Below are 72089 nucleotides of genomic sequence, written 5' to 3' on the forward strand. Positions count from 1 at the left end.
CAGCATTGATAGAATTTAGATTTGCTCTCTGGGGAACAGCTAACGAGGGCTGGTAGCAAACCCTCCCCCACCTTCTATTATAAAAGATTCTTTTAGTTTGCAAAGGGGGGGGGATTCTTAAAGGTGAACATTTAAACTTTTTTTGGGGCCAAGCTTGCAAAGGCCTTACACTCAGCTTCACAGCATGTCTCTGTGTGTTTTAGGCTTGCCAGGTGTCCAGTTTTTGACCGGAACACCCGGTCAAAAAGGGACCCTAGTGGCTTCGGTCAGGGCTTGGGCCATTAAAAGTCTGGTTGGCAGAGGTACAACGGGGCTAAGACAGGCTCCCTGCCTGCCCTGGCTCTGTGCAGCTCCCAGAAGTGACCAGCATGTCCCTGTAGCTCCTAGGTGCAGGGGCAATCAGGGAAGCTCTGCGTGCTTCCCCCGCCCCAAGTGCCAGCTCTGCAACTCCCATTGGCTGGTAACCACAGCCAATGGGAGCTGTGGGGGTAGAACCTGCAGGTGCAGAGCCACCTGGCCACCCCTGAGCCTAGGAGCCAGACGTGGCGGCCACTTCCAGGAGCGGGCAGAGCCAGGACAGGCAGGGAGCCTGTCTTAGCGCCACTGTGCTGCTGACCGGGAGCCACCTGAGGTAAATGCTGCCTGGCTGGAGGCCACACTCTCAACCCCTCCTGCACCCCAAGCCCTGGCAGGAACCCCTTTCCACATTCTAACTCCCTCCCAGAGCCCATCCCCTGCCCTAGGCCTGAACCCACTCCCACACTCTGAACCCCTTGGCTCCAGCCCAGAGCCCCCTCCTGCACCCCAAACCCCTCATCCCCGGCCCAACCCCAGAGCCTGCACCCCCAGCCGGAGCCCTCGCCCCCTCTCACATCCCAATCCCCTGCCCCAGCCCAGTGAAAGTGAGTGAGGGTGGGGGAGAGCAAGCAACAGAGAGAGGGGGGGATGAAGTGTGGGGGTGGGGCCTCAGAAAAGGGGCAGGGCCTCTGGGCAGGGGGCGGGGCAAGGTGATCGATTTTGTGCCATTAGAAAGTTGGCACCCTCGCCAGACGTAGTGGAGAAGGAGTTGATGGAAATGGTAGCTCCCTGCTTAGCAGGTTCATCACACTTTACTACTGAAAGTTTGCAAAATTTCTGTAAAATGAACTAAATCACAACTGCTATGCACTTAGGGTTGTCACCTCTGAGGTACAAAAACCTGGGATGATCCTGAGCCCATGAAATTGGACAACTGTCAGCGTGTACTGCGCACACTTACAGATTTCCTGGGACAGCTACCTCAAAAAAGAGACAATCTTGGGATAATCTGGTCAGGTAGCAACTCTATATGCACTAGAGCTGAACTAGTGACCTGGAACTTTAAGGTTATGTATCCTATTACCAGTCCTCTGAAAATATCCACTTATTCCAAGAGCCATTCTGGTGTGGTGTAGTCATATATGAAATGTATTATATAAGGCTTGAGAAGGTGTTTCTTCAGCCTGAGTTTTGCTCTACCTTCCTCTACTGACTAAAATGTTGTCAAGAGCAATTATGCAGTTGATCATGGAATAATTATTCCGTGAGCTTTGCTAATTATGTATCAGTTATACTGCTCAATTAGAAATGCCAATTAGTACTCTATAGTTTGATAGGGTTCTGCCTTGTGACCAGACCCAGAAGTACTAGCATTATTACGATGACCCTAGTATGCTGGAAGGGGACAATCTCACTTAGGAAAGGTGTTCTGTCCTTGTAATATTTTTACTAGCACAGTTAGCACGAGCACAAACACCCCAACCCAGCAAAGCAGATAGCAATAACAAAGACTGGTCAAAACGTCTGAGTATCTAAAAGCTCACACCATCCCCGGCAGAGCCCTTAAAAGTAGTGAGACAAGTAATCCATGAGTGGTCTTACCTCTGGCTTGCCAAGAAAATCCTAAGTGCTTGGGCCATATATAGCTCTCTTATAGGGTTCTGTGGACACCATGAATATTTACAAGGATGTTCGGCCTCCTTAGTCCATATCTGAACTTTCTTCCCCCAGTAATGTTGGGGTGCTCTCGCCTTATAGGCTAATCGAGCACTTACCACAAGCTCATTGTCATATGCCAATTGGTTACCCTAGCACTCTTGCTGTTGAACATTCCTATCCTAAAATATTCAAAACTAGCATTAACTGATATTTTGCAGTAACCGGTCAGCAGTGTAGTCAAACGGGAATAAGACAGCATTCGATCTCCTGAGGCTGGGCTATTCCTGCTCAGCTATGCATGCTAAGGCTTATGCTTCAATCTGGCTAAGCTACTCATGCTTCAATCTGGCTAAAATATTGGTTTACAGGCTTTGAGGTCTATAGACATCTTACATTAATGCTTTCACTTATACCTCATTTAGCAAATACTTATACTAATGTATCATCATGTAATGAGTGTGCATCATGTCCCAGTTCTCCCCCCTCTCCGGGACTGTATCCATAGGTAGTCATTTGCTCGAGCTGTTTGACAGGAGCATTTACCACTTAAGGCAGTGACACCGAATGTCAGTGGGGGTAATTATGATGAGATGCTTTTAGCAAACATCTGAAGATAAACAGCACATTTTAATAAACAGCATTGCATGTTTTCCTCCTTTTGGCTCCAATTCAGGGCTAGATGAGGGTACATTTAGTACAGTGGAACTGAAAGGGTTTAGTGGCTGGCAGGTGGTGATCAGCAACTGAATGGATGTAGCCCAATGTCTCTCTCCATTTGTTATTAAAGAACACAGCAGGTACACAGATACACTCACACGCTGCAGGAGGGTTTGGTTTCATCCCCCAAACAAGTCTCAGCACCTAGTAGAAGCAGACTTTCTAACTACTTATAGTCTTAGAATATTGGATGGAAGTCAAGATCCACCATGAAGATCCAACAGCCAAAATGTGGCTACAGTTTCTTTCTATACAAATATGTATTAATACAAATATGTTGCCGTACAAAGGTGAACACAAACAAATTTCTGTCTGAGCTTCATGTGCACTCTCTTCTTTGATCATCTTCAAATTACTCCCACATACATTGTGATAGCCAGTGACTGGAAGAGAACATGACAGAGATAACTGCATCATCAACACCTCTGTGACATCCAGTGCTAAAGCTTTGTATGAATAGACAAGCAGAGGCTGGCATGAAGAGAATGAGAAACAGAATGTCAGAGTACTGTTGTTTTAGGTGAGCTGTTTATTTAAGAGAACCTTCATTTCCCCCCAAGGACAGAAGAACTGTAAAGATTCTTTTGTTAGCAACACCAACAATTTCACCAATTATGGTAAGAATGAGCACCAGGGAAAAAAAAACTCCTTACCTTTAAGCAGGAGACATAACATAAGCCTGTTTGAATGTTCATGCTCCCTCTATAAGTGCTTGCTCAGTAGGACATTGTTTGTGACAACTGAGTAGGAAATTTTTTTTCTGTCATCTCAGTGCAGATTATGCACCTTAAATGTTTAGTTGTATTTTTAGAAAACAACTACCGGTAACTCTTTATTGATCTTTCTGGAGAGCAAAGCTGCACATATAACTGAAAAGAATGGCAAAAGAGGTAGTGGAACGAAGAAATGCATCACACTTAACAGTGATTTGACAATTACAGTGTATGGCACAAATGGAATATAGCAACATCTTTTATGTAGTCATTTCCAAAGATGGCCTTGATATTTACAAGTAGAATTAAAGGCTCATATTCAAAAATTTAGCCTTTAAATGTAGCAAGAAGTAGTAGCATTCTACCTTCCCACTAATCCATTTTTTTAAAGACATAATACTTACCGTGTCCCTGTACAGTGCTTTTCATCTATCCAGAGGGAAAGTATTACCACTCCTATTTTACAGATGGGGTAATAGAGGCACAGAGACGTAAAACTCAGTCTGTTTAACTGCAACAGGAGAAGGGGGCTCTCACCCTGGAGAAAGTTCTGCTTATCCAAGCTAGAGAGAGGAAGAGGAGCTCCTTCTTGGTTTTTAGCAGAGGTGGAGCTGTGTTTTGAAACATTCCCCCTTTTAATCGTTGGGTAAAGGAACTAGCCAAAAGTCACCCAGTATGTTAGAAGGAGTCAGCATTTGAATTCAGGATTCCCACTGCCAACCTCACATTTAGTTCACTATATCACATCTGACCTCATACACCTGCTAAAAGTCTGTGAGTGAACAGAAACAAGATGTTCAATAGGTCCCAGTTAAGCCTTGTTCACTGAGTTTAGGGAAAACAGACACCTCCAAAGCAGTTTTTGTCCTGCTCTGAGCCTCATCTAGGTTGGAAGATCACAGTTGCCTTAGACCCTATAAGGACATAGTTGTCTGGGTGCGGAGAAGAGAAAGGCACACACGTTGTGAGGTTGTTCAAATGACTAGAAGTTTTAAATAAGAGATGGGAAACAAATAGATGAACTCAAGGAAAACGGGGAAGTTTCCTGCCCCAAAAAACCTCATTAGAACTTACTTTGCTCTAAAGCATCTCCAGTGATTTCAGGGAAGACACTCTCTAGATACGGAATATATAAGAGTTGTGAGGATTTTTATTCTTGCTGTTCTAGTCCATTAGTTTTTTCCACATTTACCCTCATGTGCTAGAGGGCTCTGCATGGATGGCTGTGGGCAGAGATCAATAGCAGTAGACAGACCCGTTTATTACATCACAATAGCCAGTTCAGAGGGCTTACTCTCAATTTCCTACTCTTTTCTCTCTGCCTCCCACCCCAACGGTTGTGAACGCAGACAGCCTAGTCCTTAGCATATGCAAATGACAGCAGACTAAGCTTTGGGATTGCGAGCAGCAATAAGATTCAATTCCTTCCTCTATAAAAATAGAAAATGGGGAAAGCAGCAGGAGTCTTTAGGCCAGGGGAGGAGTAGCACAAGTAGCATGAGCTGGAATGGTCAGAAACTGGACAGAGACTGGAGATGGATTTTTTGGACCTAAATTTTGGCAAGGTGAACATCACTCAGATCTACTCCCTTGTAACTGCTTTCATGAGCCACATGGACATCAGCAATTGCACAGCATCTTTGTGGAAATCCATGGAGTTTCTGACTTCAGGGATACCTTTGGCCCAATGGATCTGTGCATTATTCTCCACGAGATAGAGTATTTTAATGCATGTTCTAAGGAAATCATGCCAAATCCCCTGGAATTACAACTAAGTCAGTAGCCCCTGCCCAAGGCAATGTATCTCATGCTGTGCAGCCAATATCGTACCAAGATCCACCACCCTTTCCCCATTTAGCTTATGATAAACCACAGTGTGTGTGCTTGCAGCCTGTAGACTTGAAAGACTGGATACCTTTCGATTAATCTCTCTCTTTTAAGACAACATGCTCTCATAAACCCACCCAAGGCAGGAGGCTGCACTACTTGGCACACAAACCTGTAGTAAGCGCCCACTTGTGGAAGAGTTTGTCCTTTACTCCTGGGTACCGACTGGGTACGCAGTGAACTTGTGACATGTGAATGGGAAGGGGGCAAGGATCTTCTAGAAAAGAATTGCCATTTGGTGCAATCTCATCCTTCCATGGCAAGGAATTGATGGTTGAGACACATTTGTGGACCTCACAAATAGAAGTAATCCCGTGCCTAGTCCCATCACTCTAATTCAGTTAATGGTATTAGAACTCATGATATCTATGATTATACACTCATTCAAGGATGTAACTGTTGAGATGCAAGGTACCTTGAATATGCTAGAAGTAATTAAGTATATTTAGGTGTTACTATATTCACATGATACAGGAACAGAGTCATGGGATACAGGCCTTGTTACCTAGAAATTTCTGGAATAAGGACATTTTTAGCTACATGTTGCTGTTGTTCCCTCCCAATTACTATTATGCCATAATAATGTTGATATTTTCCTCTCCCTTACAGCCCGTCCTCTGGGAGATCAGCTCTCTATTATTGAGTAGCTAGTTTACTGTGTTGGGAAATACTTCAGCATTTATAATACAGATAGCCACTTACAATGATGTAGCTAATTCTTACTCATCATGGGTCTGATTCTGTAGCCACTGAAGTCAAGGGAAGTTTTCTTTGGCTTCAATTGGGGTACAAATGTACCTTCTAGTAGATTGTCACAGCTGTGACACCTGCACATCCTACTGTTGACCTTAACAAGGGCACGCAAGCCAAGATTTTAGACACCTAACACAGTGGCCCAGTTTTCAGGCGTGCTGAGCACCCAGAAACTCTGGTATATTTATGTTTCAATAAGGGTTTAGGAGCCTAATTTCAGGCACCCACGTTTGAACATTTGGGCATTTACTCTTTAATCATGTGTTCAGTGGAGCTGCTTTTGCTTTCTATCTACTTGCTTGTTTATCCACCAATATCACCTGAGCCAACAGCCCTGATAAACCATCCTCTGAGCTGTGATGCTATTAATTAGCATGTGCTCCCTCTGCTGGAGGTCAGGCCCTGCAGCAGGGAAGCAATAATGTGTTTATGCATACAGCAGCCACTAGTGTTCTGCAAGTGGAGTTTAGGAGATGAGCATTAAAGCAATGTTGAGAGGAGCTCTGGCAGCCAGTGAAATATCATGCCTAATTCTGCACAGACATCAGTAACATGAGTCGTATTGCATTGTACGGGTACAAGAGTTACAGCATGTAGTGTTAGCATCTACGCAGGGGAGGTCCTTTCCAATGTAGCCTCTTCTAGATGTAGCACAGATATGCATTAGTATAGCTACAGTGGAATACTGTTCTGCATTGTAGCTCCAGCAACCCTGGTAGCATTTTAAGAAATGGTGCTAGATTTCCCACATATTCTTGGTTATGTCATGCAACTTATTACTCATTTAGCACTGGAAGGCCAGAGTGGTCTATAGAAGCAATTTTAAAAAAAATTCTCCAGTTTTATTTTGTTTTTTGGGGTGGCAGATTGATTTGGTGTAGCTCATGAGCTATGTACCATGAATGGTGGGGTTCGTTCCTGCAGCTGAAGTAGTGCTATTGCCTTCAGGAATGCATTTAACAGCTACAGGTAGTGAGCTAGATTCTCAACTTCAAGTTAATGGCACAACAGAGCAGAATCTGGTCCACAGTCTGTACAAAATAAGCACATAGCTCTGAGTCTCCAGGTAATGCCCCCATACGAAGGCACAATCAACTTTTTTCCTCCACTGAGGAAAGAGTCCTTATACGGACTAATAGCATTGAGAAATCTTTTACAGTAAATCCTTGATAAACATTTATCTGTTTCACAAGCTTTACTGTAGAATCGTTTACGCAAAGCTATGAGTCATGAGCTCGAGTACAGTGTATGGAATTGTTGGCAGAGTGAATGAATTTTCTGCATGACAATAAGATCAGTAACCTGCATGCATTACAGTAGATTTCTAATTGCTTTAAAACCAAATTATGCGTGATTACAATTAGGACAGGAGCAGTTAAGATTGAGAACAAAGAATGAAGCCACTGGGTGGAAAATCTGAAGCTATTTACTGATGTTTCTGCTACATCTTTTTCTTGTACACAAATTATATTCTGACTCATAACAAGGAAGGGCTATTTAAATAGTCAGTGACCTTCAAGTCATTTTAATGTTGGTCTTTTCAGCAGTATGTCCAGCAAGAATGTCTATGAAATGTAATATTTGACCTGTGATGTATGTCACAGGAGTTCTACATAAGGGAAACAAACTGACCTTTCTTGACAAAGATGAGACTTGCAGGGTTTCTAGTATGGCAGAATGGTCTGGTTCACAGATCAAAATGACAGAGCTCTTGTTTATTGCTCTAATACCTTCTGTGCATTTCTTGTGCCTGCAGCCTATATTAACATAGGCTTTTCTCCTCAGTGCTTTGTACGCAGTACCCATGAGAACAGCTTTCTGCTCATAAAGAGAAACCGGCAAGGGAGCAAGGATGCAAAGGAAAGATGTTTGCTTACTGCTCAAAGGGGTGATTACCTATCAGCAGTAGACGGCAATGGAATTCTTGGGGCAGCTAAATAACTGAAAAACTGAAGTAATAACTACTCTAAAATGCCCAAACATTATGAAAATACAAAATGCCCCCACAAAACTGAGGAGAGGTATCAAACGATTAGTAATGGAGTGACTACATAGATTAGATGATGGCGCTGTTGATATGAGAATGGACTGTCAATGCAATGCTAAATTTCTGAGCATGCCCAGTGTGAACTAGAGGTTACCAGAAGCCTGAGCACATTTAGACTGAACCGAGAGCTGGTGCAGTAAGTAATGCCGTTTATTTTCTTCTGACAAGCCCAGTTTCCTCCTGAGTGATTATGAAACAGTATGAAGAGACCTGAGCAGTAGTGGAGGATGGTGACCTCTGAGACAGCACAGGCATACCTGATTCAGGGAGGTGAATTCAGCCAATTCACAGCAGTGGGTAAGGAGAGGAAGGTATCTGAATCCAAACAGGGCAGGTTCTTCCTACCCAGTCAAGCCTGAGGAGCCTCCACCACTGAGCAATCTTTCTCCTGTCAAATCATTGCATGGAATATTTTTTCCTCATGTCAGATGTTTTTGACAAGCCTGTTTTCCACTCCCATAAACCTTCCCCTCCTGTAACATAAGCACTCTCATGAGTGTGTGCCCGAAAGGTGTTCAGCAGATGGTGAGGTCTGTCAAAGGACCAAGATTAAGGGCGATGAAGGGAAGTGAGAGGACAGGGAGCCTCTTGATAACATCCGGTGCAGCATAGCAGGGATGGTCTAGTGGCTAGGTCTCCAGCCTGGCACCCAGGAGAGCTGCGTTCAGTTCCTTGTTTAGGAAGGGCTCCCTGCGTGAGCACAATTCCCCAGATGGAAATAGGGATCCTGCTTTCCTGCCTTTCAAAAGGTGTTGATAAGCTCTCAAAAGAGCGTGAGCTGTATTTAGAGGGGCCTCTATAGCCTCCCAGCCAGTTGATGCATACACTACTGTTAGCAGCAAGCCCCTAAACACAGGGGCCTACTGCTTTGCTTTAGAGGGCCCTAGATATGCTCTGAACATGTCCCTTCCAGCTTGCCTTGATCGTGGTGTAACAAGGCCCCAGAGGGCCCTGGTGCAAGAACAGGTAAGAGCCTGATTCTGAAATCCAGCCCCATTGCTCCCCCATAACCTGAGTCCAGCCCTAGCTTCCCTCCCATGGAACCCTTTGCTCTCCTCAAGTTCTGATACAGCTCCCTGATCCAATCACCCCTCCAGGCCCTTTTAGCTTCCCTCCTTCCTCCACTTCCCTGATCCATCCCCTCAGTCCTGTTTCAGGCCCCCACATGCCCTACCCCAACCCCCTCCAGCTCTGCTCCAATCTCCCCTTTTCCCCCCTGCTCCATTCCAACCCCCTTCCATAAGCCCCAGTCTAACCCCTCCACGCCTTTGCCCCAAGCAAAGTGGCGAATGCTTTCCCCCTGCACTCTGTCTCTAAGGGGAGACTGCGTTTCCCATCTCTTGGGCCTTCCCCCATATCCCACGCGTCCCCTGGTGCTGCATTCCACCCCACCCCTTCCTCCGCGCATCCTTGCTGGCTGCTCATGCCCAGCTCATCCTAGCTGGAGGGGCCCCCAATCCCAGCCACTGTCCCCCTAGTGGCAGCACAGCACAACTTCTGCCAGGCTGGTGGTGCCACGAATGGGGATACATGTGTGCAGGTAGATCTGAGCACCCTCCACAACTAGCAACCCCCTGCAGCACCATCACAGACAGCCCCCCCGTCCTGATCACCTGTTGCCTGCATTCTATCCCCTGGGGGTTATCCATATGTACAATCTGGTTACATCTCCAGGCCGAGGTACAAAAGTTGATCCTATCCACTGTACCAGTTGAGTGGGCAATCCCCTTGTAGCTCCAGACAGGAGGTGGCAGCCTTTGCCCCTCCTACCCTGGTATCTCTGGACTCCTGGGTGCTACATCAAAATCCTGCTCTGGTTAGGCCCTGTAACCTTGTGGGCCCTAGTGTGCCTGAACCACTTGCACCATTATAGTTATACTACTGTGCCTTGACAAATCCTAACTTGGGTGGCAGGATTCCTGAAGCAGAGGACTGTTTCCCTTTGCTGTGCTCAGCACAGGACCTATGGAGGAGGAAGAGAAGGTGATTCTAGTGCTAGATGGGAATAGAGGACAAGGGACTTAATCCCTGGAGAACAGCAATGCTCCTGTAAATGCCCCCCTTCTTCTGGCCATGCACCCTAGGATGAGAGGGCTGCAAGGGGATGGGATCAGGGATTCCCCATGTTGAGAGGAACCCTCAGCCAGTTGGCAGGGCAATTTAACAACCTATCGGTGCCACCAGCAGGACAGAGAGGGCTCACAGCAGGGCCAGTGTCTAGACCAGCAGCTACCCCGATGCAAAATGTAATAAAAATAATCAAACTACTAGTAATACATTGTGGGTCAGATTCTGATTTCCGTTTCACAGGTAGAGATCTGGTGTAACACCACAGAAGTCAGTGGAGTTACACTGCCATAAATCTAGGGTGAGAAGAGAATCTGACCTGTCGTGTTTTGTGGCAACAACAACCCAAATTGTTTCCCTCCTCCTGATCCTGCTGGAAGCTCCCACAATGCTCCTTGAAATGTCATTACTCACTGCTGTTTCCAGGGTGAGAATTGGTTGAATTGGTGCCCAGATGTCAAGGTGGCTCTGTTATGCCATGCCTGAGAGAGGTGGCTGCCACACAGCACAGTCTGTGCAAGCAAATGCAGTTAATTTGATCACCATGGAAACCAGACCACTTATGAAGAGCTATGTTTACTCCTGTTCACTAGTATGAATATTTTATTGTTTATTTCCCTAACTAAATGGAGAAACATTATGAAATTGGCAATTTGCCCTCTGTGGGTGTGTCCAATCCTGCAGGGCCTACATGCATGGAGTTCTAGTTAAGAGAGTCTCACCTGCAGATACCTGGAGGATTAGATCCTCTTAATATTGATTCAAGAGCACAAAATGCTGTGTAGGAACAACACTCTTTGCTATATGAAGTTATGCACTCAGAAGATCCTCATTCTGGTTGGTTTTAAGACCAATTCTCCCTCCCCAGAAAGAATCAGTGTTATTTGGATGCTTTTTCATGTTTGGGATAACATGATTGCCATGCATGACAAGGGACTTGGCTCAAAATGCTCTTGCCACTATTATAGTCATCTTGTACAGCTCACTATGTAAATATGAAGTTAGTGGCTGTATTATGGCTTTGGTTTCTTTGTATTGTACCTTTACATTTCTTTAGGGCTGGCTTGGGTGCAGAAACAGCTGCCATTTTGTAAGACAGCGTTAGTGCATCATGTTCCAGAGAAGACACACACACACAGTGCTCTCTCATGGAGACTAATGTTCTTCTCATGGTTTTCCCCATTTGCATGACTGGTGGTGCATAAGAAGTGATACTATAGAGCGACTTCAAACCCAGAGCACATCACAACAGACAAAACGCCACTGAAGCAGAAGTCAATGACTGACTGGGGAAAACAGGAGAAGTGTTATCTAGTGGTTACTACACAAGGCCAGAAGTCAGGTACTCCAAAATTCTAATTGTAATACTGACACCAATTCCCTCTGTGACCTTTAGCGAGTCCCTTAGCCTTAGTTTCCCCTTGTGAAAAGTGAGATACTTTTTACTATAAGTGAGCAAATGTCTCCTAACAACTAATGTATTCAGCAGATGTTGCCAGTGATTCTATTCAAACTGTATGTTAAGAGAGTCCCCAAACATATTCACTATTCAAAGGTATACATGTAATGTGGCTGTTACGGTCATGAGCCACTCCAGACATTGTGAGTGCCAGTCTCAGGGCAGACTGTCAAAAAGCAGGCCAGACATCCCAGACTGGTTGTATGATCTATAATTAGATTTCACCAGCCCAGTAACAAGTGCGAACTCCTAAAGCACTACAACAGTCTTACCACAGAGACACAGACAGTCCCCTTGGGCATTCCAGTCTATCTTGCCACCCAGGGAAGCTGGACTATGCTGCAGATGGTCATTTTACACCAAAAATCACAACATTATTGAGTATCAGAGGGGTAGCCGTGTTAGTCTGGATCTCTGTAAAAGAAAAAAAAAAAAGAATCCTGTGGATAGACTAACACAACAGAGCTGCAGCATGAGCTTGGGTGAAATACCACTTCTTTTCATGCAAAGGGTATTGCATTAATGTGGCTGTTACATTTATTGGTTGTATGATCTATAATTAGATTTATAGATCTATAGATTTAATTAACATTATTGAGGTTACTCCCAGTTCCAAAGGACCAGTCACTTACCCCAGGTCATTTGTACTCAGATCTCAAGCTAAAGACAATGCCTGTAGCCAATCCTGTAATAAACTAACTAAAGATTTATTAACTAAAGAATGAGTTATTTACAAGGTTAAAATAGGAAACATACATACACAAATGAGTTACAGTCTTAGATATAAAAAGTAATATAAGCTTCTATAATAAGCAGCTCTATATGTCCTTTTCGGGCTGACCCGTGCCAAGCAACATGAACATCTCTTGATTACGTTTAGGAATCTTTGCCTCTCAGAGTTCAAACAGCATAAAGATCCCAGTTGCTCCTTGTCAGGGATTTTTATCCGCTTCACCCCAGAATCCAAGCTGATGGGATGAGTTCATGCACAGGTCTCCCCTTCCTGGAATGCAATCAACAAGGTCTGGGTCCTCTGATGCTACACAATGCCTCATTTGCCTTCAGTGGGCCATCCTGTGTGAAGGATGAGCACTTTACCTTAATTAATGCTTCTTTTCCTGTTTGGTAGGTTACACAATTACAGAGGTTTACAGTGCAAACACTCAATATAACTTTACACCAGGGGCTATAGACATTATAAGTGAGATCAATACATGCAGCATCCTACACTGATCATAACGTCTAGACACCAAATGCATTCTTACAACTCTAATATTTATCTTACAAATACTAACATACAGCTAAGCCAGACTGGTTTCCAGCTGTATATTTGTCAATGTTTAGTGAGATCTTGGGATCAGCTGGCAACTGCTCTGCCAGCCTCACAATGGCATATAAAGACCTAGGTAAGGGACACATGGATATATACTGATTTCAGGGGGAAAAGTAATACCCCAGACACTTGGTAGTTGCCATCAGGTGCATTTCGGAGGGTTTGATGTTTTGTTATTTTAAAACCGGAGTGAGTGCTGGGGGCAAGTCATCTATGGAACGGGTGATTTAGTCAAGCCCTGAAATGGAGCAATTCCATCAGAGACAGGGAACTCATTCCCACACCATCCCCACCTTCCATTTGGGACAAAGTTTTAACAAGAGGCACCCGCCCAATGCCCCACTAGTTGTGGGGAGTAGTAATGGCACAGCCAGGGTAGATTTTATTCACTAGGAACCAAGTCAGAAAAAGCATTTTAATGGAACAAGTAGTGTTTTCTATAACACAATGAAATATCAGTCTGTGCTATCTGGATTCACAGACAACTTTTCTGCCTCACGCAAATCAGTTTTCCAGTCTCAACACACAGACACAGTTTATGTACAGAATGGATTTATTGCAGTTTTTCTGAGTCAGAGGCTCCACTGTCTCAAATATTTTAGCCTTGGGCTTTTTCTTTGATATAAAAAGCTGTTGTAAAGTCACACGTTGCCACATCCTGCAGAACATTTTGGCAGTCACTAGGAACTAGATACAGATCCTGAGCTGTTCTGGCTTTACATAAATGGTTTAGAAGTAATATGTAGCAGATGGCTTTGAGACAAAGCCAGTATCTCACAAAAGGTCTTAACACCAGTTTGTTTTAAGAACTGGGTTAAATCAACTCTATTGTGAAATTAGTAACAATGAGTAGAGTGTAAAATGAATGCAGCTCCTTAGACACTGATTGTTGGAACTCTATTGGATTTCATTTTCTTTGTAATACAATAATAGCTTATTAAAATCCAGACGATTACCTTTTAGTCGTTTCTCCAGCATTTTTCCTGGAGAAAACCTCAAGTGGCAAGGTCTTAATATATATGGTGTATTGTGTGGTGTCAGCACCTATAAAGAAAGGCTGTATATATTTTCCAAATTCCACTGTCTGCATTCTCCTACTAATGTTCACTTACTGACACGTGTGGTACTGAGTGTGGCTTACGTCTCCAACATCTGGAGACCATCATGCCTTGGTTTTTCTGTAGCTGGTTGGATCTTCCCAAGGCTTATAGGATATATTGGGACCTTCACCCAAAACAAGAGTGGACCAGAACAAAACATTATTTTAGTCCCTTTGGGCTCAGTTCTTCTTTGGGCTCTTCAACTCACTAGTCCTTTTCTGCTTCTGGCAGGAGTAATAACTCATCCCTCCTGGTAGTGCAGATGAGGTAGCAGGTACCCTGAGCCCTCCCCCTACTCCAGGCTTTAGCTTAGGGAGCCTAAAGCTGTAACCTTTACACAAAGACTCACCCTGCTTTGTTCTTCTTCAGGCTACTTCTTACACAGTTGCCTCCTCTTAGGCCTCTTCAGGCCTCATTAGCTAAGCCCCTTTCAGGCTCCATCCCTACCTTCTTCTCCACAGGGAAGCACCTGGCAAACACCCCCTGTCCCCAGCTCAGCACTGTCCTAGTACAGGACTGTCTCCACCTCCTTCCCAGCAGGGACTAACCACTACTAGTCCTTCCCCAGACCCTGTTCCTTGGCTAGCCAGCACACTGCAACTCCTGTCAACTCTACTCCATAGTGAGAACAGGTTGCTTCTTAAATATCCTCCAGCAATCCTGTCCTTGGACACATTCTTGATCACATGATACTGATGTTACCCTTCCTACTTCGGTCCCATAAGGAGGATCATGACCCTGGCACAGGTAAGAGTCTAGGCCGGCACTCCTCTTGAAAGCCCAGCCTATCCCATGATAGTACCAAGAAAAACAACCCCATCACTCCCCTCTCCCACCCGTGCCCCCCAGTGATTTCAGGATCAACTTCAAAACGATCTGATTTGTTTTTAAAACTCCACATGTACTCACCATTAACTACCTTTAGGACATTCTCTGTCTCTCTTATCCTTGCTCTTCTAGCACCTGCGTGCTCTCTGTGCAGATCTCGCTATAAATGAATTGCCACTTGAGAATTTTCTAGGTAAAAAATATTGCAAACACAACAGCTGCCAGTATTTTCTCTTGGGCCTTAAATAAACTAATATTGTTCTCCCCCACCACCTTGCCACAGCCTTTTCCTTTTCAGCTCCTAACCTTTGGAACAGCTTCCAGTCTTATCCGTGCAGTATGATGAATGGAATGGGAGAAGGTTAGCTCTTCAGCTCATTTCATGTCTCATTTGGAAACAAGGTCAAAATGTTTATACCTAGGTGTGTAGAGTTAGGCTCTTGAATCCACATTTAAGCACCCAACTAAAAGTTACCTCATTTTCAGGGGTGCTCACCTTTTGCAGCTCTCCTTGAGTTTAGTGGAGGTTGCCAGACTGTAAATGAGAATAAATTGTCATAAAAAAGTTCTAAATGTAAGTATTTTCATAGCTCACTGATTATCTTAGTATAATTGCTCAACCAAAAGGTTGAAGAGTATCTGGTTTGCTGATCACCCACAAACATTTTGGTATTAATCAGAGAGACTCTTTGCCCCTTTACTTAATTAGGGGAAAATTTGCCCATGTGCAAAAACCTCCAGTCTCACTTAAGCCCCCATTACCACTAGACAGTTCTTTTGGGGGTGCTCTGAACAGGGTGGAAAATGACAAAATGAGATTCAGACTGGAAAAAGACAAGCTAATTCTTGAGGGAAAGTAATCCAAACAAACATAATGGAAAGGAGAAACCTAGGAAGCTAGGATGCTGAGAGAGACCTAGAGGTGAGAGTGAATAGCAAATTGGACATGAATTTGCAATGTAATATGTCAGCAAAATAAGCCAATGCAATTTTGGGTTGCATATGCAGACACATCTTGTCATGGATGAGGGAAGTAGTAATTCTTTTCTATGGGCTTGATCCTGTGAAGAACTTCACATTCTGGGCCTGATCCAGCAAAGCACTTGAGTACATGCTTAGCTCTAAGTGTCTGAGAAGTCCCATTGAAGTAAATAGGGCTGATTATGTCCTTGAAGTTAAGCATGTGTGCTGTATTGGGGTTAGACTGCTCAGCACCCTGCAAGATCAAGCCCTACATAGCTCTGGTGCAGCTGCTCCTGGAAGTCTGACAACACCACTAGAAGAATAGTGATATGTAACTTGGAGGAAGTTCAAAAAAAAATAAATCAAAAAAATTATCAGATAGCTGGAGGGATTGACTTATAAGGAAAAATGTAAAGAGCTAAGTAAGTACAGCTTGTCTAAAAGAAAATGAAATATGTGGGCAAATATGAAAAACAGTCTACAAATATCTGAAGAGGGTAAACGCTACAGCTAGAGAAATATTGCTTAGAATACTACATGGGAGGTGTAACTGGGTTGAATGGGATATAATTAATAAAAGGAAAATTTAGGCTGAATATTGGAAAAATCCTTTAATCGGTGAGATATTTTAGATTGGCTTCCAGCGGCAATTGTCTACAAGTTTTAAAACTGGATTGAACAAAACTCTAGAAAGTGTACTGGATGGGACAATCCTGCATATACAGTGAGTGGATTGGATAATCTAACATATTTCTTGAAGCACTATTTTCTGTAATTCTACCAAGCATAAAAATCTTGATCTGAATTGGGGAAATAGCTTTAATTTTGTGGCTCTTATACTTGCTTTTTTAAAATTAAAATCTCCTTGTATGTTTCAATACATTTCTATTGCAAAACAGTGCTGCTTAATTCCCTTGTATGCTACAGGAAGATATTGGGCTGAATTCTGCTCTCAGCAATGCCAGTGTCAATCCTGACTTCATTGGAATAACTCCAGACTGACACCACTGCAACTGAGATCAGAATCTGTCCCAGGGTATTCAGTTCTAGGTGGTGTAATATATTTAGGATTTCTTCATCTTTTCACCTCTGGCTGTCAAAGAGATCGTTACATTTTAATTATCGTTATAATCTAAAAAGACTTCACATTTAATGACAATATTTAAAGAGCTCTTTTTGTTGAAGAAGCAAACCATACAGTAGATTACAACTGATTGCTATGCAGTGAGATCTAAATCTGAACAAGGAAACAGACTGCCTGGACTCTGTATTCTATGGGGGAAGCACAGGCATATAGGCCCAGACCCACAAAGGTATTTAGGCTCCTAACTTCCACTGAAATCAATGGAAGTTGAAATACCTTTATGGATCTGAGTGTTAGATCTAGAGATTCTGGTTAAGAAAACCCAGGGCCCTATCATCTCCTAGATGGGCTGGTCCCACAGACCAGACAGCAAATGATGTGAGTTTCCACTCTCAGTTTTCTTGTGTTTTTTTTCTTTTCTGGAAATGAGGGGGGATGGGGGCTTGTTCCTGTGTGGAAGAAGCAAGTCGCTCTGCACCTTAAAAAAATATGTCTCCCCAACATCAGTGTAGGCCTTGGGTTCCATGAAAGTCAAGGCCATATGCACTTATGGTTGTCTGGAGATTCATACACAAACTCTTGGTTCCCCCAGCCACTTCCTGAAACTTGACAGTACATCTAGTGTAGAAACTGCCCTGCTGGGGAAGGGGTGGTGGTTCAGACTGCAGAGAGGAAACGCAGGTATGACCACTCAATGTTGCCAGAATCAGCACGGACTTACCCACAAAAGTCCTGCAGGTGACAGAAGTGATGGTGTGGGCTGGGCTATAATTTCACAGAAAAAAGCTGCCTGCAAGTACTCACACCTCTGGCCCACTCCTTGCTGTACTGCACAACCCAACACTCCCAGACAGGGCCAGCTCTACAGTTTTCGCCGCCCCAAGCAGCGCACTGAATTGCCACTGCGGGCGGCGGGGGCAGTCCGTGTGCCCTTAGGGCAGCAGGCGCGTTTCTACGGCGGCGGCAATTCGGCGGCAGCTTCTATGTTTAGCTGAAGCCGCCCCGGACAGCTAAACAGAGAAGCTGCTGCTGCCGAATTGCCGTCGCCGCGGAAACGCGCGTGCCACCCTAAGGGCACACGGACTGCCCCCGCTGTCTGCGGCGGCAATTCGGCGTGCTGCTTGGGGGCAAAACAACAGGGACTGCCACCCCTTGCTGAATGCCGCCCCAAGCACCAGCTTGGAATGCTGGTGCCTGGAGCCGGCCCTGCTCCCAGAGCCCCTCTTCAGGGGAAGCAGAAGGGTTGGGATCAATTGTGGGGAGTGGAGATGACAGTCTCCTGTACACCCCCAATCCAAATATGTAGGGTTCTTGCCACCCCCATCTATGGAGGCAGAGGAACAATAGGACCCCAACTCTTTTATATTAGATATTAGGCAGGATAGGTAAGGAAGGGTGTCCCTAGCCTCTGTTTGTCAGAGGATGGAGATGGATGGCAGGAGAGAAATCATTTGATCATTGCCTGTTGGGTTCACTCCCTCTGGGGCACCTGGCATTGGACACTGTCAGTAGACAGGATACTGGGCTAGATGGACCTTTGGTCTGACCCAGTATGGCCGTTCTTATGTTCTTATGTTCTTTTTTTCTTCTAGCCAGGGATGTAAAGGGGCAGAATGCATTTGGGTACTTTGCTGGCATGTCTCTTCCTCCAGCTGGATTTTAAAAGAGTAACTTTTATTATAAAAACCAGAAAGTACATTTTTCAGGGCAATTAATTCTGGGGAATAATTCAATCTGTACCTTCTATCTTTGGATTTGCTGCCATAAAAGCAAGATCAGTGGCTTTGTTTTTCTTCCCTTGTAATTCCTTTCCTGGCAAAACCGTGCCACATCTACATAAGCATCTGGCAGTTTTGCAAATAAATTAAGCTCAGTTCAGCTTCAGAGGAAGGATTCCAGGTGCCCCTTACTGTAACACTTCATAAACATTTGTGTAACTGGAAGAATAGGTCCCAGTTACGACCATATTTCATGATAAACACAGATGGCGTTTATATTTAAGTATGCCAAAAGTGGTAATGATTGCAAATTTTGGAAGGATTTATTTTTATGTTGTTTCCATTCTAGTCTCTGGTAGTTCAGGCTGCTATGACCTGACTCTTAGATAAAGGAAACATATTTGTATGATGCTATTCAGTTTTCTAAAATAACTTCACAAGGTTTTGTTTGCCTGCTGCAGAAGGATATTGAGCTTCTGTTTCCCAGGAGGCTTTTATCCTCTAGCATTGAAAGCTGGAGTCTGAGGCCTGCAGAGATCACTTAATATGACTAATTATTGGTTTACACATGCTCCTTAATTGCTCAATACCCCTTCTCCTTTCAGAAAATCAGATAAATGTAAGTCGCAACAGTTCTATTCTGTTTAAGTTTTTATATCATGCTCATCACGGCTCATCACCGATGAGCTCATTCCAGCAGTGCATTAAGCAACATGACTAGGTATTTGTCATGTGTTTCTTTTCTCAACCTGTCCCCAGGGGAGAGGTGCGTGCAGGAGAATGTTGGGGCTTGTTTACATTATCTACATATCTGTATATACATGCACACACGTTACTATGTGTTTATGGTAGAGGAGACAGGTCAAAGAAATGCTCCTTGCACCCAAGGCAGAAAGTGGTGACATTAGTGATGGGCCTTAGTTCCTGGGGGAGCTCATTCCACAGTCTTGGGTCGGCCCCTGAGAAAACTCTCTCTCTGGCACAGATGAGCTTTACAGTCTGGGATTGTTATGTACAGACACCGTTGTAACATACCTTGGGGGAGCACCCTGTAACCTCCCTATATTCCTCATCTGTATATAATTGTGATCTTACATTTAAAGCAGGCCTTGTAAGGTATCAGGGGAAAGGTTATGATCGGCTGAAAGTCATTTCTCTATCCATATATGTGTATCATTAATGCATGCAATGTTATGAGAATTGTGTTGCACGGTTGTCACTAAAACATGCTGTAAGTTGGGGAATCAGCCAGATATTAGCTCCCCAGAGGCAATAGGAAGGAAAGTAACCAACTCCGGGGCGGAGTGTCAATCAACCCATCAACAACCATTGTCCAGCAAGGGAGCTACAATTCAATGACTCACCTGCATGAGGCCACACCAGGGGAATTGCTCAGCCATGCCTGGGGACTCAGTAATGCCCACCAGCCATGCCTAGACTTGTGCTGCCCAAGCACATGGACTGAGGGTATAAAACAGACACACTGGCCACATGCTGGACCTTTCTCCTTCACCCACCTACTCTGCAAGCAACAAGGACACTCTGAAGATTCCAACCGAGGGAACTGGCCCAAATTTCAAGGGTGAAATCTGTATATTAAGGACTGCAGTATCCAGTGGATTGAGAAAAACTGCTTGTCTAGTTGCTGCCCAATCTAATAGGGTTGAGAGTTTAGACTGTACACTTATACATATATTTTTTTGGTAACTAACTCTGACTTTTTGCCTATCACTTAATATCACTTAAAATCTATCTTTTGTAGTCAGTAAACTTCTTTTACTGTTTATCTTTACCAGTGAGTTCATATGAAGTGTGTGGGAAATCTGCTCAGGTTTTCAAAGGCTGATGTATGTCCACTTTCCATTGATGAAATGGGGAACCAATTAATACTTTTGCGCTGCCAATCTTGAGCAGTGCAAGACGGTATATTCCTGGGGTACAGTGCTGGGAGCTGGGGGGATTTGACTGGTGCCTTTCTCTGTGTGATTCATGGGTGGCTCTGGGAACATGCATGCAACCTCGCTGGCTGTGGGACTCCATATGAGGTTGTACTGAGTGATAACAGCTCCTGGAGGGGTTTGCTGCTGGTCACTAGAAAGGCACTGTGAGAGACAGTCCATTCTGGAGAGAGTTAAGGGGGCACAATGGTCCCACAGTCCCAGGCTGCACCCCGGGGACCCCGTCACAATCATAAACAGCACTCAAGTGCATACATGCTTCCTTGAGACAGGATGCTGCTCGCAGTTACACCAGTAAATTTGGAGTAAGCCCATTTAATTCAATGTTATTACACCAATGTAGCTGAGAGCAGAATTTGGCTCTCTGACATTAAAAATGGCAGAGGCTTCTTTCTAATGAATTAGACGGGCATCCCCCACTACCTGAGCTAGCAGAGGAAGATTCCACTATTGCCCTCTGTTTTAGGCTAAGCAAACCACCGCTGACACAAAAGAGGGTTTTCACAATGGATGCAGCTTTGTGGCATTGGCATTCACACCAGAGTAAAAGGATGCTTACATGTGCAGCATGTAGACTGGGACCTGGCATCAGCAGGAGAGGGAGGCCAGCATGGGAGATCAAGCAAGAAAGAATAGAAAATTCCAGGCATGTCTTTCCTATTGCAATGGCTCATCACAAGATTCTCTCACCAGCCAGGCTGGATGTGGGGATTTTGGGATTTCGGGGTATTGATCCTGAGACAAAACGCGAGCTCAGAGGGACTCATCATGCAGCCCATCACATTTCTGGTAATGGGAAATGGCACCTGGACTCCAACCTCATCATCAAATATAACAGTGGGTGGAAACTCCTATGTTAGCTTCCTAAATGGCTAGTGATACAACTGTCACTTTTCATAAGGTGACTATGGAGATCTGTATGCTCAGAAATGCCATCTAGGTGCAGATATACCACAGGGAGGGGCAGGGTAGATGTAAGCAGGGTCTGAATGAACTCTTCCCTGACAGCTAGCTGAAAGAGGGAGAGACTTCAGGAGCAAACTGTATTTACATGAACATACCTACTCTGCTTAGATATCCAGCAGATAGAGCTGTGTTGCTCAAAGTGATCAACTTTGGCTGGTGTTGAGTTACAAATCACTTTAGTACTGAATGCAGGGGTAGTGAAATGTTATCAATGTTGTTGTCTTTATTGTATGAATAAAGGGGAGTAGAACTGTACTTAACCTGTCCCAACTGAGGGGGTCACCCTCAGCTGAAAGGATCTAATTAAGGCAGGGGCTCGAATGCCCGATCCCTGTGAAAGTAAGAGGGATGGGGACAGGTGTCCCAGCCAGGAGGTGGGGATGCTCTCTAAGGGTTCTCCGGTCTGGTTTAACCTGTTCCTCCCCACTGTTCAAAGATGGAGCAAAATAGGCTCCATTAGGAGCCTTTTTTATTTTAAGTGTTAAGAGAGAGCTGAAATCACTTGCAGTGGGACAGTGTTTCTGCCCAGCCTGCTAAAAGCTGAAAATCACCCAGAGACTGACCTGCAGAGGTCACAGCGGACAGGCAGGTGGCAGCAGATGGTAACTGAGAGTCAGCCAGTGTGAGTGGTGAGCAGTCAGCTGGCAGGAGCAGAATGAGCAGCTGGCAGGGCAGTGAGCAGAGAGGACCTGCAGCTGGCAGGGTGGCGAGCAGAGAAGAATTGTGGCTGGTAGGGTGGCCAGCCCAGGGCCGCCCGGGGGGGGGGCAAGAGGGGCAATTTGCCCCAGGCCCCGAGCCCCACAGGGGCCCCCACCAGAGTTTTTCGGGGCCCCTGGAGCGGGGTCCTTCACTCGCTCCGGGGGGCCCGGAAAACTCTTGCGGGGCTGGGCGCAGGAGCTTCTTCTGCTCCTGGTCTTTGCCGGCGGGGGGTCCTTCCGCTCCGGGGCGGAAGGACCCCCCGCTGGCGAATTACCGCCGAAGACGGAGCGGGACCCGCCGCCGAAGTTCAGCTCGGTCTTCGGAGGTAATTCGGTGGCGGGGGGCCGTTCCCTTCCGGGACCCGCCGCCGAAGTGCTCCGAAGACCCGCAGCGGGGGCCCCCCTCTGCCGAATTACCGCCGAAGACCGGGCTGCACTTCGGCGGCGGGTCCGGCTTTGGCGGTAATTCGGCGGCGGGGGGGGGGCCCGCCGCGGGTCTTCGGGGCACTTCGGCGGCGGTCCCGGAACGGAAGGGCCCCCCGCCGCCGAAGACCCCGGGCCCCCGGAATCCTCTGGGCGGCCCTGGGCCAGCCAGAGCAAGTACTCAGCTGGAGGAGCACACAAGGTGCCTTCTTCCCCAGGTGGGAGGTGAACTCACACAGATGCACCTCTGAACCCTGGGTCCTCACTGACCAAGAACAACCACTGTGAGGGAGCAGATCGGGGCACAGAAAAGGAACTTTTGGTTGTAGGACTCAAGAACATGAGGCGGAAGACACAGCCTCACGCACTCCGGGGTGGGTGTCCTGCTCACAGTTTTATGTTTACGAATCCTGCTTGTGGCATTTTCCCTAATGAATGTTGGGTAACTTCTCTCCTTTCATTAAAAGTTTCTTTTCTACACTTAGACTCTGTGTTTGTGAGAGGGGAAGTATTGCTTCTTAGAGGCACCCAGGGTGGCATGTAATTTTCCCAGTTTACTGGGTGAGGGCTTCAGTCAGTTCTGTGTTGTATTGTTGAAAAGGAACCCCTAGATATTGAACCAGGCCCTGGTTGCTGCCAGCTCCACCTGGTAGACGGGTTACACTTAGTAGACTAATGGAAAGAGCTCTGGAATCCATTTTGCAGTTAATACAGAATAAGAAATGCTTTTCGCCAGGTGAACTTTCAGGGAGCTGTGCCGAGCACAGTGAGCATAACTGTTTTTGAGTCAGTGCGTATTTTGTTTAGGAAAGATTTAAAATATTTGCCCTTTCTTTCTGTGACTTGTTGAGCCTGGACAATATATTCAGGAGGCAGCTATGCTGGGTCCTTTATTATGTAGCAACTACCTTCCCAGTCTCGTCCTGCATGGCCTGAGATATGGTACAGTAGAGACCTGTCAGGGAGAGTTCGTGCTGGAAAGTATGGTGCCTGTTCTCTGATCTACCTTAGCTCACCATGTGCGCTGACTTTCTGAACCTCCATTTCCTCTCACAGCAGCTGCTCTGACCAAAGTGGAGTCATGTGCTCTACACACAGTCAACAGCTCTGTCCTTTCAGTCAGAAATGAGGAGAGGCAGAAGGGCCCCGCACTTGGTGACCAAGTCCCATGGCCAGTCATCTGTTGGGGATGAGAGATTCTAGCCACAAGTTCTTGTACAGGAGTGACACCCTGGAGCTTTCTAGTCCCTCACACCCTTCCTGATAGCTCACGTTGGTCTCTTTCTCTTCAGTGGATCCTCCTGCTGTAGGCCTGTTGTCATACAGAGCCTTTCATTCTAGTGCAAACGCCAATGCCACAAAACTGCATTACACGAGAGAATTCTTGCTGGGTTTTCGTCAACAAGCTCAAGAAGGATAGAAAAGGATGTTTGCTTTGGAGAACGCTATTGCTTCTTAGCCTTTCATTTCTTCAAATTGCTGTACAGACCTTCTCTAACCCTCACCACACATGTGTGAGGTGGGTATGGAAAAGTATTAACCCCATTTAAAAGTTTTGCACTTTCCATATTTAGACACTTAAGTAGGAGGCTTGTCTGTCTGGGTTGCTGAGCTCTGGCAGCTCCCATCTTTGAAAATAAGGTCACTTATTTAGGAGCCTAATGATGGAATTAGGTGCCAAACTTTTGACACCCAGGTTTGACAAGAGAGTCCTCGTTGGTGTGTTCAAGATCCCAGCTTTAGTCAGCAGGAGGGCCGGGCATAGGACAAAGGCGTTCCTGGCTTCAGAGACTATGATCTATCTAGACCACATTGCCTCCCTTTTGGACATTACAAATGTTCTCCTGGATGCCACACATGTATGGATCATCATGCATTTAAGGGCTGATCCAACAGAACAAACACTGATCTTTTAGGGGCAAAGAGTAAAGTTATTGTTGAGATAATGGTTAATTTATTCAAGAGAAATTAGAGTGGGCATGTTGTGTTTGTGCACACTGGGATGATGATGTAACACTAAGGCACTCAGAGATGCCTAGAAATGGGTTCAGATATTTAATGGAAACCTATAAAAGGGGATATAAAACCATATTTTTAGCATATGTTTTGTGTGCAATAGCCATTCTAGGTGGAATTTTCAAAGCCAGCTACCAGATTGGAAGGAATTAGAGGAGAAGGATAATCTAGTGAGCACTGACCCGGTACTCCAGAAACCTGGGTTTGGTTCCTTGTTCTGCCACAGACTTTCTGTGTGCCTTGGGGCTAGACTTTTGAATGTATTTAGGCTCCTAAAGATGCAGGTAGCTGCCTAGTGGGATTTTCAAAAGTGCCTCAGCACCGAACTCCTTAAGGCCCTTTGTCTCTCTGTGCATAAGTTCCCCGTCTGTGAAGTGGAGATAACAGCCCTTCCCTACCTCACAGGGGTGTTGTGAGGATGAACACATCAGAGACTGTGATGTGCTCAGACGCTATGGCAATCTAGTACCTTCAAGACAAGTAACACAGAGAGATTCTTAATTCCCATTTAATTTTAAGAGGAAATGGGTGTCCAAATCCTTTCAGCAGCTTTCAAAGTCTAATAAGTGTAAAAACTTTCCACACCAAACCCAATCGATTTTAATTTTATTTAAAAATCATTTTTCTATACGTTTTAAATCTAGGGGGCTCGCTAATATCGGTATTAACATCGGCGTAATGGTTACTCCATATCGGTGGAGGGTAGTGGTTCAAGGGTATTCACGCCGCGGCTATGGTTAGTGGGAATATGGCGTCAGCACACTCTTCTCGCTAGCCAGCACCACACCACTGAATGCACTGGCGCCACCAGATTCATTTCCTGCTTCCGACCAGCCGACAGCTCATCATCACAGGTGACCACATTCAGCTCATGCTCATCACAGCTTCCGCACACATCAGCAGCTCATCACACACAGCTCAACAGCACTCCTGAGAAGCGAGAGCACAGCAGCATCATCCCTCAGAACATGAGTAATGGATCTGATCTGGATATCAGGAGATGGCTCGCAACAGAACTGCGTTCAAATGAAAAGAAGAAAAAAAAAGTATTTGAAAATGAAAAAGCTATAAAAGAAAAAGCTCCAAAAAGAGCAACACTAAAGTGCAGGTGAGGAGAAGGCAAAAGCAGAAAAAAGCCAGAGCTCAGAGAAAAGCAAAGAGTGAAAAGGAAGAGAAAAAAAAGAGCGAAAAGCAACTGAGCTGCATGCAATTGAAAAGATGGGGGCTGCATGCAATGCCTGAGGGCTGTGGCCACCTCGAGGTGGGGTTGTAATCTCGCATGTGTGGGGGAGGCTGTGATGAGAGAGATGAGGAGAAGGAAGCCTGCCAGAAGAGGCAAGCAGAGAGAAGAAGATGAAGACCCCCAAGAGCACGGAGAGCTTTTCACCCCAGCAGAGATCCGCCCACTCACAGCCCCAGCAGCTTGCAGCTCCCAGCCCTGGACCCTGCTCCCAGCTGCAGAGCTTCTGAATTGCAGAAACAGCTTTTTTGAAGTGTTTTTTTTTTGATGCCTTTTTTGCCTGAGGATTTTGGATTTTTTTTAGAGATGATTATTGAACATAATAAGTTTTTTTAGAATGTCCGGGGATTGAGTCAAGAGTCCCAGTGTAGGCAGCTCATGGTTTCCAGTAGAGTACTCCAGATTAGTTCAACAGAAGCAGGGGAGGCAAGGTTTTAGGGCAACAGCGTGTGGTAGGAGTCACTGCATGCACCATGCATGTATTGCAGGATGCCATGTCATACATGCCATACCATGTATGGCAAGATATAGCCGGGGCTGCCAAGCATGCCAAGCAGCGCACATATGTTGTGCTAGCAAGCATTCTTGTTCATCGCTCTTTCTCAGATTCCCTGTTAAAAATCAGGAATTTTAAAAAGGAGAAATAATTTCTACTGGGTTAAGGAGGGCAGCAGCATAAAACACTTTTTTTGCTAAAATTTGGGGCGGGGGAGCAGCAAAAAAAAAGGAGGGTGCTTTTCTGTTTGCGTGGGTCGGGGAGGTCACCGGAACGAGGATCTTGGTGGGGGGGGGGGTTGAAGGGTAGGGGGGAAGGAAGGTATTGTTTGTTTGGGGGGGGGGGGGGGAAGGGGTAATATTAGAGGGGGGTGTGGTTTACCATGGCAGCATGGGCATGCGTGCCTGCTGGTGCTGCTGTGAGATGCCAGGACCTCTGTGAGAGTGCTGACATGCAAGCTGAGATCTGAGCAGTCATGATTAAGATGAAAATGCGACCTTGCAGAAATCAAATGTGCTATGTAAGATGAAAAGATGTTTCTGTGTGAAATGTGATGTATTGTTGCTGTTGTAGTGATTTTGTATTATCTCTCTCATTCATCTCGTCCTTTATTTTCCTCCGTCCTCCTCAGCCAAAAAGGGAAAGGAGAGGAAAAAGAAGACAAGGGAAAGAGAAGATGAGAGAAGATATTATGGAAGTGACACAAGAATCAGATATTATGAAAGTTGAGGGGAAGTTTTTGGAGATCGAGAACAGAGAGAGTGAGGAGTGAGAGAGAGGAGGAGGAAGGAGGTGAGAGAGAGAGAGGGAGGCGAGAGGAAGAGGCAGCAGTGGGAGCACCGCAGGAAGCGGTGCGCGGCAGGCAGGTGGCGGGATGCTGGGATGCTGGCGGCTGCTGGCTCCGGCGTCTTGTGGGCCTTCAGGAGCGGAGGGCATCACACAGCAGGCTAGCAGCCCTGCCCTGTATGCCCCCCCCCTCCGCCTCCCCCCCCCTCCCCACCCCCCCCCCCTCCCCTCTGGGAGGCTCCGTCCACCGCCTCCCCACCCCGTGGACCCCCCCACTCCCCAGCAGCGCCCATTTTGATTTTTCTTTTTTTTTTTTTAATTCTCTCTCTCTCCTTCCTCTCCCTCTCCCTCTTCCTTTTCTCTCTCCTCCTTTCTAATAAAAAAATAAAAAATAAAAATTTTTAATTAATAAATGCTTTTTATTGCATAAGTGAGTAATGTAAGGGGGGGGGAGGGGGAAGGGGAGGGGAGTCAGTCACATCAATCATCAGGCAGTCACACTGTCACACCAACACTGTGTCCAGTCGTTTCAAAGCTTCTTTGATGTCTCACTTTTCCCAGCTGCTCTTCCTCTTCCTGCTTCTCTCTGTGCTCTTCTCTCCTGCCTGGTGTCAGGCTGCAGGTGATTTGCCCCAGCCTGCCCTTCCTCTCCCCCCTCTTCCCCAGCATAGTCTCCCCAAGCAATACAGCAATACACAAGGGGACAAGCAGCAGCTGCTGAGGAGACAGTGGGGAGTAAGAGATGAGAGCGAGCAGCAGCAGTAATGTGCCTGCGCAGCCACCCACCACACCCCATGCACCTTCCCACACCCACCTGCACTCACTTGCTCACCCTGACTGCATGAGGCACTGGGCCTCCATCCTGTGTGGTGGTGGGGGGCTCCATGGCATCACGAGGAGCATTTCAGCCCCCCCCAAATTGGCATTTCAATCTCCCCAACTGTCCTTATTTTTTCTCTGGTGCTGCAGAGTCCCTTGCTGCTGCACGCGAATGAGAGAGTAGGCCATCCGCTGGATCCATCAGCCAGAACCTCCCCAGATCCGTCCCAGTGCTGTTTGTCACATTGAAAGACCCCCCCCCTGCAGTACTTTTAAAAAAACGTACCTGGTGGTTGCACGTGCTGGTGCTGGTGGTGCTGTGGTGTTGGGATATTGCCCCCATCATCCCCTGCCCCCATCCACTATCCCATGCACTGCCCCACAGCACTCCACGTTTCCCAGCACGCTTCCCAGCGTAGCAGCAGCTTAGTGATTAGCAGCAGCAGCTTGCACAGGCACAGCCCCCCACAGCCATTTTTTCCGACTGAATTGATTCTGCTGGGCTTGCAAGCTTCACAGCCAGCTTCCACTTGGCTTCAAGCTTGTACAGGCTGCTCATCTTGGCTTCTGGTATGGCGGCGGGCGCTTCAGGGGCAGGGCAAAGTTCAAAAAAAAGCAGCGAAAGTGCAAAAGCGAAAGCAAGTTACGCATGCATCAAGGAATCGTCCCACACCCCACCACCCCACCAGTCTTGTTTCCAGTGCCAATTCCGTCCAGTCCCAAAATTCCGAATATGGATAGAATCATCCCCATTACCATCAGGATCATTACCCCGGGGGGATAATTCTTCTAATATTCTGTGTCAGTCTCCTCATCTGTCCACGCGCTCATCACGCCTCCGCCTTCGCCTCGCCGTTCGGTCCTTCGGGTGCGTTGGCATATATATAGTGGCAGAGTCTGCACGAAACATAAAAACATCCACGATTATGGGAGGAGAGTGTCCATGCTGCTTGCTGTGCTGTGGCGTCTGCGCCGGCAAGGTTCAAAAAGAAGCGCTGCGCTGTCAGGGAGGAGGAGGAGGGAGGAGAGGAGAGGCTACCCAGAACCACCGAATGATTTTTTTTTTCCCCCCATCAGAGGATCTCAATGCCAAAAATGCCGGGGGGGGGAGGGCGCGGGGGGGATGGGGGGATAGAGAGTAGCTACCCACAGCAACTCCAGAAATCGATGCTAGCTCTCGGACGGACCGGGGCACACCACCGATTTTAATGTGTTTAGTGGCGCACACTTTTTTTTTTATAAAATCTGTTTTACAAAACCGGTTTATGCAAATTCGGAATAGTCCCGTAGTGTAGACGTACCTTCAGGCTGTGAACTGACAGCAAGGCCTGATGAAAGCAGGCATTAGTAGTTGGTATGAATACAAAGGTTCTGGCTTTTAGGTAATGAAGACCTAGTCTACACTTAAAAATGAGATTGACCTAGATACGTGGCTCTGTGCTGTAAAAAATTTGGCACCCTGTGCACCACAGTGAGGTTGACCTAACCCCCAGTGCATAGGTGTTGGAACTAGGGTGCTGGGGGTGCTGCTGCACCCCCTGGCTTGAAGTTGTTTCCATTATATCTAGGGTTTACCATTTGGTTCCATGGCTTTCAGCACCCCCACTATAAAAATTGTTCCAGCACCCCTGCCCCAGTGTAGACACAGCTAGGTCAATGGAAGAATTATTCCGCCGCCCAAAGAGGTGGTTAACTACATTGATGGAAAACCCCATTCAGTCATTGTAAGAAGTGTCTACACACAGCACTAGGACAGCACAGCTGCAGCATTGTAACTGTGCTGCTGTAGTGTAGACATACCCTAAGACTACTGGGGAGAGGAGAAGAGCAGCAGAGGAATATAAGAAATTGGCTGCAAATTAATTGTATCTAAGGAAAAAGGGTTGTTTAATTAGAGATAAAGTTGCTCAAATGCAAATCCTGCCAACGCAGTCATTAACAATCAAGGAAATCACCAACCGTGGAAACTTTCATTCGTATGTTTACCACCTGCACACCATACTGTCCAAACACACGATGGGGGGGGGGGGGGGAACTCTTCCCTTCCACTATAAACACCTGGCACTTTCACCATATAATCACAATGCACACACAATTTCTGCAAGTCACACTCCGCCTTAACTCCGAACACAGATAGATTTTGATATCTTCTCTGCAGACATGTGCACCTTGGTGAAGTCTTCAGTGTGTTATTAGTACATGAACCAGTAGGAGATTGGAATTTAGATTGTTCACAGAATATAATGATTTGCACTGGAACTCAAGAGTCCTTGCCAAAAGTGCTAATGGCATCTTTAATGATCTTATGCAATCAGGGCTTGATTTTACACCCACTCTAAAAGACACAGAAAAAGGTTGGACAAATCCTATGTTGGGGCCTTGATACGCTCAGAGCAAAGATGGGTCACCAGCACCATTTTCTACAACACCCAGATTCTCCATGACAGGATTACTGGGTGACTGTGCAAAAACTCAGGTGAAGAACATATTTTAGAAGAAACACAAGCTTTGGATTTTGTAGTTTACTGAACAGCCAGCACAGTCACAGGCCCAAGACATTAATCCTGACACAATAAAGCAAGTAGGATTAAGACATCAAAAATATAATGCTCTCATTGTCATTTGGGTTGAAATAGCTTCGAGAAACTAGAGGAAATGCCACAAATGCTTTTGTCTTTTTGTGAAAACAAAATATGGGGGAATGCCAAATGCCCTAAGGCTCTGAATCCTAAAATAGATTAGCAAGTGCAGTGCAGAAAAGTGGAAACTATTTAAGGAACAGCTGGGAGACACTTTCATTAAAATCCTTCACTCCAAGCAGAGAAAAGGGGTCATGAGACGCCAGGGTGGTTCAGCAGTGATGTACTGAGCAATAAGCAGGAGCTTATAAACATTGATGCAATCAGATAAGAAAGAAGATTGAGGCAGGGGAGAAAAAACAAAAAGCAAAAGCAAATTAAAAAGATAATTATAACAAATGGAAAGTTGTGTCAGCAAATCAGATTGCTGCACCATTATTTACAGAATGGGAAAAATGACCCTCAACCAGTAAGAACACAGGCTCTCACAGCGCACTGGTACAATACTGGCCTTTTAAGGGCAAGCTTGTTTCAAATCATAACACTTAGCTTTTATGTGCCATGGTGCTTTTCCTCTTTTACATGCTGTGCAAAGATTAACTAACCCTGTGCCCTGTGTCAAGCCGTCATGCAATGGCTCAAGAGCGCGACTGCCAACTTCTAGGCAGACTGTGAAGAAGCAGGACACCAACCCCAAATTGGTTGTGAGTTTATACTTAGATTTCACCAACCAAGTATCAAGTGTAAACTCCTGATGTACTATATCAGCCTAAACATGGAGACACCGACAGTTCCCTCTGGTACACCGATTTATCTTGCCACCCAGGCAAGCTTACCTTTGTCCCTTACACAAAGGATCACACAGCAATATTCAGGTTACTCCTAGTCCCAAAGGACCAGTCAGTTACCCCAGGTCAGTTGCACTTTAGATCTCATACCAAAGACAATGCTTGGAGCCAATCCTATAGTAAACTATCTAAAGATTTATTATATAGGAAGAGGAAACAAGAGAGTTATTGTCAAGGTTAAAGCAGGTGAACACACAAATGTGGTTCCAATCTTAAGTTTCAAAAGGTAATAGAAGCTCTAGCTGTCCTTTAGGGCTAACCCAGGCTAAGCACTGAGGTTTTATTGCTTATGCCTGGAAAATGTTGCCCCTCAGAGTCCAAGCAGCATAGAGATCCCGTTCCTCCTTGATAGGGGTTTTTATTCCCTTCCCGCTTCTGCAAACTCAACTGATGGGAGGAATTCACTTGTATGATTCATCTTCATGTGTGGGGAGGAGAGTAAACAACAAAGTCTTTGGTCCTCTTTAATGTTCCACCCTAGTCCGCCTGGCATAGACAACTCATGCCTCCCCATACTGGGGGGGGGCACAATCTAAAGGGGAGACACATGACCACCCCACATGTCTCTTCTGCCCAGTGACGTCCCCCACCCTGTGCTGCCATGCTCTCCCCGCCCCATGTTACCTGTCCTTCTCTCCCTGCACCTTCCCCATGGCACGTTTGCCACTCTCCCAGGAAGCTGGGCAGGGAGCGGGATGGAGCCGCTTCTGCCTGAGAGAGCCTGGCTGGGAGGCAATGGCCGACTGCTCCCTGCCTGGGCTCGGCTGCTGGGGACAGGGGCTGAGCATTCGGGGAGCGGGGGGTTAGGGGAGACTCCAGCTTGCTCGGTCCCCTTCCCTGGCATCAGGGCCTGGGTGGGGGGCGACCCACTGCCACCCCAGCTGCCGGGGACAGGGGCTGAGTGCACTGGAGCCCCCTCTCTCCTCTGGCATGTTTCTGCCTTGCTCGGCCCCTGTCCCTGGCAGCCGAGCCCGGGCAGGGAGAGGGCTACTGCTGCCTCTCAGCCAGGCTCTCTCAGGCAGAAGCGACTCCATCCCACTCCCTGCCTGGCTGCCTGGGAGAGTGGTGAACGTGCCAGTGGAAGGCAGGGGGAGAAAAGGATAAATTCCCTTTCCTGGCCTGCCCCCAGCAGGCCAATCTTGGGTGGGGGGGGCACTTGACCTTCCCTCCACCCATGCGTCACCTCTGGCTGACAATGGAACTTTCTTGTTGGTCGGGACATAACACCTTCTGCTGGAGACCAGCGCTTCACACTAGTCAATGTCTCTCTCTTGTCTGGGGATTTACACAGTCACAGAGGCTCACAATACAACTGCACAACTATTACCCTACAATGAGGGATACAGATGGTACGAGTGAGATTAGTGCTTGCAACAACTCACAAGCATTCCATAATGTCTAACCACTAAACACATTTTTATAACCAATGTCTATTTTACCAATAGTAACACACAGGGGAGCCAGACTGGTTCCAGCTACGTATCCGTGAATGTTCAGTTGAGATGTGGGGACACTGGCATGAGCCGGCAGCTGGTCTGCCAGCGTCACTCCCTCATTTTAGAGAGAATAGAATTGAGGCACAGTGAGATAAGCAGCTAAAACGTGCCTCTTACAAAGCAAAGCCACCTTGGGGACGGGGAGAAGCAGCAATGCCAGAGCAGTTGTATTAGGAGGCATAGTGCCCTTGGAAAGCATTATGCCAAATAGGTGATGGGCAAGGGGCAGTGCAGTGAGCAGCAGGACTTTCTGCATGCTCAGGAAGGTAGTAAATCACCACCCCCCAGAGCTCTCCTATCAGTTTGTGTCTGGGTGCAGAGGTTCCAGAGCTAATGCTCCATCCTCACCAGCCCAATCACTTCTCACTTCTAGAGCTAGGAGCACAACAGGCAGCCATGGGTGGCCTCCCTAGGCCTCCTTGTGATCACCAACAGTGACAGCCAAATTAGGGGTACCTCTCATTGATGTGAAGGGGCTTCTTGCACCCTCCACTACCACACTATGGCAGCCATAATTGTTCCCTAGGATAAAATTGGTAACCAGCCTTCTGATTAACAGAGCATCTCACTCTGGCTCCAGCGTCCTCCAATATCTAGATTTCTTTTAATTTTAATCTATACCATTAATTCTAACAGCTAAATTCTGCCCTCAAAAGCAAAATCCTTTTCTGACCTATATCTGCTCCAGCTGTTCAAGATCACTCCCTCCACTCTGCTATCCCCACCAAACAAACCCTCTGTATCAGAGCACTCCTCCTTCCAGCTGAGTAAGAGTGGATGCCATGCTGCTCCTCCAGAATGCTTCAACAAAGCTCCACAAGTCAGTTACTGGAGTTCTTCTTATTAAAGAGTGACCTAAGATGCCCCTTCTCTTTCATGAACTGAGACTGCTGCTTCCATAAACCTTCCAGCCCTGCTAGCCCAGATGTTATGTATTTGGCATATGCAATCTGGTCAAGCCAAGCCACAGCATTCTTATCAATGATGTTCAAGGCATGAAGACCTCCAGGAATTTGAGTCATTCTGCAGTCCTCAATATGTCATGTGTTTGTGGCTACCCACACTGACATAGTGAACTGTCTCTAAAACATTACCAAAAAGCCACTGCAGCACAAAGTCTACATCTGGTATAAAACCGATTCAGAAGGCTCCATTGCCTTTGCAGTAAATCAAACTCAGGTTGAGAGGGGTCCAAGACAAGATAATTATTTGTCACTTTCTCTGTGGACCATGAAGCTCGCTACGCGTCCTCTGCCATAAATCCCTCATCCAGTAAACTTATCCACAATGGGTGCCATGAGGGCAGACGACCATGTGGTGGATTAAACAAGTCTTTAATTAAAGGTAGATGTGGCATATCAAGCAATTTCGTCATGAGCTTTGCTATGCTTTCCTCTCTGCAAACACTGGTTGGAGCAATTTTACAAAGAACCAGTAACCTTAGTAGAGGAGTAAATTTAAGTGTGCCTGAAATAATATGCATGGTGGAATTGATTTGTATGGTGATCATCTTTGTGTGAGACGAGCAAGCCTATACTGAAGTGCAGTACTCTGCCACTGAATAACACAGTGTCAAGGCTGAAGTGCGTAACATCTGGGTTTTGGTGCCCCATGTCATTCAAGCCAGTTTTCTGGGCAGGTTGTTGTGCATTTTGACCTTAATCACTGTCTTTGTAAGATAGTCACAATATTTGAGAGTTCTATCCAATGTGACACCTAGATAGACTGGATGTGAATCATGCTTTATTCACTGACCATTGAGAACTATATTCAGCTGTCTGCCCACTTGTGCATGATGTTAGTGGAAAACACTTGACAAAGTCTTACTTACACTTGGTATCAGGAGCCATCAATGACAGCAATCGGCCACCATATCTACATTCAGAACACTCTCAAGTATGTCAAAGGAGTGTGACTGAGTGCTAAGGCATATGTCGTCTGCATAAACAAACTTGTGAGACCTGGTGTATGGTAGATCATTCAAATATCAGTTGAATAATATTTTAAACAATACTGATCCTTGCAGGAGGCCATTCTTCTGGTGCCTCCAAGCACTTGTTCTATCACCAATATGCACACAGAAATGGTGATTTCTCAAAAACGGAGCCATTGCACATACTAACCAACTTGGCATAGTTCTAGACAATTTCACCGAAAGGTCTGTGTGCCAAACCATATCGTATGCTGTGGTCAGGTCCAGGAAAACGGCACCAGTCTTTGGCTTATGTTGGAATCCATTTTCAATGAAAGTTGTAAGTGCTGGCACTTGATCACATGTACCATGACTGCAGCAAAACCCAGCTTGCTCTGGTGCTAAAAATGAGGGATGGAGTTCATGTCCTGAATCTGGATGCTCTGGGGGGGCAACATGTGGACTGGCCACTGTACTGGCTCAACCGGCTTGTTTCTTTCTGAGGTACATGCCTGCATCATAGGTCTCTGCAATGATACTCACCAGTATTGGACTCAAATGAAGGCGTCTGTTTGGATCAGTAACATTTGCTGCACCATTGCTCCCTGAGACACAAGCGCTTGGAACATCACAGCTTTTAAAACTTTCTGCAGGAGCAACCACATGTTTTGGATATGAAGTCATTACCGGGATTACAGTATGACACTCTGCTTTGAAATAGTCCCTGTTGCTGTCTGGAGCCTCTCTCAGAATCACACCGTGCTGACTGAGGTGGACTTGTCTTGCTCAGCCATTCTAGCTGGGAATCTGGCTCTCTTTTCCAACATTTGATAAAATGGCGGCTGTCCTGCTGAATGCATGTGTGTAAATGATAGAACTCTTCAGGGAGTAGCCAGACATTTTGGCACTCTCCCCAGGAAACCAGTTCAGACTCTTTGACACCCTTAGGTTTGAGTGTCTCTCATCTAGGTCTTCCACCCTCTGCTTATGGGGGCAAAGACATTATTATTGCTTAGTACTGGGCCCATCTCCAGTGTCTGTACCTGTTAATTTGTGGTCACAACAGGCACAAATGGAAGCAGCTGACTGCACTGCTCAGTTGCAAGGCTGTACCCTAGCTATTCAGACAGGTCGGCCCTACTGGGGTGATCCACAGTAAAGGCCCAGTTAGCATCCAGATTTGCCACCAGCCCCCAGGAGAGGGCGGCACCTCGTCCAGCCTTGCTTCATGCCCCAGCCCTTAGAGCCAATCCTTATCCCGAAGTTATGGATCCGGCTTGCCGACTTCCTTTACCTACATTGTTCTAAAATAGCAGAGGCTGTTCACCTTGGAGACCTGCTGAGCATGATGGCACATATAAGAGGCTAGGGAAGGCTAAACTTTCCCCAAAAGGCCAGCCATGCAGGGAGAAATGCCATGGGTGTGGCACGGGTCACCCCTCGGTAGGTGTGCTGGAGCACAAGAAGCAAAGCTCCCTAGAAGTTGGGGGGCCCACCAGTGTCTGGACCATGGCCCTACCCACACTCCATCTCACCCCCACTTATCCGCTTCCCCCAAGGCTCTGCCCTCACTCCGCCTCTTCCCGCTCCTCTCTGTCTTTTCCCTACGGCCTTCCCTCACCCGCTGCCCGCTCCTCTTCGTCTCTTCCCCACGGCCTCACCACACCCGCTGCCCGCTCCTCTCCGTCTCTTCCCCATGGCCTCACCACACCCGCTGCCTGCTCCTCTCCGTGTCTTCCCCATGGCCTCACCACACCCGCTGCCCGCTCCTCTCTGTCTCTTCCCCACGGCCTCACCTCACCTGCTGCCCGCTCCTCTCTGTCTCTTCCCTACGGCCTCACCACACCCGCTGCCCGCTCCTCTCCGTCTCTTCCCCACGGCCTCACCACACCCGCTGCCTGCTCCTCTCCGTCTCTTCCCCACGGCCTCACCACACCCGCTGCCCGCTCCTCTCTGTCCCTTCCCCACGGCCTCACCTCACCCGCTGCCCGCTCCTCTCTGTCTCTTCCCCACGGCCTCCCCTCACCCACTGCCCACTCCTCTCTGTCTCTTCCCTATGGCCTCACCTCACCCGCTGCCCGCTCCTCTCTGTCTCTTCCCTATGACCTCACCTCACCCGCTGCCCGCTCCTCTCTGTCTCTTCCCCACAGCCTCACCTCACCCACTGCCCGCTCCTCTCCGTCTCTTCCCCACGGCCTCACCTCACCCACTGCCCGCTCCTCTCTGTCTCTTCCCCACAGCCTCACCACACCCGCTGCCTGCTCCTCTCTGTCTCTTCCCCACAGCCTCACCACACCCGCTGCCCGCTCCTCTCTGTCTCTTCCCCACGGCCTCACCCCCGCTCCTCTCTGTCTCTTCCCCACGGCCTCACCTCACCTGCTGCCCGCTCCTCTCTGTCTCTTCCCTATGGCCTCACCTCACCCGCTGCCCGCTCCTCTCTGTCTCTTCCCCACGGCCTCACCACACCCGCTGCCTGCTCCTCTCCGTCTCTTCCCCATGGCCTCACCCCCGCTCCTCTCTGTCTCTTCCCCACGGCCTCACCTCACCCGCTGCCCGCTCCTCTCTGTCTCTTCCCCATGGCCTCACCACACCCGCTGCCTGCTCCTCTCTGTCTCTTCCCCACGGCCTCACCCCCGCTCCTCTCTGTCTCTTCCCCACGGCCTCACCTCACCCGCTGCCCGCTCCTCTCTGTCTCTTCCCTATGGCCTCACCTCACCCGCTGCCCGCTCCTCTCTGTCTCTTCCCCACAGCCTCACCTCACCCGCTGCCCGCTCCTCTCCATCTCTTCCCCAAGGTTCCCCCTCCTGCTACTCACTCCTCTCTGCCCCCTCTCCCCATCACTCACCTAAAGCAGAAAAAAGTGATGGGTCCATAGCCCTCTGGTCCCCCCTGTTCCAGGAAGGAAGCAGAGAGGAGTGAGCAGCGGGTGGGGGCAGAGGGGTTGGGGGAAGAGGCAGAGAGGAGCAAGCAGTGGCCGGGGAGAGGGGGCTTGGGCAGAGTAAAGGTGGAGAGTCAGGGGGGCCTCAGGGAAGGAAGCCAAATGGGGGTAGGACCCTGGTCCAGGTGTTGGTGGCTCTTCTGACTTCTAAGGAGCTTTTTGTGCTCCCGCCCAGCCTCCCCAAATGCAAGTGTCACGTGCTGCCTATGCTGCTGAGGATATGGGTACAGCCCAGCATGAGATTTACACCATCTCCCCCAGATTTTCAAGGACCAGTCAGAGCCCACTGGACACTGCTGGGACTGTGACACTTTCCAAGGCTCAGGCCCCTCTCTCAGAGCGAACCCATTCCAGGGCGCCCCACCCTTATTAAAGAAAAGAGAACTTTCCCTGGGGCTCCCGCCGGCTTCTCCGGGATCAGTTGTATTATTGCACTAGATGCCTTGCAGTACCCATCTCTGCCACTCGGATTTGGGGCTATGTGGAGCTGCACTGCCCCATGAGGAGATTGTCCTGATGAGATCCAACTGTCAGGCCTGCATGTTCACATGGGGACGCATGTTGCACCAGGCTGCCACAGATGGGCTCTCCTGCACACCAGCCTCACTTGGTGATCTTCCTTCCACCTTGTTACAGGTGAGCTCTCTACAGGGAGCTGAAGCAAGTAGTTGCTGCACTGTCTAGAAGACATGGTCTCCTATTGTGGGAGCGTCTTGCACAAGGTGGGGAAGCTTCTTCTGCATCCCTACTTGCTTGCAATCTGGCCCAAATAAAGCAGTGCACCCTGCTCAAGCAGCATGGGCCTTCATCCCAGGAGCCAGGCTGCTACATTGCAGGGGCTGCATTTGGCTGAAAAGCTGCAGTTTGCCATCCCTGTTTGACCTACCTTCTTCTAACGAGGAAGCTTTCCATGCTGCTAGGAAGCATATTCTGCCACACCACAGAGTTTTTTAATTAATCTCTTCTTCACCACAACTAATCTCCATCCAAATCCCACTTTAGATTTTAAGCAATCACAAAACACGGGGGTGTAATTCTCTAACAGAAAAGCATTTATGCTGTAAAAGGTCCCTTTATGGGATCTTGGGAGACAGTCTGATGTAAAATAATATTTCTAATTATCAATGATAGTAACTTCTTGCTATTTCCTTTGACTGTTAGCTCCATCTTGTGGCTTCTAAATCACACTAGGTTTTAAAAAAACATCAAGAGCTAAGGTAAACTAGATTGATGTAAAATGTTACTTTTCTATGTGTAAGTCACCTAACACTCAGGAGAAAGACATCTTTTCTTCAGAATGTAATGATATTCATAGCACTAATATTGCCTCCCTTATGGGAAAACAGTATACTTAGAAGGAATGCACAAATACAGAGCAACCTTGATTACCCGAACATCACTACACCCAAACCTAACATTAGGTCACGGCCCCTGTTTATCCAAATCCCCAGTTACCTTTGGTTGTGGTGTCCCCCAAAGGCTTTCAGATAATTGGTGTTCTACTGTAATATAACAGTCATTTATATACTGCATTTAATTCCAAAGAGCTTTAAAAGCAATGTACATACAGTGCTACTAAATTACAGCCACTTCTGAGATGGAGAGGGTCCATTGCACATGACTGAACAACTGGGAGAGGGAAAGTTTTGGTAGAGAAGATCTGGGTTAACTCCTGTTCTTCTAAAAAGCCCTATAGGATCTTTAACGTCCATGCAAGGCATACTGCAACTCGTTGCTTAAGGTCTTACCCACAAGACCCTCACAGTAAACTGGATGGGATTTAAAAAAATCTAAGGCCTGGTCTACACTGGGGCGGGGGGGGGGGGGGTCGATGTAAGATACGCAACTTCAGCTATGGGAATAGCATAGCTGAAGTCAACGTATCTTATTTCGACTTACCTCCTGTCTTTATGGTGCAGCATTGATGGCCTTGGCTCCCCTGTCGACTCCGCTTCCGCCTCTCACCCTGGTGGAGTTCTGGAGTCGACGGGAGCATGTTCGGGGATCGATTTATCACATCTAGACGAGACGAGATATATTGATCCCTGATAGATTGATCGCTACCCGCCGATCCAGCGGGTAGTGTGGATGTACCCAAAGTATTCAAAACCAGAAGGTAAAGTCACTCAACTATCCCCTCTTGGAGGATATACAGTTTGCCCAAATGATGATACTACCACATGCTTTCTCTAGTTATATCCCTGCAAGGAACTTGCTTTATATTTTGCAATCCTAAGCAATCTAACAGCTCAGTAGAATAGAATGAATACTTGATTTTTCAGTTAATGGGCCAAACTGAAAAACCTGAAAAAAGTTGCAGGTGGGTTTGAACCCAAACTGAACTTTTTCAGCTTTTCATTCAATTTTGGGTCATTTTCTGGTATTTTCCACCCTTTTAAAAAAATAGCTACATGTCAAAACGTAATGCTGTTTCAAAATGAAAAGTCCAGCCATTTTGTTTTGGCATGACTGAAATGAACTGTTTCAACTTTTAAAAAAAAAAACAATTTTCATTTTTCCAGTCAAAACTATTAGCCAAATCTGACCCAAATTCACATTGTTTCAGTGCCTAGAAAAACACATTTTTTGGTGTAAAAATTTTGCTTAGCTCTACAGTTCAGATGGAAGAAACCCAACACACTGTGTGTGTATTACATTTGAAATATACCATGCCCGATACATGTTAAGTTTACAGTACTAATAGTTTACTGTTAAGGACAAGCAATTAGGCAGATTTGTATTGGGAGGGCCTATTATTCACCAGGGAATATTCAGCGGTAGAAACATTTATAATGGAAATAGTAAGGGCAAAATAAACTGATGGGGAGGGAAGTGATGGAAACTGCAACACAGATGTTCAGCTCCTCGGCTAATGCAAACTGGTATAGCTCCACTGAAGACTTCAATGCTGCTATTCCGATTGACACCGTATATCACCAACCCTAAGTGTTCCCAAACAAGTCAGAGCCCACCAAAATCATGAGATTGGCTTAAAATTCAGCAGGTTAAATGTTTTCTTTTTATTTGTCTTCTGGTGGTTCACATTTTCAAGCTTTTTTTCTGCAACCGTGAGGGCTAGAAATGTAGGCTGCGCTGGCTGCAAGTTGACCTAACATAGGTTGACTTAAGTCTGTAGAGTAGACATGCCCTTACTTTTTAAAAAAAAAAAAGAAGGCTGAAGTTCTCATGTACCAACATGATTCCAGGAGCTGGGGCTTTAAGTAAAATACCTAATATTGTGGGATTTCCAGCAGGTCTCTGCTCGGGTATCTGCATCCACATGTTCATGCAAAATGTTCCCCACTACAGATTGCATAGGAAATTATGCAATATTTCCTGTGACAGTTCCACTTACTGCAGTGTTCTCTCCCTACATCTTCATGATCTTCAAATTAATATATAAAAACTAGTTCTAGATCTTTCCTTGGAAAGAAGGGCAATAGTCCACTCTGCATCTCTCTAATAGTCCTCATCCCTACCCATCTCTGTGGCAGTGTAAATGTTACCCATTTCAAAGAGCAATTAAAAAAAAATGAAGAGAGTGAGTTTATTGAAGACTTATCCAAGCCGTATTCCGCAAAGCTTGATTATAGGAATACAGTAGTCCATCACAACAGCAAAAGCACAGAAAAACTGCAACTAAGATCCACAGGTGTATGCTGACAAAAGCTTTCAGTTCTCATTTCATTTGTCGGATTGCTTTGGCTTGGATGTGAATGTTCTGGTAAAGCAAACAGAGACAGAGTCTGATATTAGTTTCAGCAACGTAAATCTGGCATTCCAAACTCCATTCAGCTCAAAGAAGCAACTCTACATCAGTGTATCTTGACTCAGCACCTTGGCCACAATCAAAGGCTAGAAAAGAATCTTGACAGAGTTAATAAATTCTCTTAATGAATACAGACATTTACATTTACTAGTTTAATGACAATTACCTAAGAATAATTAAACGAGAAGTAAACTCTGTTAATGTTTTGTTGGCACAGTTTTATTTGGGATCCATAGAAACATAAAAGGAAATAGAAGATAACTGTTGCAGGGGTTGACTCTGCAGACAAACACTGTATTTTTGAAGCCATTAGTTTGGGGTGATTTTACAAGGTGTTTTAAAAATTTTTACTACTATTAAGGAAATGAAATTGCTGTGCTTTTCTCTATAGAATTTCATGAAAGGCATATAAACCCCCAGTTCTTGCAGTGGTTTGAAGTCTCCATTTATTTTTTCCTGTAGAACTTCTGAATAGTTTTGCATACAAATAATAAAATTGACCAGCAGATGTCACTTCTGCGTCAGATACAAAATGTCCAAAACGTTCAAAAAAAGGTTAAAAATTTTGACTACGTTTGAATGAACATTTAAAAATGTGATGAAAATGGAAAAATGGAGAAATTAAATAAGGAAGTGTTATTTACTCCTTCTCATAACACAAGAACTAGGGATCACCAAATGAAATTAATAGGCAGCAGGTTTAAAACAAACAAAAGGAAGTATTTCTTCACACAACGCAAAGTCAACCTGTGGAACTTCTTGCCAGAGGATGTTGTGAAGGCCAAGACTATAACCAATTAAAAAAAAGAATTAGATAAGTTCATGGAGCATAGGTCCATCAATGGCTATTAGCCAGGATGCACAGGGATGGTGTCCCTACCCTTTGCTTGCCAGAAGCTGGGAATGGGCAACAGGGGATGGATCACTTGATTCCCTGTTCTGTTCATTCCCTCTGGGGCACCTGTCATTGGCCACTGTTGGCAGACAGGATACTGGGCTAGATGGATCTTTGGTCTGACCCAGTATGGCCGTTCTTATGTTCTTATGATTAGCAGTAAGGTTTTATTTTTAAAAAAGGGAACAAGTTAACCGGGAAGCACTGAAATGCCCCACTAAGGAACAGATATTTATTGTCAGTGGGAAATGCAGGATGATTCCCCTGAGAGGTTACAAGTTCATTTTAGCTCTTTCTGAAACCCATTCTCTTTGTGGCCTTGGAGAAGTCACTTAACCTCTCGTTACCCCAGGTTGTAAGGGCCTGTTCCTGTTCCCATTTAAGTCAGTGGGATTTCTGACCTCAGTGGGAGCAGAATTAGGCCCTGAAATGGTGATAATGACACAGATGTTATGAAGAAGAGTTAGTGTTTTAAAGCATTATGAGTCTCTAACATAGCTACAGATGACTAAGCAATTTAAATATTTATTTATAGAGCTTCAACAACAGGATCACTTGAGAGCTTTGGGAAAGAGGTTCTCTATTCACTCCTCAATAGGCACAGGCAACACAGCAGCCCTGCAACCTGCCCCCACCATCCTACCCACTGCGCCTGAGCAGTCATTTGGAGGGCCCAGCTCTCTGCCTCTGCGTGGGAGGATAGTTAATTCAGTCTCCATCCCTGTTCTGTCTTTAGCCTCTTTAACACTGTGGTCAACCAGGGTCCCAGTTGTGGAGGGGTTTATTAGTGAGGGGGACCACGCACCTAATAGGAAGAGGACATCAACTCCTCTGACGTAGGCTGCCGAGCAGCCATCAATTGACCATGATTCCTGTTCTCTACCAATGTGTGAAGATTTGAGCTTCATATCCGAATGTCAACCCTCCAAAATTATGTATCTCGCATTAATGAAGCTTTCTGCTATTTTTTCCTTTAAAAATCAATTGAAAGCCGCTCAACGTTGTCCGGCTTAATTATTAATGAGCACAGAGCTGGCTAATAGTATTTGCACAGCCTTTCTGTAAACCGTTTAAAAAAAAAAGAGTCCCTGAGAGTCTCGTATTGATTTGAAATATCAACACACCTCTTGGCCCCTGTGTCTTACTACAACAAGTTTGGAGATAGCCAAGATTACGCCCAGCTCAATTTATCATGAGGTAATTCTGGTTTCATCCATGCTCTTGATGCAGTTGAGGTATGGCAGAGCGCCAGTTCCTTTGGCTAAACCTTTCCCATTGAGGGGTAAAATTATACTCGCCCCTGCGGAGACCCTTGTGGGAGGGATTTAGAGGGATCAGGAAACTCCACAAGGTTCATCTCCTGGAATTTCCTTCCATCTGCCCCCTTATGTAAGAGGGCTTGGAGCTGAGTATGGAAAAGACAGGGAAGGACCTCTCCTCTCACAGAGAGCTATCTGCTCTGCATCCCCCCTCCATCCTGTCAGCACAATTCCTGCAGGAGCTGCTGCTGACATTGGCCAAGCACTCTGGACTTAGGAAATTCCTTCTTATAGCCTGATCCACTGCCCATTGAAGTCAATAGGCATTTTTCCATGGACTTCAATCTGCTTTGGGTCAGGCCCTTTGAGAGGGTCCCCATGTGGAACATCAGTGAACACACTTAAGGAGCATTAACAGGGCTGGACAGCCATATGTCAAGGGAGGGAGATGTGCTGTGGAAACCCTCCCTTGAAAACCTGCAGAGCAACTAGCCCGATGGTGCAACTGTGAAGGGGCTTCTGTTGGGACCCAGCAAGAGAAAAGATGTGGCAGAGATGGGACTCCTGCCTCTTCTATCCACCCCCATGCCAGAGCCACCAGAGCTGAGTCCCCTCCATTTGCAGAGCAGATGGGATGATTTGACCCTAGATTTCCAATGCCTGGGAATTAAACACCTGTATCTGTGTTGGGGGCCAGAAGGTCTGGACTGAGAGCTGAGCTCATTCAGGTTCATTATTTGTGAAAAATTGGCAGCCCAGGTGACAAACTAGCTGGGCTGAAGCTTCAGCCTAAACTTTAGAAACAACTGTTCTTCACAGTTCTGTAAGCCGATTCAGCCTCTACCTGACCACAAGGGGAGATAGAGGCTGAGCACATGAACCGCTTTCAGATGGACATTTTTGACATTCCTTAGACATCTGTCCCTGTTCTGAGGAGGGCTACTCTGCTCCCGCCCTCCCTCACTTCCCTGGGCCATAGGGGTTATAAAAGCTGATGTTATTACTGTTCAGCATGAGTGGCCTCAGCTTCTCATCTGAGAAAGAAAGAGCGAGCTAGTTAAATACATGTGGAAGTTTTGCACTCTGCCCAGGTGGACAGCACCATCCACTGTTCCTCCTTGACAAACAGGAAGCTTCAGGAAAAATGATACTCACTTACTTTTGAAGTAAGACCACACTGCAGCTTTAGTTTAACACTGTAAGACACATCCTCCTTCTACTTTGTAAAAACAGGAGCCTTTTGACCTGGCCCTTTTGGTTTTAGATGTTTACTTTGCCTGGGGAAACAATATGAAACAATTAAAGAAACAAGCAAACAACAAGAGGTGTAATTGTCCCTGGTTTACATCAATCACAAAATGCCATCAATGTTTCTAACAATTCATATGGTAAGACTATCAAGGAATAAGATTTTCGGGGCAATTTCAACTGTACTGATGCCTGGTAAGTAAATTGATGACAACACAAAATCTCTAACCTCCAGGATCTTTAATGCCATGTGCTGGAGTGGGGGTGGGGGGGGGGAGAGAAAGGGAGCAACCATCATTACGTCTTAATAACATTATTGGATGTATTGTTATTTTGATGTTGTATTTAAAAAATAAAGACAAAGTAAAAACAATCAGAGCATTCATTATTCTCAGACCTGTACAGCAGATCCAGTCTTTGTTTCCAAATTATACGCCCCAGGTTGAGCTGAGTTCCCTTTGGTTATTTCTACCAAGTAGAATAGATAATAGACAATACTCAAATGAACCTGATCCTACAGATGACATTAAAATCCCATCATTGTGGAGTAATGACACGTCCCTCCACCTGGCTGCTGAGTTCCTTTACTCTGCCAGAAGCAAGAGAGAGGAGGATTCAGGGTTGGGCCTCATCAACCCTCCTTACTGCTGCGGCCCTGGGAGGACTCAGACCCCCTGCAGAACGGTGACCACTCTCCCAAAAGCTGTGAGGAGGGGGGAAGAGAGGAGCACACCTTCTTCCAGCAATCATGACAATTTTTCTCTGATCATTCTATTTAGTGGGGTGTAGCTTGCTGTGAGGGGCAAGGGCACGAGTCTGGGGTTTGGCCTAGTAAAAGAGGGCAAGCCAAGACATGAATATTATTTGTTTAGCATAGTGTGCTCAGTGCTGTACGAGAGACAAAGATAAAGACTGTCCCAGTCCCCAGAGAAGGTCGAGTGTTCTGAGAAATCCAGAGGAGGGAATAAAGCAAGTTACTATTTCTGTTGTTATATTATTTAATTATCAGCCTGAGAGTTTTCAAACAGCCCAGCCAAGCTCTCTCATGCTTCATCTGCTTTCTGTCTGCTTTGATAATGCAATGCAACTGGCAGGCTCCTCACTAGCCTCCACGTGGTGGCGCTGTCTCACCAGGCTTTGCAATGTTTTCATTCTGCCTTAAAGTAAGGAAAACAAGGGACCTACATAGCTGGCTCCTCACTGTAGGTCAGATCCTGTGAGGTGCTGCAATTGATGTTAAGCACCTGAGCACCTCTCCAATGCCACTTGGGACTCAATTTTCAAGAGTGACTAGTGATTTGAAGCATCTCAATTTTTGAGTGCCCAGTTTGAAACACCCTAGAGGGCCCTGGTTTTCAGAAAGCGCTGAGCACCCATCTCTGAGAATCAGGCCCATTTAAGGGGCCCCAAGTTTGGCTTCCAGAGTCACTTTTGAAAAAGCTAGGCACCAAACTCACTGCAGGATCAGGCCATAAAGCTGGATTCTGCAAAGTGCCAAGCACCTTCAACTCCTGGGTCCTGGGGTTCTTTTCCAGCAAGAATCACCATTTCCATTCTATAGCAACGCCAGAAGTGCTGCCTCAGGGAGCTGGTCTCAGAGGCAGGCATTTCTCTATACTCGATACCAGTCATGTTAACATCCCGGTAAACATGTTTTCTTTTCCAGGTACAGCTTGTAGCAGTATTTGCCCAAATTAGAGTGAGTTTGCTCTGCAAACTGCACTTACCTTTTCCAGATACAGAGCAGCTGTTCCCTTTAGGTTCTCGCAAGGGCTCTTGTTTGCATAGACTTTTGTCAGCAAATATACCACCCTAAACAAGCCACTCACTCGTACTTTCCAGTGCTGATAGGGGAGTCATGAGCCCTGGCAAGACACCTTCCTCCTTGTCTTTTCATTTCATTAACAGGCAGCTGCCCCCGCGCCGGCGCCACCAATGATTTACTCACACCATCAATCATGTCGCGGGAGTTGACCGAGTCTTACAGAAATATAAAAGACAGCAGCAGAGGTTATTAATTCTTCCCTCAGTGAAAGCATTTTGATCATGCAAAGCTGACCCTCTCTTCATTCTCTAAATCTCCTCCTGGGAATAAACACCTCCCTCATCACAATGCTAGACAACACCTGAAGTGACAGAACCCCCACATACACCCAGCACCGGGAGAGCTTATCATGTAGCAGCGGGAGACAAGAACCCTGAAAAATGTCCAGATAGTGATGTTCTCCTTTGCCCAGTCAGCGATGGTAAAGCAAACGGGCCTGCATGTGGGCTTTGCTCCTGCTCCCACTGAGAGGGACTGAGCTCATAATGTCTGGCTTTGGCCTTCTCCCTCAGTCACAGTTCTACCCCTCCCCCCACGACACACATTCTGAGTCCAAGGTGTGGGTCACTCCTGGAACAGGGGAAAGTGAATTTTACCAGCCATTTCCTGAGAAACATCCTTAGAAGAATCAAGGTAACTAGCCCAGGGACGTTTCATACCTGAATCGTGCTCATCAACCCAAGTTTAATCCTGCCATGCAATTACAGGAAATACTTCCTTAGAATGGCATTTGGTTTGTCACAGAATCACAAGATTCTGCTGTCCTTCTGCACCTTGAGTAATAGTTTACTCCCCAAGTATGCTGTTTATTTATTATTTGTATTACAGTAGCACCTAAAAGCCTTAACTGAGACCAGGGCCTCATTGCACAAGGCTCTGTACTTACACATGGCACGAGACAGTCCCTGGCCTGAAGAGCTGCCAGTCTAAATAGACAAGGGACAAGAGAGACAGTGGCGTATTATCCTAATTTTACAGTAAGGAACTGAGACACAGAGACATTAAGTGACTTGCCCATGGCCACCCAAGAAATGCTCTGGCAGAGCCAAGAACTGGCCCCAGATCTCCTGAGTCCCCATTCAGTGCCTGAACCAGAAGGCCATCCTTCCTCTCCATTTGATGGTTCAGTGATGAGTGTGAAATCTATTTGTAAAAGTTGTAGCAGATGAATAATTCATATGATTTAACCTGCTCTTCTGGCTGCTGAAATGACACTGGCTAGCACAGTGTGTAGTGTTTCATTGATGAAGATTCAGTATGTTAGGCCAGAAGCAGATTCAAAGAAATAGGACGATTACATTTATTTCTTTGAATCTGCTTCTGGCTTATGGCCCAATACACACGCACACACCATAGGAGCCAGCTGAGTTGGTAGATCAAACTGTAGACCAGCTACATCAGTCTCTCTAACATACGGAGAAGACAGACAATTCCTTATCAATCACAGTTGAGTTGCCACCTAAAAGAGGAACGAAGGCTGTTGCCATATTCCCTACGGCAGCTGTTTCACATCTGTTGCAATTAACTTTGCTGGGCACAGGCTCAGAGGATACCAAAAGTGCTTATCAGTTGTACCTGGGAGAGAGAGTTCTGGTGAGACTGGTAGTGACAAGCCCATCCATAAAGAAGATGGGTGGGGCCTGCCATAGATAAAGGCATTAAAGCAGTGCAATAAAATAAAGACACAAACTACACAGAACACCTAGCATACACAAATCAGATAATGGTTACAATGTGATACTTAAGGCACAGAGAGACTCTGCATACATATGTATACAAGCCCTACTACAACACTGATATATAATACTGCACTTATACAATGCAGAGGATGGAGCCTCTCTCTCTATATATATACGAAAACATTTCACATTTGTACATGGAACAATTTAACATTACCATTCTGTGAGCACTGATCAAACAGTCACAGAATGTGGTGGGGTGGATCTCACTGAGAAGCAGGCATCCAGCTTTATTTACAAGCACACCCAGACAGTCTTAAAATAGACAGAAAATCAGATACACTCCTTCAGAATCCCTCTGAACCATCTTTTGGTCCTTCTGCTCTGCCTGGACACAAAAGAGTGATGGTTGACCGGGCTGTCTCACTGTGGCTGCTGCCTCAGAATGCCGTCTGCTGCTTCTGTGGCTGTTGTCTTCTAGAAGCTTTGGTTGCTGCTGCTTCAGGTAGCTACTTCTCTTCTCCTTGCTGGTTAATCTTCTCTGCTTGGTTTCACACCCACACATCAGCCAGCTAGCTGTTGTCAGTCTTATATTCAGTGTCTGGCCTTCCCTGATTGGTTGCTTTTCCATGCTCAGAAATTAGCATAGATCCTCCCTGCCTAATTATACCGGCTCAGCCAATCAACTTGAATTTATCAGCCTGGACCCCAATCCTGCCTAGATCCTCCTTCTAGCTATTAGTATAAGTCCTCGGTCTAGCTCCACCCTTCAGGCATTTGGAAGGAAGCTGAGTCATGCCTGTTGAACTCTATTTCTTAACTGCCAATGGTCAACTTAGTCTGTGTCCTTCATTTTGACGTTTTCTAATAGAGAATTATTGTAGGGGCCATTTTGGATTTTTCACTATAAATTATCATTAATTATTACTTATTTAAAACCTTATTGCTAAAACTAACTATTTATTTTATGCAAGCTAAAGCGTTATGATACTGTCACCACCATTGTTATGCAAATTTGGAGAGGTGATTTTCACAATGTTTTAACCCCTCTTTCTAGCTGTTTTTTTTCTGTGTATCTCTGTCCTAGGTGCTGCAAGGTTTTTCAGAACAGCTAAAAGCAAAATCTCAGGTTTCAGAAGTAGCCAGGTAACTAGAAGAAACCTCTTCCTTCATCTGAGGGGTCTGTGGAAAAAAAACCCTTTAGTTTCAGTGTGACCACTTGCAATATTGCTCTGAATTGTCATGTTGGTTACTGCAGTATGTCCAACTACAGGTGACATGAGGAGGAGTAACATGAGCACTGGACCCAATGTTCTATGCCACGTTGACAGAATTCTCATTCATTGACTTGGCTTGACATTGTCTAAGGTCATTTAGCCAGACATCCCCTGAGAAGAGTGCTTTATGTGATTAGATTCTCTAACCTCCCATCCTCTTTCCTTTTATTAATCACACACCAAAGAACTTCTGTCTTCCAAGTGCTGCTCAGGCTAAATCAATCAATCAAAAGCAAAAAGGCAACAATGGTACATGCCTTCATCACTTCTCGGTTGTACTATTGCAATTTAGTCTATCTGGTGTGCAGAGAGATGGTCACATTATCTCTTGGCAGGATAGACAGGTACACACCCATCGTCAGCAATGTCCCATGCCCTCAACTGGCTCTCCGTTCATTTCCAGGCCGGTTCAAAGCCCTGGTATTAATCTAAATGGACAACGCTCTGTCAGAAGCCATCTCCCCATTAAATATACATTGAGAGATTGCGGACATTGCAACTGTCAAGAATCAGGGTGAATACGGGAAGCATCGGAATCAGGGTGTTCTCAGAAGAGGGCTGTAGTCTGTGGAACCCTATGAAGGATTGAACTGAGCCCAGGACTAACAGTGTTCATGAAAAAAAATGCAAGACAAACCTTTTGCATTGTTTGTCCCACAATAGTGAGACAATTTCTCTCAGAGGAAGAAGTTTCTGCATCCTCATATTCACAGTTGAAACCCAATCCACACCCTCTATGTAAAAGATAACTGTGAAGAAGAACATGGAGATACCCCTTTGGAGCTCCCTTCTGACATTTTTTAATATTCTTTAATTTTCTGCTTTTGCATTTAGGGTATGTTTACACTGAAAACAAAAGGGTGTTCTTAATTCTGGTTAGCTAAGCCAGGTTAAAATAGCAATGAAGATGTGGCAACATGGCTTTTAACTTAGGCTAGTGGCTCAAGTTAAAGCCAATAGGGGAGCCTAGGGTTGACCTTGAGCTGCTAACTCAAGTTAAAAGCGGAGTTGCCATGTCTTCACAGCTGTTTTCACCCCAGTTAGCCATAGTGGGTTAGCTAATCCAAGCTAAGAGCCCATGTTTTATTTGCAATGTAGACATACCCATAGATACTGCCATAAGGCAGCAGTGATTGCTGCCTTACAAGAGTGAAATGAAGAAAATCAAATTGAGGGGTCTGGACAGCTTAGCTGGCTGATGCTGTGATACAAACCCTTACCCTGTAGGCATTACTAATTCAAATCCAGCTCAGGTCAGTAGTGACTGAAACTGTTGCTATCTGATGACTGTTGAGTAGCCTCAGTCCGATTCCCTTTGGGCAAGTGTCTCCATCACCACTACTGGCACTAATTGGTAATCCTGCTGGCAGCCTCAGCAGAAGGGTCAAAGACTTGAATAAGCCTGGAGTCTGAACTAACCTCTCACCCCTTGATCCCTCAGGGTCAGTGCTGAGGCATATTGACAGGGCAGTGTGTGCTGGACCTGTTCTGGCTCAAATACTCAGACCTGTCAATCAGGCACTTTTCAGAAACATTACGTTCACACCCCCACAAAGGCCATGTGACATTTCAGGCCATAAATAAGGCTGTTTCGTGCACCAGGACAGGTTTGACGTTGCCTGTTTCTTATAGACACAATTAGAATATTTTACCAGGCAGAAATATTTTCAACGGATGGCTTTCACTTTTCAAGGAAGTGTTTGTAACATATGTCTCCGGCGGAGCTGGCAGGCTGTCTGATGACCTGCTTCTGAGGATTCCAGCCCATACGGACAGCTGTGCACAAGAGAAGCAGCAGTTGTTGTATTATAGCCAAATGAGTATGTCAAGAAACCTAGCCAATGACATTCTAAGAGCAGATTGTTTTAATCAAACATTCTACTAAAGAGGCAGAAAACCTGATTACCATGTTATCTACTCTTCTCAGGCTGGGATTCACTTTGATGTGACAACCAAGTATAACAGTCTAGTGGGGGTAGGGAGGAGGAATTTACACAAACTTAAGAAAAGGCTTCAGCAAATGACATGGGTCCTGCCAGGGGGAGGCTGAAAAGAAAGTGATTGCAGAAGTGCTCTGTGAGACATGGATTTTTGCCCACCCTTTGGGACAGACCTATATACTTGGTCATCTTTATAATGTACAGTAAGTTCTTTGGGGCAGGGAGCTTGTCTCAGTATTTGTCCGGATTGCTCCTAGCACAATGCAATACCAAATGCTTGTGATTACTAATACTTATTATTTTTAACAATAACCATAGACGCTATGGAGAATGATGTGTTTTTCCAAGAAACACTTAAAACAACCCCTGAAAAACAGAAAAAGGCAAATGTATGAGTTGGATAGCTGTCCATAAAGATGTAGATAATACTCTAGCTAATACATGACAACTTGTAAGCACTGCACCTTGCCATCTGGACAGGGAAAGAAGCAGAGGCAGCCTCGCTGACAGAGAAGTGATTGATCAGCACCGAGAGGCTGTGAAAGAACAGACTAGTGTTACAACATTGATTTCTCTCCTTGCCACAGAGGCCATTAGACACTCTGGAATCAATGTGGGCATCTCCCAGCAATATAAAGTACTGTTACGAGCTGGATGAAACCTTATGATGGGTTAAAACCTCGTTCACACTGATGTGGGACCACATCTTTTGTTTAAGATAGTTGTAAGAGACAGCTAAGGGTCACACCTAAAACAAGGCCTATTAGGCTATGTCTACATGGCAGAATCCACTCCACGGCAGTGAGTGTCAGAGCCCAGGTCTACAGACTTGGGTTCCCGGGCACACGCCATGGTGCTAAAAATAGCCATGTAGACGTTCCTGGCTTGGGCTGGAGTTCAGGCTCTGAAGCCTAGGGAGGGTGTAGGTTTCATGTGGGGATCTTACTTATCATGCAGAAGGTGGTGGTGGTGGTGTTGGGGGAAGGGTGCAGTTCAGCTATGAGCAAGGGTGGCTCCAGGCACCAGCGCACTAAGTGCGTGCCTGGGGCGGCAAGCCGCGGGGAGGGCACCTGCCAGTCGCAGTGAGGGCGGCAGTCAGGCTGCCTTTGGTGGCGTGCCTGCGGGAGGTCTGCTGGCCCCGCGGTTTCGGCAGCAATTTGGCGGTGGGGACGCTGAAGGCGGGGAACTGGTGGACCTCCTGCAGGCATGCCACCAAATCCGCGTTACCAGTGGACCACCCGCAGGCGTGCCGCCAAAAGCCGCCTGACTGCCGTGCTTGGGGTGGCAAAATACATAGAGCCGCCTCTGGCTATGAGACCTTACGAGACTCTTCCACAGGGCTGGAATCTGCAAGTGAGGAGCGGGCAGGTCACATTGAGAGGGGGCAGGGGTTTGGGGGATGCCCATTGTCTCCTCCACTGGCCCAATTGTGTTTTAAATAATTCAGCAACGGGGGGGGGGGGGATGTGGGCTTTGAGTGGGCAGTAGTGGAGGACGACAGAGTGTGGAGGCGGGTGTTGAATCCTTTGCTACAAGTGATGTGATTTTAACAATAGACACCTTTATTGCCAAGGATTACAGTGCACCGTGGTGTCCAGGTCACAAAGTGGTTACAGACCAAAATAAGCAGAGAAGGACCTCAGGTGACTGTGGGGAGCAGATTGGAGGAGGGAAGGAAAACCTTCTGCATTCAGATGCAAATGCTACAGTAGCCAGAACTACAATGAGGTGCAAGTTGTCATATTGGAAAGACTCAGCTGGAGACCTGCTGACCAGAATGCAGACTCAAGCGATTGTCTGTGAGAGGTCACTCCAGGGTCAGAAAGATGGTAGGAGTTTCAATGACAAAAGAGGAGAAACTTGTTCAATATACCCTCAACCCTCAAACAATTGCTTATTTCCTTAAGGAAATCTGTTACGTCATTGTCACTGTTCTGCAAAGGTGCACGATGTATTTATTTTTCCAGTATAACTATATCTTTTTCCATTTGCTGTTGAGCTTATATTTGCTGCTCATAAGAAGTCAATAAATCATCATCATCATCATCATCATCATCATATTTTACTCTTACGGGGAATGCCCTTCATTCTGAAGGCTATCACATCACATTACATATATATACACACAGCACAGTTGAAATGCAGACGTCCCTGGAGCAGAGAGTGTCAGCCTACTGGCAGGTCTCCTGCTGCACCACAGTAGAGATAGGGGAATTTTGGCTTAGGACACAAAGGCTGAACCCTACCCTCTTGCTATGAAATCTTCACTGTTCACCTCTAGATCTCTGACTACAGTAAGCTGCATTGTAGCTATTTCAGAGAGATGGAAGGAAGAGTTCACCCTTCTAGCATTTGATGTGACCTTGTGGCTTCAGGGAGTAGATCTGCTTGAAAAAATGTGAATTTAATTCCTTTCAACGTGGAAGTGAAGAATTCCTAATGTGGACTTTGGCCAGGCTCCCAGCTTTCTTACAGCACTCCTTTCCACTACCCAGGCTGTTTCTGTCCTGGGACACAGAAGCTGCTATATTTTCAACAAGGCCTAACTCCAACCTTAGGAACTTGCTCTGTGGGAAATGACATTCTACAGGGGAAACTCTTTCACAGAACATGAGATCTCTTGGGAGGCTGTGTGTGTGTGTTGGGCTAAGAGTTAGGGACTGGAAGAAAAAACATAACTAGTGATAAGAAGGTCTACCATGAAGTATGCCAAGAAAGTGCAAAGTCTTTGTCAGTAGACACTAAAGTGATGATGATTAAACAGTTAAAATGAGATAAAGCACAGTATGGATCAATTCCGCTCACCTTACTCACATGAGCAGTTCCACTCAGAACCAGAGGGCAAGCTCTCATTGCCACTTTGCATGTCTTCCTTGCTCTGTGTTCTCACAGCTTTATCTGAGCTTTGGAAATGCTACATAAAGTTGTTAAAATACTGTTTATCCCTACTGCTGACTTAAGTACTTGCCAGTCAATGGGATGATTCACATGTTAAAGTTAGGAACATGTTTCCGTCCTTTGTTGAATCAGGGCCTTAGGTCCTGATCATGAATGATTGTGAGCATCTCTTGCAAGGCACACCTGGAACACTGGTCGCCCCATCTTAAAACAGATATATTAGAATTGGAAAAGGTGCAGAGAAGGGCAACAAAAATGATCAGGGGTATGGAAGAGCTTCCATATGAGGAGAGATTAAAAAGACTGGGACTTTTCAATTTAGAAAAGAGATGACTAAAGGGGGATATGATAGAGGTCTATAAAATTGTGACTGGTGTGGAGAAAGTAAATAAGGAAGTGTTATTTACTCCTTCTCATAACACAAGAATTAGGGGCTCACTGAATGAAAGTAATAGGCAGCAGGTTTAAAACAAACAAAAGGCAGTACTTCTTCACACAACCTGCAGAACATGTTGCTACAGGATGTTTTGAAGGCCAAAACTATAATGGGATTAAAAAATAACTAGATAAGTCCATGGAGGATTGGTGCATCAATGGCTATTAACTGAGATGCAACCCAATGCTCTGGGTGCCTGTTGACTCTGGCTGCCTGAAGCTGGAAATGGACAACAGGGCATGGATCACTTGATTGCCTGTTCTGTTCATTCCCTCTGGGGCACCTGACATTGGCCGCAGTCAGAAGACAGGATACTGGGCTACATGAACCTTTGGTCTGATCCTCTATGGCTGTTCTTATGTTCTTATTTCTGGGAACCACTGAAGAAGAAACTGAGCACACTTGTCATGCGGCAGCCTGCCATTGGAGGGCACCCTAGGCTTGTCACAACTCAGAGTCTAGTTAATTCAGTTATATGGATTTAGTAATATCGGACCAGATTCAACCACGATGATGCAGGGAATTGCAGTTTACACTTCCCTACATTAGCCGGAGCCTCTGCCCCCACCACTCTCACTCAGGATTTCTACCAGGCCAGGCAGGTTTCAGTAATGGCATGAGCTCCTTAGGAACTGACTGGTGAAGACTGCAGTAGGGACACATTACATCAATATGTTCCCTGGCAGCCCTAGCTCTGTCACCACCCAATCCAGCACCACCCACTTTTTAAGCTGCTTTGTCCCTTAACTGGAGGGGAATCATGGCCACTTTTCACCACCAAACCTTCTGCTCCTGGAAAACTTTCCAAGACTGGGGCATGACAGCTGGATTTCTACGGCGGGAAGCCAGTGTAGTGAATTTGGCCCCCATAGTATATAACAAAAATGTATCAAATCACACAGGAAAAACATGAGGCTATATCCCCAAAGTAGCCCACTTCTTAAGATAGGGAGAAGAATTCTTTCACAAGTTAAAGTCAGTCCTACAAGCTTAGCCACTGCCCTGTAAAATAGCAAGCAAGCAGAAACACACATTTCTCTAAAACTTTGGTCAATTATTTTGACCATCATCCCACAATACAGCAATGTGCAGCAGCTGTGGACTGCAGTTTGTGTCAGGTGCCTGGGCAGCTTAAGTGGCTTTCCTAATTAAGATCTTTAGAGTGAAGAGCTGCCCAAATAATGATTGAAGTGGCTGCTGCCCAAAACATAAGAAGTTTGGCTTGTGGACTCATCTATTTTTATTGCTTTACTTTTTCAACAGCTTCACTCAGCTGGAATGTGATGATAGACATTGCTTACTATCTATCTCTGGGACTTATCATAGAATCATAAGAATTAGGGCTGGGAGAGACCTCAAGAGGTCATCTACACCATCCCCCATGATGAGGCAGCACCAAGTGTACCTAAGACCATCCCTGAGAGATGTTTGTATAACCTGTTCTTAAAATCTCCAATGACTGGGATTCCACAACCTTCTTAGGTAAACTGTTCCAGTGCTTAACTATCCTTATAGTTAGAAACTTTTTTCCTAATAACTAACCTGAATCACTGTTGCTGCAAACTAAAATGACGACTTCTTGTCCTGCCCTCAGTGCACATGGAGAGCAATGTAGCACTGTCCTCTTTATAACAAGATTTTGCAATTTTGAAGACTTATCAGGTCCCCACTCAGCCTTCCCTTCTCTAGACTAAATATGCCAAATTCTTTCAACCTTTCCTCATACATCATGTTTTCTAAACCTCTTAGTTTTGTTGCTCTCTGTAGCCCATAGAGTTAGAGTTAGCATTTATTTTGTTCAGCAGTAATGCAAGGAACCTACAGGCCTGATTCCTGGAAGAAACTCGCTTCAGGAGTTAGCATAAGGCTTGACACCTGTGAACTCTGGCACAGATAAATGGCCTAACGGTCCCCACTAAGTTCTGGAGAACTGGAAGTTGCTGGCAATGCCCCTACTTATACAGCCCAAAATGCCATTAGCCTTCTTGGCAACAAGGGCACACTGTCGACTCATATCCAGCTTCTTGTCCACTGTAACCCCTAGGTCCTTTTCTGCAGAACTGCTGCCCAGCCATTCGGTCCCTAGTCTGTAGCAGTGCATGGGATTCTTTCGTCCTAAGTGCAGGACTCTGCACTTGTCCTTGTTGAACATCATCAGATTTCTTTTGGCCCAATCCTCTAATTTGTCTAGGTCCCTCTGTTTGCTATCCCTACCCTCCAGCGTATCTACCACTCCTCCCAGTTTAGTGTCATCTGCAAACTTGCTGAGGGTGCAGTCCACGCCATCCTCCAGATCATTAATGAAGATATTGAACAAAACCGGCCCCAGAACTGACCTTTGGGGCACTCCACTTGATACCAGCTGCCAACTAGACATGGAGCCATTGATCACTACCCATTGAGACCGACGATCGAGCCAGCTTTCTATCCACTTTATAGTCCATTCATCCAGCCCATACTTCTTTAACTTGCCAGCAAGAATACTGTGGTACACTGCATCAAAAGCTTTGCTAAATAAGTCCTCACTAAATAAGTCCTCCCAGTGTGATGGTGAACCATTAATAATTACTTTTGGATGACTGTCTTTCAATCAGTTATACACCTACTTTATAGCAATTTAATCTAGACCACATTTTCTTACTTTGGTTGTGAGAATATCATGTGAGACTTTTTCAAAAGCCTTACTAAAGTCTCTATATATTATATCTATTGCTTCCCACCCTCCCACGCAGTAGATGTAAAATATCTGGAATTTAGTCAAAGTCCCACATGATATTCTCATAAACAAGCCAGGGAAATATAGTCTAGATGTAAATACGAACTATTACTAACAAATTACTGTCAATAATCACTAAGCCAGTTATCCTGTCAAAGAGGGAAAATTCATTGGTTTGGCATGATTTCTTCTTGACAAATCCATATTGGCTATTACTTATCACCTTATTATCGTCCAGGTTTGAATAAACTGATTGTTTAACAATTTGTTCTAGAAGCTTTCCAGGTATTAAAGTGAGGCTGACTAATCTGTTATTCCCCCCGTCTTCCTTCTTCTTCTTTTTTGAAGATGGCTCCAGCTACTGTAGTTAAGGTGACCAGATGAGATGAAGAAAATATCGGGACACACTGGGGGGAGGGGCGGGGATCCACCAGCGGAGGAAAAAAAAAAAAGCCGAGCGCTGCCAGCAGAGCGAAATATCGGGACAAATTGCGGGACCTAAGATCGGTCGGTCAGGATGCAGGACAACCACCCAAATATCGGGACAGTCCCAATTTTATCGGGACATCTGGTCACCCTAACTGTAGTGTCCAAGCATCTGACTCACAGTCTTTAATCTATTTATCTTCACAACACCATTGTGAGGTAGGGAGTGCTCTTACCCCCACTTTATAGATGGGGAACTGATGCACTTAGAGACTAAATGACTTACCCCAGCTCACAGAAGAAATCTGTAGCAGAACAGCGACTTGAACGTGGGTCTTCTGAGTCCCAGGCTAGCTATCTTTAACCACTACCTTTCCTAATGAAATATGACTTCAAGAGTATATTTCTTGCATTATTTTATTATATCAGTTGTTGGTAGTTACAGCTGAAATTAAGGCTGCAAAGCAGTTTCCCTTATAAACTCCTGTTTTCATATGCTCATCACTTTTTGGAACATTTGCCTTTCGGACTAAAATTTTCCATGTGTTGTGCTGCCCAAAGGGCACTTTCCCCAGTTGTTGTTAGATTATTTTATTGATGCTGAGTATTCTTCCTAAAATCCTGAAGGAGAGGAGGGGAGAGGAGAGGAAATCTGAGAGAGAGAGTTGGCCTGTCGTACATCTTCCCCATTGTCCTTCTCCTCCCATCTGCTCTGCTCTAGCTCAAACTGCTGGCTTGTGGGGCTTGTGGCAGGAATTGTGGGCTGAATCCCTGTGTTGTTGTATTATATCTTGTTCCTCTCCTCTCTCTCTTCTATTATTACTGTACTTGGGCTGCATGAAAAGGTGGAATTAAGATTAATTCAAATTCACTGAATAATAAAGAGCCCTCATTTGTATCTAGTGAGTAATTGTATGGAGTTATTCCATAACTCTTAGTGTATGTAACAAGAACGCCAGACACACAAACTACGCTGAGTTAATACAGAATCAAATCTACACCAATTTACATAATGAGAAAGAAATCTAGAGGGGCCTTGTACACCTAGTTTCTCTATTGTGTCTTTTCTTACACCCAGTGGATCATTTTTTATCTGGGCCTATTGTCACCTGTGTGTACGGGTGAAAAGACAGGAATGCTAGAGATAACTCTGTAAACAGATAATCTATGGAGGGGCCAAGACCCAACAGATAGGTCAACAAGCTGGCTTAGCACAGGAGATTCTGAGTGAGACAAACCAATCACATCCAATAGCCTGGTAGACAAATGTTACAAAAACCTGAGGTGCTCTATTTTCTGTCTTAAGGAAAAATTGCATATGACCTTTGCCTGCGTGCTACTGACACAGTCATGCAGGAATTACGAATGCTGGGGAGTGTGTTTGTGTGGGTGTGTGAGCGCCCTGCAGGGATATGCTTTTGAGAAAAAGGAGGAAATTCCAAATACTTTATTTAATCTTCTCAGGGCCATCAGGCTTTCCATGTTTTTGTGACTTAGCAACAAACTACAGTGAATAGCATGGCACTGATTGCACAGCAGTGTCTGTAGTCTCTGTGTCTTTGGGGGGCACAGCGTTATTTAACACACATTCACAGCTTGCTACAACCAATCTTTGAAGTCAAAGCCAAGTTGTAGCTGGTTGTGCCATGTGCACAAGGGCTTTTTTTTGAGGGGGGAGGTGTTGGGGAGAGGGATGTAGAATGTAGGGAAGGCTCAAGTTTCCTATCATCATTGAAGTCAACTGGGGTTTAACTATCGATTACGATGGAAGCAGGACTGAACCCCATATAAAGTCCATCCTGTATCTAACAATACCTTTAATTCAAGGGCCAAAGTTTCATTCTCTCTGCACTCACCGTTACCAGTATTGAGACTTTGTGCAGTGGCTACCCAGAATCCTAGTAAAGAGCACAAAGGTTGTGCAAGTCGGGACTGGATGGGCCAAGGGTGTGGCCATCGCTCTGCTTCCCTTCCACAGTGACCAACAGAGCCATGCTGGCATGGAGGGAGTGCACACTCTATACACTGTAAGAGCGGCCCAGCTCCCACTCTGGCCTGCACTCGCACAGAGCTGCTGAGGGACTTCTGGCTCGGCCCTCAGCATGTGGCACATCCATAATAAAAGGTAAAGAAGGAACCAGAGCCCATTCTGCATCTGGTTTTTTGGAAAGTTTCTGTTGTTTCACAGTCTATAGGGCAGAGAGGCCTGTGTGAGTAATGACGGTGAATGTCAATTCCAGTAACAGCAGGGGGAGTGAGTTGTGGGACTGCCCTGCCCAGCAAAGTGTCTAAAAAAGTGATGTCAAACTCACTGAAAGTTGTGTATTTAATAATGGTGCGTAGCCAGGGGATCAGTTCAGAACTCTCTACTCCCTGCAGTGCACTGCGCATGCCTCCTGATGTCAGTAGGGGTTTGCACCGAGATCAAGGGGGGAACACAGGTGTTGTGCAGTACCTAAATTTTTAGTTATTTATTTGTTCAGTGCCTTATTGTCCCACACATGACACATATTCAGTGAGAAAATATTCTCTTCCTTAAACGCACTGCAGTGTTTGCCTTTTCTTTCTTTTCCTTCCCCATCCTCTTTGTCGTCCTTCTCTCCCTCTTCCTGGTCCGTGTGACTCCCCTGTGTTCTTTTCTCTGCCAGTTCCTGTGCTGCAGCAACTCCCAATTCCCAGAGGGAGCTGCACTCCCATCCCATTTCCTATTCCAATCCCCGGAACAATCAGTGATTCAATTATAGCTAATGTTCACGCTAAAATATCATTTAAAGTTGATCAGATTTAATGGGGGACATGAAAGTTCACCCGTGAGTCACTTTTTCAGGCTGTCTGCAGGCCTCGCTGCTTGGGTTACTCTTGGTTCATGTTTAGAAGGTTCTCCATGCAGCCAGAAGGTCTAGAAACTTTTTTTTTTAAATGAAAGCTTACGTGGGCTACATTGATACATTATATCGGCTGGATCTGGCCTGCATGTTTCACACCCCTGGTCTAAAACATCCTTAGGCAAAGCAAGCGCAGAGCAGTCTGGTTTTTGTTCTTTTGTGTTTTTTTGTTGAATGTGCATATTATATTAGTACAGAGGGGGGGGATAAGAAAAGGTTGAGTTTTAAGTCAATGCAACAAATCAGAGCTATTGCTTGGGTGATCTAGACATTAACTTCAATTCTCCACCTCTTTTAGCATGTCTTAGGGCAGCTCCATCTTCCTCCTATGGTTAGAAATGTCAGGGTCCACCTGGGCTGTTTTTTGTTGGTGCATTTGTTGGTGATTGCCTAACATCTCATCTCTGCTTTCTACATCTGTCTTCACACTCCCCAATGATCCCGCACGCTCCTTGCTCCCCGTCAGATTTCCCCTATTCCCTTTCCTGTGCTCCCATCTAAAACCTCCTTTCCACGCATGTGCAGGCTGCCATGGCCATCACTGCCGCTTCTAGTGGCTCTGCAATCCTCAACAGTGCTTGAAGAGTGTGTGTGTATGGGGAGGGGGCACGAGAGATCACAGACCCTGCAAACTCCGCCCCCCCCCACTCCTCCCTCAAAAAAGATTAAAGTCGAGTTGAGTCAGAGAGGGGCACACTAAGCACTGTCATACCAAATTGCTGCTCCCAGATTATGATAGACACCCTCCTGCTTTATTTCAGACCATTTTGAGCACTGTTCCTTAATGACTTCACAGCTCTCTTCCAGTTGAACTCACAGATTTCTAGGGACAATTATTTTAGGCCAGGGGGCAATCAAAGCAAGTCCCATAGCAACTGTTAGCAGGGATGGTATGAATTGGGGATCACTTAGCAAAACTAACCACAGCTGATTCCCAGTGCCACTACCAGGATCCTGTCACTGTACGAGGAAGGGCAAAATTCTAGTGCTGGCTCCATGGCACTAGTTAATAATCAGTGTTCTCTTTATCCAGCAAGGGTCAGTCTCCAGCTGAGCTTCCTCTCTGAGTTAGCCACCACAAGTGCCAGCTGAGGTCATCAGCTCGTCAGTGCTGGTGGAGGTCTAATTTTTCCATTCTGTTTTAGAAGGCAATGCAATATCAAGTTCTCCAGAGGTAATGAGCTTCTGATTCACTTCACCAAGTGCTGGGGCTCACGAGCTTACCGGTGTAAAAGCTTTCATCCCAGCTGAGCCCAATATTGACAGGATGCCTGGTTTTCACTATGTATCCTAAAACGCAAGCTGCCACTGTTTATCTGGTGCTATTGCTGGACTTCCATCTGCTTCTTCCGTTTCTCCTCCTGACCACACTGCATAATGCAACAGCCAATGGGATTTTCCATCAGGGATTTCTCCAGCCTATTACATCCTTTTTCGCTCCTGTTTTTACTTGATTAATAAGATCATATACAGAAACATACACCTGATCCACTGATACAGTTGCTTTATTTTTTCATCCTTGTTGCTATGGTTTTGGCACTGATTAAACAATACTTGGTACAAACGGAGGATAAAGTCCTTTTCAGATAATAAGGCCCCATTTTCCCTTCCTACATGAAAATCTGTGGGAGGGGAAATCTGCTATAAAAATTCTGAGATTCACAGAGATACTTATTATGGGAGGAAAGATGGTCTTGTCTTGTGTGTAAGGTACTAGATTGGTGCTCAGGAGAGCTGTGTTCAGTTCACAGCTCTGCTACAGACATCCTGTATGACCTTGGGAAAGTCCCTCTGTCCATGTCTCCATTCCCCAGCTGAAAAATGGGGAGAATATTTCTGTCCCCCCTACTCCAACCTCATGTCTTGTCTCTTTAGATTGCACATTCTCTGGTGAGAAATATCTCTCATTGTGGGTATTTGCTGTGTGTAACATAATGGGGTCCTTACCTTGGCTAGAATTCTAAGTGCTACCGTATTATGAATAATCATAATAATGATGCAAGCTTCAAAGAGGAAAGAGTGGTGACCCCATGGAGTGAAGGGGACACTGCTTGAAAATCCTGCAGCTCCATGGGAAAGGCAGAGCACACTTTACTTCTGGGGGAATTCTGTGTCACTGTACACATGCAGAATTCATGTCCCCCGCAGATTTCTTTACTTTCCCACAGAAGCAGATGGGAAAGCAGATGCTTTCCCTTTTCTCACAGGGAAGCAAAGGGAAGCCACAAAAGTGGTCATGCACCCCTCTCCAGCAGCATGGGCGTGTTGTTTCGAGTGCTCGGAACAGCTGGTGGAGAGGTAAATCACTGCTGGGGGTGGGACTTGGAACACCCCAGCTGGTGAAGTGAAGTGCTCAGATACTCCTTGGATACCTCAACAATGGGTAGGAAGGGAATAGGAATCTCGACAGACAGAACACCATACAATTGGAGTCCTGAGCATGCAGCACTCACCCTAAGAATCCCACACAATCTAACAGAGAGGATTTAGCAGACAATGAATGCTTTTCTCCCTAGCACCCTTTGCTCCAGATTCCCAGTTTTCTTCTATCCAGCCAAACAAGAGAAAAAGCCTCTAGCCTTAAATTTGGGTGCTGACCTCTGCTCTGCAATCTTTCAGGTATGACGCAGGGCGGGGAAGCTTACTGACTTTGAGGTATGTTTATAACAAGCATGGCAGAGGTAGAATCGATATATTTAGACCTGATTTTCATAAACCAACATATAAAGGAGCACGGATGGAAAACAGGTGAATTTACAGAGAGGGAAACACTTGCTATATTTAGAAAGCTGTAACTGGGCTCAGTGTACAGGTCGGTAATCATTTTCTTGCTACAATAAAGCCACATTAAACAGTGCATGTGAACGCCACCCTTACTGTGGAACTCTCCTTAAAGGTCAAGTATTTTGATGACAGCTGAGGTTTATGATGTCGAGAGCTGGTGCTATTACAGAGCAGCATCACCTTATGCTGAATTAGAGATAACATCTTTCAGATAAGGTGTTCAGCCAAGAACCCCTCAGTCCACCTCTACCTGGCCAGATGGGAGTTAAAGATCTCAGCGCTAAAAAAACCAAAAGTAGGTTATCTGTCTAATGCACCTCTATGGTCCCTAATGCTGCAGTATCTGAGCACTTCACTAACCTTGTAATGTATTTACCCTCACAACACTCCTGTGTGTGGGGAAATGAGGCACAGAGAGACTACATGACTTGCCCTAGGTCACACAGGAAGTATGTGGCAGAGTTGGGCACTGAATGTGGGTCTTCCAACTCCCAGGCTAGGACCCTAGCCACAGGCACCGACTTTCATTTTTCTGGGTGGGTGCTCCACCCCCACTCTGCCCAGGCCCCACCCCACTCCACCCCTTTCCCCAAGACTACACCCTCATTCCACCTCTTCCTGCTCCTGCTCTGCCCCCTCCCACAGTGCCTCACTCTCACCCCACCTCTTCCTGCCCCTGCTCTGCTTCCACTCCACAGCACCTCCCGCCCACCACGGAACAGCTGATGGGTGCTGAGCACCTCCCGCCCACCACGGGTGGCTGGTGGGTGCTGAGCACCCACTATTTTTTTCCATGAGTGATCCAGGGCTAGAGCACCCACAGAGTCGGCACCTATGAACCTAGCTACTGGACCATCTTCCATCAATATCCAAGCCAAGGTGACCCCACTCTAAGTTTAACTGGTTTTAACATCCAGCACAGGGGGCTTGACCCCACATCAACACAGATGCATAACGTGGGGCACAGAAGCGCAACGTGAAAAGTGTCAAGCAGGATAAGCAGTGCAGAGGAGCCTGATTCTGCCACTTCTTGGCCATCAAGTTACTCCTGCCTAGTAGCAAGAACACAACCAAAGAAGGGAGCACTTCATGTGCATGCTGAGGATCACACTAAAACCCATGTCTGCTCAGAGACAACTCTCTCACCTCACTCCCCAACTGTTTTTTACCTGATATTCTTGTAAATAAAGAATAGGGACACAAGGGATCTAGAACTTGTTAATACTTTGTGCAGAGAGTTACGTCTCATGCTTAACCTTATTTTCTCCCACAAGTAACCTCCCCTCCCACCTATGTTAGAGCACAACAAGCTTGTGCTCCCTGTTGTGAACCTCTCAAGGACTTGTAGGATTAAGGCCCATTTAACCACATAATGAGTATCATTACTGCCTGCATAGTCACTGTTCTACCAGCAACTGATTCACTACTCGGTAGGGTGCTTTGAGATTACTCGCATAGGAAAGGCATACTGTTAAACTAAGTTCTATTGCACAAGGATATTTGGTATATGACTTACACCATCACTGCACAATCAGAGTGCAGATGACTTCATAATGTTGGGAGAAGATCACCAAAAATGTCCCAGATTGGTTCCCCAAAAAGGTTCAGGAAAGACATAAGAACTCTCCACATGGGGCCTCCTTTGTCTTTGTGTTAATACTGGGTACAAATTGTGAGAGTCTATTTCTCTCTTGGAAGAGTCTGGAAAATGCCAGCATTCTCCGGGTTAATCACCAGCATTCTCCTTGTTAAACACATTCCTACATTTTTAAAGAGCATCACGAGTCAGCCTATGACACAAGAACCACAGAGAACGTGGTGGGCAAAGAACGTGAAAAAATAACCCTCTGTAAATACAAGATGGATTTGTGCTTGTTTGCCTCAGCAGCAGCCGGGAGTGTTCCCCAAGCAGCCCCCGGTCCCATAAGACATACAGGTGATTCCAATCCTGGGAAAATTGGGACGTTATAAGCTGCTGTGTAAAAATAGCGTCTATCTTTGCTTCCCTTTTAACAAGATTAGTCTTGCTTTTCTCTCGGTCTTTATTTTGCTGTCTACTGGCCACCTCTTCACTCTCACACTAATGTGATTAGCTGGGCATGTGGACCATACTGGGAGCTACTGTCACAAAGATCTCTGCTTACTTGAGTGCACCTCTTTCCTGAATGAAACATCTTGTGTTTATAGTCACAGGGGGTATTGTTAACTCTTGGATTCTAATAGAAAGGGATATTTACAATCCCCCCATAAAAGTGGATTCAGGGAGACATTTAGGAAAAAAACAGACAGAAGACAGATGTGTTTCCTACCACAGATGCTGAGGAGGGTCAATTGTTCTGCATATGTAATGACTTTTTATGGTTCCTTACAAATTCCCTTTTACACTGCTAAAAAGGTGCCAAAGTCAAATATGTATAGTCAGTCACCACACACAATTTAGAAACCTTACAGGACACTACAGCTTTATAACTTGTTAAATATGCTAGAGATGGACCTCCTTCTCTCACTGTCTATATGTAATCACGAAGGAGAGTTTCTTACTGCACCGAAGAACTGCCATGTTATTGTGATTTCTAATGTCTTCACTGCTGTGTAGTTCTCATTTTTTCCCTAGATCATATCTTGAGTCTTCTGCAGCTTGTTTACCATCAAATCTCTCTGATTAAGGTTTAAGGAACTTCATGGATTTGTTCAGAGAGGTGCACAGTGTTGGTCTTAAGTGTAGTTGGAGTAGGAAATGTTGCTAAATTATGAGCCTACATAGAATAGGTGATCAGTCAATAAAAAAGACCTGAATATAGACAGGGGAAGAGAGTTGAAAGATATGTGGGAAATATATAGTACAAGGCAAATTGGCATATGCTATTTAGAACAGCTGAGAATCTGGCCCAAGTTACTAATTTCATGTATTTGTATTCAGTCTTGTACCCGGTGAGCCCAGAAACACCCACGGATTTCAGTGAGAGGTTCAACTAAGAGCTGCAGTGCTGAGCCCTTTGTGAATATTTACACAGCAGATTGACCATATTTATTTCTAACCATGGCAAGAAAAGGCTCGGTAATCTCCTGAATAGCTAGCTGTGCATTGTCAGAGATGAAAGATATAGTTTATATAATACATAATGGAACAGTTATAACAAATGGGTTAGTTTCTTCCTACCCCAGTTTTCATCTCTGTCTCCTCTTTCATCACCTTGGGCTGCTTGTTACTGACAAATAAACTTTCACCTAGAATTGTCTAAGAATTCTCTTGACATAAGTAGAGTGCAGCATGTTTCACTTCATTTTAATTCTGTCCAAACACCATTCCGTTCCTTATTATGTGTTTGTACAGCACCTAGCACAATGGGGCCCTGATCCATGATGCCAGCCCTGCTGCAATACAAGTAATAAATAATAACATGCTAAAGTTATATTGTATTGTATCTATGAGCCTATTGGGAGAGGGTGAACAGGGAGAAGCCAGGCAATGTGGTATATTCTGCACTTGATTTTGTGGACTATAGCTAAACACCTCCAATTTTAAGAGAACGGTGATTTTTAAGCACAATGAAATAGTAAGGGTTTTAGTAGGGCTAGCTGAAGCTTTTGCAGAGCTCTGGGTGGAGTTTAAACCCAATCAGCTCCCTCCTCATTTATGCCCAGGTCCCCTAATTTCTGTGTAACCTATCCTCAAAGACAGAGACACAAATCATGAGTAGACAAATGATTTTCAGGTGCACAAGCTGGAGCTGCCTAGTTGAGACTTTTCCTCCTTAGTAAACTGGGTATAATCTAGAGGTAAACTGCTGCTACTCCAACACTCCTATATGGATATACCTGTCATGCTGCCTCCCTGATACATGTATGTGCTCTTGAATAAATACATGGTACCGATGACTACCCCAGTCACAGTGGATAAAACAAGGAGTGGATGAGACTGGGTGTTCCCCTTGGGGGAAAAAAAGAGATCTTAACTTTGTACTTGATGCTTAGGTAATATGGTAGTAGTGGACACATTAGAAATAATCTGATACATCATTGCAGTCTTCCCAGCCAGTTAGCGTGTGTGATTAAATGAAATCAGAAAAAAATTCAACACCAAGATTACCAGCTATGTTGTCTATGCTGCCCCACAGCACCAGTGAGACTCATAGACAGTAATGCTAACGGAGCACAAGTGCATTATAGGAAGGGCTGAGAAATGCCTTTAATTTTAGGCAGCTGTCTTTACAAGTTCTTGATTTCAAAGTATGTATTCAGTATGAAAGCCTAATTGTGCAGTCCCTACTCAGCCAAAACTCCCATTAATTTCAGTGAATAAATAACATCAGAATTAGGTCCTAGCTGTGAATGTTTTTTTCCCCCTGTCTAAACGTGTGTGTAACACCAGAAACAGTCATTGCTTCATTCCCATGTCATAAGACATTGACCATTCATTACCCATATCTCCTCCTGTCTAGAAAGAAAACAGACCATTCTTAGACCTGGATGTTTTCTTTCCCCAGGTAAATAATTAATAAATGAAATAACAAACTGCTGCTTGTCTAATGCACACATACAACAAATGGTACTTTCTTTGCTTGGAAATGAGCTTGGCAAAATCTCATGGGAACAAAAGAAGTCTTTAAAAAGCCAAACTTTAGCTGCTGGAAAAATCTTTACTGAAATGACTGGAACAGACAAGTTTAACAAAGCGTTGAGTCATTTTTTTGTGCTTTGCTCCAGTAATTCACTGGTGAAAAGCCAAACTCAGTCCTCTCATTTTCTCTTTAATTGTAGGAGAGCTTAGTTCCAGTTCCACTTCCACTTCCACCAAGTTTTCTTCTAATACCTTTGGTTAATGTTCATCTTGGCCTGGTCACTTGTTCAACATGCTAGAATTAAGCTGATGATCCAGGTTAGTGAGAAGAAATGGCACCAAGGATACACTCTGCAACCCATTCACCAAATCAGAGATGGGCAGAAGATGCAAAATTGAGGTATTTTGGAGAAGAGTGAGGGATCTTTCCATACACTGTTTGGGAGGCTTTTCTAGCTGTCAGTAATGGGTGGTGTATATTTAATGTATAAATATAGATTAAATTGGCATAAGGGAAAATGCTAATATACATGCAACTGAGATGTGTCTATTTTCTTTAGGTTCTTATACCATGCCCATCACTATAGCATCTTATCTTACGCCCCCCAAATGTATATTTTTAAAATCACATACCCACATTTGGGGTAAAATTCTGCCTTTAGATCCACATGTGGCTCCCATTAATTTTGGGAAATGAGACCAATCATTTCATTTGAGAAAATATTCATATTTCCCTTTTTGATGTGAGAAGGACATTTACATTTTAAAGGGGCTGTTGAACATAAAAATTCCCTTAGTAATGGCCTGGAAATCTGATGTTAACCCTGTCACAGACTGCTGCTTTTCACCTGTCTGTTCAAATTGCTAGTCATCTTGTACACAGACACTGAGGGCCCAGTCCAACTGCCATCAAAGTCAAAGGAAGACTTTTCCATTGATTTCAGTGGGAGCTGAACCAGGCCCAGGGGCATTGTGGGTCAGAGCAGGGAAGTCAGATTGCATCTCTAACCTGGTTCTGATGCAGCTGGCCCTGGAATGCTGTGTGGCGTTCTGAATACTTCGTTACTGGATAGTTTGGATGGAATTCTGAAAGGAGGAACAAAAAATCACTGTGGGCTGGGAGGGAAGGGATTAGTAAAAATAGTTAAATATGAACAATCAACCACTGTGGCCCTATTGAAATCAAAGGGGCTCAGAAAAAGGGCCTGCCCAAGTGGAGCTCATTGCAGGATCAGGGCCTTAGTTGTCATCTAGCTAAATTATGCATATTTTAATTCCTTTAATCTTTTCCCAAATTCAAGCTCTCCACAGCCATAATCATTTGTTTCCTCTTATCTCAATTGCCTACAATTGCCATTGGGCCAGCCAAACAGTTGCTCCTGACAGCACAGGGTCTGTATTCATGGCAGCACTACATGTATCAGGAGGCACAGCCCTGCCATAAAGACCAACGGCTGGAAGCAGTTCGGAAATTAAGACAAGACTATGTTCTTGGCCATAAAAAATTTGCTCCAGGCTGACTCTTGCTGAACAAGGTGTCAGCGCCAAAAGGTTTTTTCACCATTTGTCATAAAATGTAGTCTAACCACCTTTAAGTTTCAGGAGGTGGGGGGTGTTCAGGAGTGTGTGAAAAGAGCGTATCTCGGAATGTGCTACCGTTTGAGCTCAGTTTTGTAGATGCTCCTTTCACTTACTGGTTTTATACTGACTTAACTCTATTGTTCTCAGTGGCACAAGTGATCAGAGAATTAGGTCCAAATAAACTAGACTGAGGACTGATTTCGCATTAAAAAAAAAAAAGTAAAATAAAGGCCACGATTTTCAAACACAGACATCTAAATTAGGCTTCTTAAGCCACAGCTCAGCATCTGATTAAGATATTTAGATACTGTACCTAGATATGGTTTTTGGAGAGTAGCTTTAGGGACCAGTCTTGAAAATTCTGCCCAAAGATAGCAAAGTTACTTTCTGAACCTCATTATATTGGCTTAGGGACGGGTGAACATACATCTCATTTTGGGTGCTGTTGTCATCATGAACAGGTCTGACTACCAAAAGGAGGCCGCCAGACAACTCTCCAATACCAAATTTTACAGGCTACTTCCCTCAGATCCCACTGAGGAATGCACTAGGGGCTGGTCCACACTAAGAAGCGGGGTCAAACTAGGGTACGCAAATTCAGCTACGTGAATAGCGTAGCTGAATTCGAAGTACCCTAGTTCGAACTACTCACCCGTCCAGACGCCGCGGAATCGAAGTCCGCGGCTCCAAGGTCGACTCCGCCACCACCTTTTGCAGTGGTGGAGTACCGGAGTCGACCGCGGCGCTTCCGGAGTTCGAAGTATCGCGTCCAGATTAGACGCGATAGTTCGAACTCCGAGAAGTCGAACTCACCGCGTCGACCCGGCTGGTAAGTGTAGACTAGCCCTAAGAAACTGCACCATCTACTCAGGACACTCCCTACATTAACACCGGAACAAATCAACATACCCTTAGAGCCCCAACCAGGGTTATTCTATCTACTACCCAAGATCCACAAACCCGGAAATCCTGGACGCCCCATCATCTCGGGCATTGGAACTCTCACTGAAGGACTGTCTGGATATGTAGACTCTCTACTCAGACCCTATGTTACCAGCACTCCCAGCTATCTCCGTGACACCACTGATTTCCTGAGGAAACTACAATGCATTGGTGACCTTCCAGAAAACACCATCCTAGCCACCATGGATGTAGAGGCTCTCTACACAAACATCCCACACACTGATGGAATACAAGCTGTCAGGAACAGTATCCCTGACGATGCCACAGCACAACTGGTTGCTGAGCTCTGTGCCTTTATCCTCACACACAACTATTTCAAATTTAATGACAATATATATCTTCAGATCAGTGGCACTACTATGGGCACCCGCATGGCCCCACAATATGCCAATATTTTTATGGCCGACCTGGAACAACACTTCCTCAGCTCCCGTCCACTCACGCCCCTTCTCTACCTACGCTACATTGATGACATCTTCATCATCTGGACCCATGGGAAGGAGACTCTGGAAAAATTCCACCACGATTTCAACAGCTTCCACCTCTCCATCAACCTCAGCCTGGACCAATCTACACAGGAGGTCCACTTCCTAGACACCACGGTGCAAATAAGTGATGGTCACATTAACACCACCCTATACCAAAAACCTACCGACCGCTATGCCTACCTTCATGCCTCCAGCTTCCATCCCAGACACACCACAAGATCCATTGTCTACAGCCAAGCACTGAGGTACAACCGTATCTGCTCTAACCCCGCAGACAGAGACCAACACCTAGAAAATCTCCACCAAGCATTCTCAAGACTACAGTACCCACACGAGGAAATAAGGAAACAGATCAGCAGAGCCAGACGTGTACCCAGAAGCCTCCTACTGCAAGACAAACCCAAGAAAGAAACCAACAGGACTCCACTGGCCATCACATACAGTCCCCAGCTAAAACCCCTCCAACGCATCATCAGGGATCTACAACCCATCCTGGACAATGATCCCACACTTTCACAGGTCTTGGGTGGCAGGCCAGTCCTCGCCCACAGACAACCTGCCAACCTGAAGCATATTCTCACCAGCAACTGCACACCGCACCATAGTAACTCTAGCTCAGGAACCAATCCATGCAACAAACCTCGATGCCAACTCTGCCC

The sequence above is a fragment of the Mauremys reevesii genome, linkage group 1 (assembly GCF_016161935.1).
Source record: "Mauremys reevesii isolate NIE-2019 linkage group 1, ASM1616193v1, whole genome shotgun sequence".
NCBI lineage: Eukaryota > Metazoa > Chordata > Testudines > Geoemydidae > Mauremys > Mauremys reevesii.